The 72089-nt window shown below is 41.3% G+C and overlaps 2 protein-coding genes across 2 annotated transcripts in view; one reads left to right on the top strand and one right to left on the bottom strand.

The window, feature by feature from the left end:
• Positions 1-9762, top strand: part of LOC311041948 (E3 ubiquitin-protein ligase TRIM35-like) — a gene marked incomplete at both ends in the record, with an annotated part of 17904 nt that extends 8142 nt beyond the window's left edge. Inside the window, 2 exons of the mRNA XM_084052439.1 lie at positions 7950-8058; positions 8312-9762. Coding sequence (XP_083908565.1) covers positions 7950-8058; positions 8312-9762 — 1560 coding nt within the window. The remainder of the gene's footprint in view (positions 1-7949; positions 8059-8311) is intronic.
• Positions 9763-18037: 8275 nt separating this feature from the next.
• Positions 18038-62756, bottom strand: otoa (otoancorin). The gene is made up of 31 exons (XM_084053198.1): positions 62695-62756; positions 56574-56647; positions 55954-56015; positions 55764-55788; positions 55581-55620; positions 54998-55136; positions 54448-54531; positions 54125-54181; positions 52850-53058; positions 50515-50861; positions 50124-50224; positions 49225-49367; positions 48138-48246; positions 47112-47336; positions 45672-45830; positions 44131-44277; positions 42844-42899; positions 40554-40674; positions 39585-39703; positions 38603-38744; positions 36877-37070; positions 34344-34434; positions 32578-32767; positions 31871-31975; positions 31139-31329; positions 28793-28945; positions 26050-26192; positions 25355-25491; positions 24534-24631; positions 21113-21293; positions 18038-19544 (listed from the first exon to the last, which is right to left on the bottom strand). Exons 2-31 carry the CDS (start codon positions 56623-56625, stop codon positions 19462-19464), a joined length of 3903 nt encoding a protein of 1300 aa, XP_083909324.1. The 5' UTR covers positions 56626-56647; positions 62695-62756; the 3' UTR covers positions 18038-19461.
• Between the last annotated feature and the right edge of the window lie 9333 nt (positions 62757-72089).

Genomic DNA, 72089 nt, shown 5'->3' with positions numbered 1-72089 from the left:
TAATTCCTAAGACTTGGAGTCAGATATTGTCCTCTAGTTTCATATCCATTTGAAAGTTCTGCCAGAAAACGCATGTTTAGTCAAATATCTCCACTTTTACGCGAGCTGCACACGGACGACTTACTGTCCGGGCGAGGGGCCCAACTTGAGTGAAAGACTGAATATATCTAAACTTCCTTTGGGAAGCACAAATGTTTGGGGCACACAATTGGCAGGTGGTGTGATTCATTACCCCGCATCAATCACAACGCACCTGTCAATTGTGTGCCCCATTCGTTTGTGCTTCCCTGTCAATTTGTGATGACGTTTGTGGTGATCAGAGGAAGTTTTGATAAATTCGGTCCTTCACTCAAGACCTCGCCCGTACAGAAAGTCGTCCGTGTGCAGCTCATGGAAAAGTGGAGATATTTTACTAAACACGCGTTTTCTGGCAGAACTTTGAAATGGCTATGAAAATAGAGGACAATATCTGACTCCAAGTCATTATTGGGTGAGTACACAGGCAGTTTAGAGCACTTTGATAACGCGCAGATTACCCTGCTAACTGGCCGGGGATAGGACCGATCTATGGCTGTGTATTTGAAATACATGAAATGTACGTAAGATCACAGACATTCTGGGGCTATACAATATGGCTGCTGTGCATAGAACCCATTTAGCAACACTTTGACTGAATAACCAGGAACGGATATCATGTTGCATATCCTCACTGTCAGGAAGGAACCTTAAATCTTCCTATTTCATTATTTTAGTAATTAGTTTGTTCATGAATTAATCACCTATTGTCAGTGTTGGACAGTATCAAAGTACTTGAGTACTGTACTGTTCTTTTGAGTACTCTCAACCTGAATATTTGTATTTTTGGCAACATGTGACTTTCACTTCACTACATTTCAAAGACAAATATTATACTTTTGACTACGCCACATTCCTAGAAGGGGGAAATTAGGAATGAACCTCTTAAGACGTATTTCAAATATAGTGAAAATAGCAGATCTGCAAAATCACAACTTGTGTGCTTGTAGATCTGCTATTTTCACAATTATATTGTTTGAAGATTTCTGGAAAATCTTCGATTTTTTTATGTAAAAATTGTAATACGGCAGTGCACTGATATATACTTTGTATTTTGTACTTTTGAATACTTAAGTATTTTTAAAAAACAAATACTCCAGTACTTTAACTCAAGTAATGTGACAGAGCAATTTTCACTTGTAGTCTACTAATATTTGACCAGCAGTATCTATACTTTAAATCAAGTACTGGAGTTGAGTATTTTGTCCACCATTGTTAATTACCTATTTTAAGCACTTAAAACCCAGCATCCGTATTGTGGGAAATATTTCACTGAAAGTACCCGATCGACAAGCTCACAACGCAACGTGTTGAGAGCTTGTCGATCGGCTATTTTCAGCGAACGCTTTCCCCACAATAACAGATTTTTTAAAAAATGAAAGAAAATGAAAATTTGAAAAATGAAAAAATAATATATAAAAATATATAATGACATAGCGCTAATAGGCTCTATGCACAGCAGCCATATTATCACTTACTTCACAGGTGTTACCAATGATACTAATGAAGGCTCTGTTCCATTTAGTCTAGCACAGTGGTTTCCACGACCCCCATAACTCTGAGAGTGTACAAATGGAACCAAATGGACCCGTTGAGAGTGTAGGGACCCTCATGGGCTTCCAAATGGCCCCTTACGGGTGTGTAACTCTGAGAGTGTCTACAGTTGGGGTCCCTGGACCCCAACTGTAGACCCACTGGTGTAACAGAGTGTTTCCAGTGGGCCAACATGCACAATATCAGCACCCTGACTCTGTTTGACCAGAATGGAACAGAGCCTTCATTAGTATCATTGGTAACACCTGTGAATGTCTTCATAATATGGCTGCTGTGAATAGAGCCTATTATAGGTTGCCAGGTTGTAAGTGGTTTTGTGTCTGTGGCTTTTATAAATATTGAACCAAAACTAAATAATAACTACATTGGATCCATTGGAACAGGTTATTTATTAAATTTGTTGAAAACTAACAGTTTTGTACAAACCAGGTTTATGAACAAGGTTTCCTATATTGTGGATACATATTACTTGTACATGGCACATAGAGAAAGTCTTTATCCAATGTCCAAAAGTGTTGTTGCAAATGGACGCTTTTTTTGTATTGATTTCTATAAACATATCACTGAACATACTATTTTACTGTGTGAGATGTATATATTTTTGTCATAAAAATTACTATTTACCTAATGCAGGTTAAAGCATTATGCATAATGAACTAAAGCAAGGACCCCTTAGTTGAGAAAGAGATGAAGCAGAGACCACTACATAGTGTACAAAATTGTGTTGTAGATTAAACTTTTCCATAGATTTCATAAATAGCTTCATAGACTTTTTTGACAGCACTATCATCACTGGTTTGACCTTAAATGTGCAGCAAGTGATTTATGTGCTTGTGTGTGTGTGTGTGTGTGTGTGTGTGTGTGTGTGTGTGTGTGTGTGTGTGTGTGTGTGTGTGTGTGTGCGTGCGTGCGTGCGTGCGTGCGTGCGTGCGTGCGCGCGTGCGTGCGTGTGTGTTTGCCTCACACTTATTTTAGCAAATAAAATAATTTACTGCACCTTCAAGTTATATATATTTTTTATAAATTAAAGATTTGATCCCAAATAAAAGATTAATCTAAGCGTGTCTAAACCCTTTAAAACCATTGAACCTTGAACCTGTAAGAGTCTATGTTTTATTGTTTATTATCATCTGATTAACTATTAACCAACCTCACTGTACTCACTATCTATTTCACACTTTGCACTCTGACTGCCACTCCTTCGGCTGCTATTTATATTTATGTTATTATTTTTTATAGTTCAGGATTTGATTTTCTATTCTTATTTTGAAAGAAAAGTGTTGTTCCAGCAAAGTATATATTGTTGTTGTCGGGCAGAAACCCTTGTCTCCATATTTCACCGTTTTGTTTCTTTGTAAATGAATGCCCTATACTTCATCATACTACAGTGTCACACAAAAGTAGGGAAAAAATGCTGATCTACTAGCTCATTTTGAGCTTGTAGATCGGCTATTTTTGCTCAATTTGAAAAGAAAAACATGTAAGAGAACATTAAAGTGGTTAAGAGTGTCTGTGGGTTTTAGGGAACCAATGAAAAGTATTAACAAGTGCTAGAGACTAAATAACAGTGGTGTAAAAAGTACTCAAATGTTTTACTTAAGTAAAAGTATCAATACTGCAATATAGAAATACTCTGTTACAAGTAAAAGTGTGGAATTCAAAATGTACTTGAGTAAAAGTACAAAAGTATTGGCATCAAAATGTACTTAAAGTACCTAAAGTAAAAGTACTCATTAGGTAGAATGTCCTAAGTAAAAGTATTGGAAATTGGAAATACCACCACTGCTAAATAATAACTATATTGGGTCCATTGGAACACAGCTTCTTTTTTTCTCTCCCTTTCCTGAAAAGTTACAGTTTTGGAAAGGTTCCCACCCAACAGCGACAATGTGATTATTTACATAAAGTAATGCAAAGTAAAGCACTTTTTTTCGAACAATGTGAGGAATCATAATCTTTGTGATATGAGGTTGTACCAGCATTTCCTCCATTAATCATTTACTCATATGATAAGTGGAACTGTAATTCCATCTTGACTTGACAACGAGTGTGGTGTCACAATAACAGCGTGTCGGTTTTCTGCAGAACGGGACATATTTTGTAGGATTATCATCAGTAAGTTTACGTTGAATGTGAATCGGTAAGTGTCTAAACAAACTTTGGTTGTGCATATGTCATCAATATGTTTCCTGAACCGCGTGTGTGTTCAGAAACTTTAACACTGTGGTTTTCAAACTTTTTCATGTCAAGGACCCTTACATTAATTCATGTATTTGACCGCGGACCCCCATCTGAAAATAGTTTGTGCCGTTGTGTTGTTAAAATGTAAAAATAATAAATAGTCAAGATTTTTTTGAAAATATTTTCAAATGTTTATCGGATTAAAGTGGTTAAACTGCTTTCGGTGCTATATTAACACATTTTGCTGGGGACCCCCTTAAGGACCCCTTGAGAACCACTGCTTTAACAAAGCAAAGCAAAGTTTGTTGTTTACCCAGGGTGTCGGACTAAGTATGAAACTTGTTTCCAGCCGGACCCTGCATGGAAGCCTTGCTCAAGGGCTATTCAGCGGTGATTCATGATTGATGTGATGAATTGGGGAATCGAACTAGGGACCTTCCGGTATCAAGGCCGCCCCTCTAACCATTAGGCCACCGCTGCCACATTATGTGTCTCACAGCTACTGTTGTCACACCCCATCTTGACTGCCAGCAAGCATTACAAACTTTCCTTTTTCAGCATTGCGACATTACCTGAACTAATCAAATGAACTAACTAGAAAAATGTGTACCTCTGAGCGTAGGTTTCTGCCAGGCCGGGTTGCCTACCCAGCGGGCCCGCAAACTTTGGAAGTCAGTCATATTCAATTCCAATCAGAATGGCATATGAACAATCTGACTGATACATCTTGATCACATGACTCCAGAGATAAGAATGATTTGTAAGAGTTTTTGGACACAATCTGTAGGACTGTAGGAGCAAAAGGTGTGTTTTAAAGAAAACTCAAAATGTCTCTAGTCTCTAGTCTGGCATAAATGGTCCCTATATGGGGAGTTGCATCATGATCCAAGGAATCCAGGAAAAAATAAAAAAGTCTTTGATTGTATGACCTACAGTATGTTTTAAGATTTGTATGCCAAAAAGTGAAGTGGACTATTATAGCGCAACAATGAGGCAGATTTGGGGTGTCAGTTCTTCCTTGGCCTACTTTTTGTGTACGTGCAAAGTTTCACGACAACCGGATGCAGCATTCATAATTTGTGCCCCCCTGGAATCTGACAAATCGGACAGATAAATCTTGATGTACTTGACTACAGAGATAATGGCCCTCATTTATCAACGCGGTGTAGACCAAATAATGGGCATATGGCGAGATCACTACAACTTTCGGCATTTATCAACAGCCCGACCCTCCAAACCTTTGAACAGCGCAGGTTATTCTTCATGCTGTGGATTCGTTTTGGCCACCGCGAGAGATCGGACATGTGTTCGGACATTTAACCGTCCCAACACACACGACCAGCCTTCATCCATTAATGTTAATAATTCATTCATCAATGATCACTCCATAAACGTTCAGATTATTATGACTGCCTTGCCTGCTATCTCTCATTTAACGTGGCGTCACGGCAGCCCGTGACTCAAGGGGGAATACAGGATTGCTTTATTTTAGTGTAACTAGAATGCGCACTGTGCACTGCTCGTAATGGGTTAAATTAATATACAAAGTTTGTATAAATCATACCATACGTTGGTATTACAAACGTATGGTATGATTTATGACGGTGAGATTGGTGTCATGTCGCCTACTTGACAAAGATTGTACCATCACGGAATACATGAAAGACTGCTATTTCCACAGAGTGCCAATTCTACACTTGGGCTTGCAATTAGGTGCGTGTGTGTGTGTGTGTGTGTGTGTGTGTGTGTGTGTGTACGTCAGACGCGGACATGAAAGCAGGAGTCCATGCATTGTTTGGTCGTATTCTGGTTCTTCATGTCGTTAAATCGGGGCGTTTCGAGAATATTTAAGGGCGTGTTATTTAAATGACGCTTGGTTTCAGCCGTCAGAAAAGGAATAGAATCGCTTCATAAATGTGACTTTGACGTTGCCCTACGGGCGAATTTAAGGCAAAAAATACATTTTTTTTTTACACTCCATTGATAAATGAGGGCCAATGTGTACTGATTTGTGTGAAGCGTAACAAAACGTGAAGTGGCCTGCCACAATGAGGCCGATTTGAAAATAAATTGTAAAAAGGTTCTGCGTGAAGTGTGCGTGTAAAGTTTCACGCCGAGTGGTCCCGCGGTGCGGGAGACAGCTGTTTACAGACAGATGTATGGCCGAACGGACGGACAGTTGCGAAAATATAATCTCCGGCCTTCGGCTGTCCGACAGAGATAGTGACTAACTAATAATAGGAATGAATGAATAGAAAGGAATCGCAATGAGGGCACACACAAACATGCACACGCATGCCTGCAGGCACACACACTCACACACAGTCTCCTTCAGAAAGCTTTTTTTTTTTTTTTTATCTCTAAATGCATGCAGCACTGACACAGAAGGCCTATCCATAGACAATTCTCCCTTAAAGTCCTCATGACATGGCCAGAATTATTCATATTTGATTCTTATCTATTCTACATACTGTATCATGGTGATTCAGAATCAGAATCAGAATCAGAATCAGAAGACTTTATTGCGATGACATGTAGACATGTTAGGAATTTGGTTTGATGCAGTGGAGCGCAGTTTACAACAGGACTGGTGCAAGACAGGACAAGACAGTAGCCAATGGGACAGTTATCAGTGGAGTGGAGGAACTGATTTTACTGTACTGCGAGCGACAGGCAGCGGGCCCGTTTACAGCATTATCATCAGACACAGGGTGTAGTAGTAACGGTAGTAGCCCAGGCTTGTAGGACCTGCAGTTGCTTATTGGGTTATAATATTGCACCATAATGCATCACTATAGTGATGGGTTATAATATTGCACAATAAGCATCAGTATAGTGCTCGTCTTAAGCTCGGGACTGTGCGACATAGTGTCTGTCTGTCTGTCTGTCTGTCTGTCTGTCTGTCTGTCTGTCTGTGAGAATATGCAGAAGTGCCAGTTTTAGTGCTACCATAATGTACAAAACTGTGAAAATGACGTATTCTTATTGGGAATACATTTGTCTCCTGTGTTAACTGTGTGTATACAGTATAGTTGAATAGGATGGGGGTAGGACTAAGCTGCTGTATTTTTAAATCAGTCATAATAGTGATACCAAATATTTTCTGAGGTGGTACTCAACGAATAGCAAAAACAGCTCACCTACAAGCTCACAATGTGTCACTATGTGTCGTGTTGGGACTTTGTATATCGTCTGTCTTAGCTATTTTTGGAAATGTTGAAATCTGTTGCATTTTGTTAAAAGTGTAGCCTACTCTGTAACTCCATTTCTCTCTCTGGAGGTATGCTCGCTTGCATTTCCATTAACAAACATTCACACTGGAATTTGAAATAGAATTCCTTTGAACACACCCTCTCACTTAGCTCCAATTGGAACCTCTCCCTTCGCTATATAGCTCCGAGATGAGGTTCCACACAGCTCGGTGCCTGTTGGGCGGGACATTTTCGAATATTTTCCACTTTGCATGATTCTTACCCTTTTCCGCACATCGTATCCAAAAAGTAAAGGTATTCTGCCCTGCTCTCAGGTGTTTTAACTTCTAGCGGAAAAGAAAATCTAACTGACGGGTTGAAACAAGCGTTTCAATCGCTTATTTAGTCAGCCTGTGGCCATGTTTTCCCAATGCAATCTTACGGCAGCAGTACTGCGCATGCGGACGGGGGTTGACTGGCCACAGGCTGACTAAATAAGCGATTTAAACGCTTGTCAGTTAGATTTTATTTTCTGCTAAAAGTTAAAACATCTGAGAGCAGGGGGGTCGACCTTTACTTTTTGGATACGATGTGCGGAAAAGGGTAAGAATCATGCATAGTGGAAAATATTATAAAATGTCCCGCCCAACAGGCACCGAGCTGTGTGGAATCTCATCTCGGAGCTATATAGCGGAGGGAGAGTTTCCAAATGGGGCTACCTCTCACTATTAGTGGGTGGAAGCTCGCAAAGGTTAATGCCCAAATACATCCCCATTCTACCACAACATCAGTGAAAACACCAAAATAAAGCAAGAGCACACTGTGCTTCTTTAGGTAAACACCACCACCCTACTCCAGTGGCTGATCATTTCTGGCATACAGGGAAATGATGGGCAAAGTTACATACCATGCCTTTAATGTAGTGTTAATTGTATGTGTTTACAGTAGGCTACACTGGATTCCAATAAGAGGAGACTACAGCAGAGAGGTGGCGAGCAGACAGCTGAGAGGAACAACACTTTGCAGAGCTGTGTTCAGACTACCAGCACAGCAGCAGGTCAAACATTATGTCAACCATGCATTTATTACATCATTAGTTTAATGTGAAGAAGTATTTTTGATTAACAGTACAATCAAATGCTTTGTTTTGGGTGATAGAGAAACATGTTTGTTTCCACGTCAGAAGTGCACTAGTCAAATTATTATTATTATTATTGTTATTAATTAGATCATTTTGTTTTCATTTTAGCCTATACTGCATGCCCAAAATAGGGATGTTACGGTTAACAATGTTCCTTTATCACCTCCAGGGATCGACATGGAGGCTACAGAGGTTATCACACGGAACAAGACAAAACTTCAGCGCATTCTAATGTCAAACATTTTCTTCATCATCGATTGCGTATTTGAAGAAAAGCTACTGGTGCACTTTGAATACATCAACCTGAAGAGCATCCCTCTCCCATCCGACGCAGCCACTGCACTTGTTGACAAAATGATCTTCAAGGGGGAAACTATTTGCAGGGAGTTCCTGCGTCTGCTACAGGACACAAAGCTAACAGACGTGTTTCCTGATCGGAAGAAAATGCCATGGTACAACCCTCCATCCACACCTTCAGCTGACCCAACCACACAGTCGTCTGAGGAGCAAGTCAAGGTGTTGTGTTGTGAGCATCCAGCGAAACTGTTCTGTGAGGACGAACAGAGAGCTGTGTGTCACATCTGTGACTCCTGTAACCACCGTGGTCACAATTGGCTTCCTATTGAACAAGCAATCAATCAGCTGAAGGACCAACTGAAGTCTGACCTTGACATTTTAATGGACAAGAGGAACAAATACAACAACCTTAAAACGAAATACAATGTAGTTGTTCGACACAACAAAAAGCAGGTGGAGGCCACAGAGAAGCAGATCAGAGCAGAGTTTGAGAAGCTCCACCAGTTCCTGATAGAGGAAGAGGTTGTCAGACTGGCAGCTCTGAGGGAGGAGGAGAAGCAGAAGAAGAAGATTATTCAGAGCTTTCGGGAGCAGATGACTTCTCTCTCAGACAGCATATCTGCTGTAGAACAAGAGCTGCAGGAACACAGTGTGTCATTTCTCAGCAGTTATAGACACACTCAGACCAGCGCCAGAGTCCATTGTATACTGCCAGATCCACAGATGGTCTCAGGAGCACTGATAGATGTGACCAAACACCTGGGAAACCTGAGCTTCAGAGTCTGGGAGAAGGTGAAGGAGAGGGTCAAGTTCACTCCTGTTATTCTGGACCCAAACACAGCAGGCCGACATGTCCGTCTGTCTGAAGACCTGACCGGTGTGAGAGGGACAATCACAAGGCAGTATGAGTTTCCAGAAAACCCAGAGAGATTCACTTGTCGTGATTTTGTTTTGGGTTCAGAGGGTTTCAGTTCAGGAAAACACAGCTGGGAGGTAGAGGTTGGAGACCATCACTTATGGTTTATAGGTTTGGCTAAAGAATCTGTTGACAGGGATAAGTATGACGATACTCCAGAATATGGATTCTGGTGGTTAAGACAAAGCCATGGTTGTTATAGTAATGGGTGTGATGAAAAGATCCCATTTCAGAGGAATCCTGAGAGGATCAGAGTCGAGCTGGACTATGACAGGGGAGAGTTGTCCTTCTATGACCCTGAAGACATGACCCACATCTACACTTATAAAGACACTTTCACTGAGAAACTCTACCCATGTTTCCATGCTGGAGGCACAATTGATTACATTGATATTTGTCAAGCATAGAAAGTGATGGAAGTACTACAGTATTTTAACCCATTAAGACTTGAGGCCGATTCTACAAATGTCCTCTAAACAGTTTTCAAACAAGATTGAACATTTTTTAATCAGATTTTCTATTAATGCGAGAACAATGGCTTCCATTATAGCAAACTTTTCCAGGAATAGAACGCTTGCTGAGCTTGGATTCCCCATCGATGATGATACTGGTAGTTTCTATGTATGTAGAGCAAGTGAAACTGTCGCTCGGGTGGCGCAGTGGTAAAGTCACTGCCCACCACCACGGAGGTTGTGGGTTTGAATCCACTGTGGTGTGTCCGGCTTTATTGACAGCAGTGACAACACAGAAATGTGTGTGGGGAGGAATTAATTGGCATAATGACTAAATTGGGGAGAAAAAGGGGTAATAAATAATTGGCTACTCTGAATAGAGAGAGAGAGAGAGAGAGAGAGAGAGAGAGAGAGAGAGAGAGAGAGAGAGAGAGAGAGAGAGAGAGAGAGAGAGAGAGAGAGAGAGAGAGAGAGAGAGAGAGAGAGAGAGAGAGAGAGAGAGAGAGAGAGAGAGAGAGAGAGAGAGAGAGAGAGAGAGAGAGAGAGAGATCATCTGAATAAGCATTCTTATACATTCTCTCATAGTGGAATTAAACTGTTCCTCATTTTGCTGGGGACCCCCTGGAACATCTGCATGGACCCCTGGGGGTCACCAGACCCCACTTTTGGAAGCAGTGAAGTAGACCACTGCTGTGTTCAATGATAAGATGCATATTGTTGCTTTCTGGCAGAAACATTGTATCTCCATATTTCAACCCTCTCTCTCTCTCTCTCTCTCTCTCTCTCTCTCTCTCTCTCTCTCTCTCTCTCTCTCTCTCTCTCTCTCTCTCAATTAATGCCCCATTTCATCGTATGACAGTGTCACACAAAAATACAGAAAGCCGATCTACAAGCTTTGTGAGCTGGTAGATCGGCTGGTAGGCCTACATTAGATCCATTGAACACATTTTTTTTCATTGTCTCAATAGTAAGTTTTTGACATACAAGATGTGATTATTGCAACAATAATTTTCAGAGTGCCATCACTGCTATGATGAAGAGTGTGACTTTCAACAGTTTTCTTTTTAATGGATAGACTCAACTTATGAGAACTTAGTTTGGTACTGATATTGTTATATTACTGATTTGATAATAGTGTGACGATGTATGTATTTTACATCATGTTTATTATCAATAAAGTGGTCAAAGTCAAAACAACAACAGCTTCATTCTGCCCTATGTATTCCGTTGCTTTCACAGGGACTGGAATGAAGGCTCTCTCCTGTGTGATGGTGCCCTCTAGTGGACTGCATTCACTGCTACACAGACTGCTCACAGTGTCATTGTGCTAGTCCTTCATAGTCTGTCAAGTGAAGTCACACTATTCCACAATGGAAAAGTAAACTTAGTTGTTTTATGAGATCTGAACAGTGTTCACATATACTCTGCATGCATTAATTGACATCTTTTGGCGGATGGAGTTATGCATCCACCTTTAAAGTTAAAGGGATATTTCACTTTCAAAAAAACTTTTGGTCATTTTGTCGTCTACTCAGGCTTTTGTGAGCCCCCCAGACAGTTTTTAAGTTGCTCGATTCAGTATTTAGACATTTGATATTCATTTTATCAGACACGCCCCCTTCCTATACAAACCCATTATAACTTCAAACTCCATTTTAACCATGTTAGATTCATCAAAAACTACACAAAAAGGGAAGCACGCACATCTCTATGAAAATGTACAGGTTTTAGTAACCAATAAAGGAGGTTCCCTACAGACAGATTTATACCGGAAGCCCACCGACAGGAACACTTTACTTCATGGTGACAGCTTCCACCCTGGTCACCTCATCAGAAGCCTTCCCATTAGCCAGTTCCACAGGGCTAGAAGGATCTGTAGCACAGACGAAGGTTACCAGACACAAGCAACTGATTTAACGAACCGCTTTCTGTCACGAGGGTACAAACCTGAATGGGTTCACACTGCATCTAAGCGTTTTGAATCTATCACACAAGAAGAGTGTTTGAACCCAGTTAAACGTTCTAAACAAAAAAACATCTCTCCTCTTTGTATTACTAGATATTCTCCTATGGGTGCTGAGTTTAGAAAGATCCTCTACAAACATTGGCACATTGTTGACACTGACCCTAAACTAAAAGTGGTCTTTAAAGAGCCCCCAAAGTTGTTTTTTAAACGCTCCCCTAACTTAAGGGACCAACTCATACGCTCCTACACCCCCTCCACCACCCCCTCTACCTTTTTATCAAACATTTCTGCTGGTAATTATAAATGCTCAAATTGTGCTCAATGTACTTATACCTCTAAATGTCAATCCTTTACTCACCCTCATAGTGGGAAACAGCTGCCCATAAAAGGAGTGATTACGTGTTCCACAACTTTTGTTGTTTACCTGATAAGATGTCCTTGTGGACTTGCATATGTGGGCAAAACCAGTAGAGCCCTACGTACCCGTGTAAGTGAACACAGAAGTAACATTAGATGTGGAGATGAACGAAACCCAGTAGCAGCTCATTTCAAGAAAATGGGACACAGTATTGCATCTTTACGCTACTGGGGTATAGAGAAGGTGGATAGGCCCCCTCGAGGAGGTGATCAGAATCGACTTTTACTGCAACGAGAATCTTTCTATATATATAGTCTGAATACCATGGCCCCTCATGGGCTGAATGAGGAGTTTGCCGTTAAACCTTTTCTTTAATAGTTTTCTTTTTCATCTTTTTCACCTTTTTGTTTGTTTAAAAAATGTTTTAAAAATGTTTTTCTCTTTTTTTCCCTTGTATTATATTGTCGTTGTCTATGCCTTCCCTGTGCATCTAGGCCTTGAGCGATGTTCTTTTGGAGCTGCTAAACTTTTGCTTTATTTCCTAATGTGTCTTTTTTGGGATCTCATAGAACACCCATGTACTGCTTATAATTAGTCCTTTGGCTATGTTGCCTCTTAAAACTGTACTGTGCTGCATCATGTCACTATATCATGTCACAAATGAATGATTTTCTAATTTTTCTCAAAAAATGAATTAGAATTACTGAATTTCCATTTTTCTACTTTCTAAAAGGAATTGAATGATTTTTTTCAAAAGATGAACTTTTCCTAAAGATTAACTGAATTTCTATTTTTCTACAAAATAACTGTTTCCAAAATGAACTGGTTTTATCATGATACTGTTTATAATCTTTGTAAACTGTCCCCTTAAGATAGGGGGAGGGTGTGTCTATTGTCTATTATCCCCGACACAGCTGGGACTCTGATTATTTGCTCCCTACTTAAGCCTGCCTACCTCTGCACTCCTCATACCTGACGAAGACCCGAAGGGGTCGAAACGTTGTAACGCTGTGAGCTTAAAAATAAAACTGGTCGCTGGAGCTACAAAAGTGTGCGGACTTCTTCTTCTTTCTATAGATTCATCAAAAACACCCGTCCTTGGTTCACCCGACTCATACCACCCCCCCTAATACGTGAGGGGGCCGTGTTTTTTCAATTACTTTTTTCATATATTTTTTATATTTTTTTTGGAAAATGAAAAAAAAAGTATACAATAAAAAAATAAAATAAAATAAATGAAAAAAATAATCGTATGGGAAGGAGGCGTGTCTGATAAAATGAATATCAAATGTCTAAATACTGAATCGAGCAACTTAAAAATGGTCTGGGGGGCTCACAAAAGCCTGAGTAGACGATAAAATGACCAAAAGTTTTTTTGAAAGTGAAATATCCCTTTAAGGCAATTTCTGTTTAAAACCTTTTTTTCAAAATTGTTAAAGTTCTATATTGTGATAGTAATCTTTGCTATAGAGTGTTTTTTTTTTGTCTCTCCAGCCCTTTAGTAAACTGAAAATCTATTGTCAGGTGGGCTGCCAATTTCAGCGAATCAGGAGATACCCATTTATCCACTTCCAATTGTGTCTGCTCATTTCTTTGTTTCATCACTTCCAATTTCACTTGTTTATCCTGTATCATGTATAAGGTTCTCTCTCTTGATTAGATAACATTGGTATCCCAACCTTAAAATGTGTTTACTGTTTACTAATGAGACATGGACACACCCCTGTTACTGGACAAACAGCATAGCAATTATTACTGTTAACTATCATCATTTTGAAAGTCTGTCTGTGGATTTTATGAATACTGAAGCAATGAAAAGTATGAACAACAGCTTGTGACTAAATCATAACTAAATTGGATCCATTGGAACACAGGTTTATTTTCCCCCCATTGTCTCAATAGTTTTTTAATGGAAAGACTCAACTTATGAGAACTTAGTTTTGTACTGATATTGATATATTATTGATTTGATAATAGTGTGACAATGTATGTATTTTACATAATGTTTATTATCAATAAAGTGGTCAAAGTCAAAACAACACCAGCTTCATTCTGCCCTCTGTATTGTATTGTTGCTTTCACAGGGACTGAAATGAAGGCTATCTCCTGTGTGACGGTGCTACCTAGTGGACTGCATTCAATACTACGCAGACTGCTCACAGTGCCATTGTGCTAGTCCTTCATAGTCTGTCAAGTCACACAACTATTCCACAATAAGTGGTGTAAAGTAGCTAAGTACATCTACTCAAGTACTGTACTTAAGTACAATTTTGAGGTACTTTTACTTTACTGGAGTATTTCCTATTTTCAATACTTCTACTTCTACTCCACTACATCTCAGAGACAAATATTGCACTTTTACTCCACTGGAATTATTTGAAACTTTAGTTACTAGTTACTTTTCAGATATAAATGCTGATCTTATAAAACATACATTAACCACTTTAGCCCTATTTTATAAATAGGCTATTTTCAAATATTGCTGTACTTTTTTTGTACTTTAAGTACATTTTGTTAACAATACTTTTGTACCTTTACTCAAGTACATTTTGTTAAATTGGACTTGTAACAGAGTACTTCTACATTGCAGTATTGATACTTTTACTTAAGTAAAACATTAGTAGTACTTTTTCCACCACTGTCCACAATGGAAAAAGTAAACTCAGTTGTTTTATGAGATCTGAACAGTATTCACATATACTGTGCATGCATTAATTCCCATCTTTTGGCGGATGGGAGCGTTAGTTAGGCATCCACCGTTAAAGGTAGGTATTTTCTGGTTAAAAAATAAATACAAATGTTTTATTCAAATGTTAATATTGTGATAGTAATCATTGCTATAGAGTGTTTTTTTGTCTCCAGCCCTTTAGTAAAAGGTTGCCAATTTCAGCGAATACGGAGATAATACCGATTCATCAGTGTTCCAGTTCCAATTTTGTTAGCTCATTTCTTTGTTTCATCACTTCCAATTTCACTTGTTTATCCTGTATCATGTATGAGTTCACTCTCTTGATTGGATAAAACTGGTATCCCGACCTGAAAATGTATTTTGTGTTTACTAATGAGCTGAAGAGACATGGATCATCAGCTTCACTTATTGACAATATCTTAATCAACTTCTTGCACCTTGAAATTACTTCTGGTCTATTGCTAAACGATATTTCAGATCATCTCCCTGTTTTCCAATTAATTCACACTAAAGAAAATATGCCTAGAAAGAACTCTGTACAAGAGCAAATCAGTTATCGCAAATTTTCCAAAAGGAATGTTGAGTCCTTCATCTCTTCTATTAAGTTTGTCTCATGGGATGCCGTTTTAGGGCTGCAAGATGTGGAGAAAGCTTACCAGTCATTTTTAGTGCTCTTTAATTCAGTTTTTGAGAAATGTTTCCCAATGATTACCTCCAAAAAAGAAAAAACATATTTTAAAGCAAACCCTTGGTTTACTTCAGAATTAAGAAAATGTTCTCTTCTAAAAAAGAAACTGTATAAAAAATCGATTGTAAGTCCCACTCCATTCAATGTGGAAATGTATAAGAAATACAAAAATAAATTTACTCAATCATTAAGGAATGCAAAAAAAATATATTTCACAGACAAATTCAATCAAGCATCTAATGACATCAAGTCCACTTGGAGTGTCATTAATCTTTTGTTACAACGCAAACATAAACAATTAACTGTTCCAGTTGAGGTATTGGGAACTAAAGGTCTCCCCTCAATCAGAGAGAGATAGCAAATGGTTTAAACGATTTCTTTGTGAATATTGGCCTCTCGCTGGCAGCTAACATAGAAGATTCTGATAAACCTCCATGTAGCTTGATTAAGGGTCAGTTTTCTCCACTCTGCAGTTTTGATCCACCCAGTGTTGAGGAAGTTAGGGGTATTGTCTCTAAATTAAAAAATTCTGCTGAAGGTCACGATGGGTTTAGAAGCAGCTTTATTAAAGAAATCATCGATTATATTATCCAACCCTTAACTCATATTTTGGCTTTATCTTTACAATCTGGAGTCATCCCTCATGAATTTAAAATAGCAAAAGTTATGCCTCTTCATAAATCAGGAGATTCTAATCTTTTTGGCAATTATCGTCCCATATCTATTCTTCACAGTTTTTCAAAATGTTTGGAAAAACTGTTCCAGAATTTCAGCACACCTACTTGAGAACAACATTCTCTATTGCCATCAATATGGTTTTCGAAAGCAATTTTCAACTGAACTAGCTCTGTTACAGCTTGTCAACAATATCTCTTCTGCTCTGGATGATGAGAAATTTGTTCTTGGGGTAATTCTTAGATTTAACAAAAGCTTTTGATACTGTCAATCATAAAATTCTTGTTTCTAAACTCAATAGATATGGGGTACGGGATGTTGCTCTTAAATGGTTTTCTAACTATCTCAAGGACAGAGAACAATATGTGTCCATCAACGGTTGCATATCTGAGAAGTTGAAAATCTTAGTCGGGGTTCCCCAGGGCTCAATACTTGGTCCTTTGTTGTTTTTGATTTATATTAATGATTTAGCCATGAACTGTAAAATGTCTCTTCCTATCTTATTTGCTGATGATACCAATCGCATTGCCTCGCACAGTGATTTAAATACCCTAGTAAAATATGTGAATGATGAATTATCTGATGTCTTCAAATGGTTCCAATTGAACAAGCTTACTCTTAACATAAAAAAATGTAACTTCATGATTTTTAGTAATATTAACAAAAAAATCCCAATAGATAAATCTAAAGTTTTAATTAATGGTACGGAAATCTGCCAGGTTTCTCATACAACATTTTTGGGCGTCATTATAGATGATCATCTAAATTGGAAACAACAGATTGATACTGTAGCTATGAGGTCTATGAAGATGCTTGGCATATTGCGAAAAATCTGTCCACTGGTTCATCCCTCGTCTCATTTAACTCTTTATTATAGTTTAATTTTCCCACATATTAACTACTGTAATATTGTTTGGGCTGCTACTTATCCTACATATTTAACTAAATTACTCATCATTCAAAAGAGGTTTTTGAGAATGATCTCTCTCTCAAATAGACACGAGCCATCTGCACCTCTCTTTATTAAATATTCTTTATTGCCCATAGATAGATGTATTGCCCAAGGTTCATGTTTTTCAAACCTGCTTATTTATGTTCAAATTTAAAAAATGTAAACAAGACCTTCCTTATTCTTTTCATAATTTTTTTCATGTTACTTCTGATGTTCACTCTTACCCCACAAGGCAAAGTGATGATTTTAATTTACCTTTTTGTCGTACTTCAAAACATAAACATTTCATCACATTTAGAGGCCCTCAGTTGTGGAGCTCGCTAGATGCATCTCTCAAGTCTTCACTATCCTTCCCAATATTTAAGAAACATTTAAAACAATATCTAATTTCTTCCTTACGATAATCCATTGATTTAGTCATCTTTACAAAATTGTTTATTCTTTTTTTGTTTTGTTTGTCTTCTTTTTCTTTTGAGCAGTTTTGTGTTTTTATTTCTTTATTTGCACTACTGCTCCCCTTGGAAATTTGTATTTTTTTTTCTCTTATTGTATTGTTCTTATTGAACTTTTAAATTCAGTTGTTTCAATGAGCTCTCCCATGAAGGAAAGGATTCCAAATAAGCCATCCGGCTTCTTCCTTTCCTCGCACAGCAACTGTCTTTCAATATGTATTGTTTCTATATTTGTATAACAATGTGCTAATAAATTAAACTAAATATACACCCCTGTTACTGAACAAACACTGTAGCAATGACTACTGTCACAATAGCTAATAGCTTATCACTCATTTTAACAAATAAGTACTATACTGCGATACTATTCAAGTGTTCACGATATTATGTGAGCGATGTGTATTGTGGTATTGAAGTAAAAATGAATATCTGAGTACTACTTCTGTGCATAACTATAACCATCTTTATTCATACATCATCAGCAGCACTGATGACATCATAACATCTCTCACACCGTCCACACTGAGCAAATGACAACCATCCTTAAAAGCAGAGGTGGAAAGTACTACAGTAATTAAGTGCTGTACTTAAGTAAAAAATAAATTGGTACTTTTACTTTACTTAAGTATTTCCATTTTTCCAATAATTTATACTTCTTAATTGTTTGAAAATATTACATGCATTAGCCCATTAAACCCAATTTTATACTTTGTCTATTTGACATATTTCTTAAAGGGTTCTGACAGATTTTGAAAACGGCTGAAAAACGTGTGCAATGGGACATTCTTCATAATGACTACTTTTACTTTTGGAGTAATATTTTGATGCCAATACTTTTGTACCTTCGCTCAAGTAAAAGTTAGTATTTTGACATTGTAGCATTGATACTTTTACTTAAGTAAATAATCCGAGTACCCTGTCCACCCCTGCTTAAATTACACAACTGTTACCATTCATCTCCTGTCTTTGAACTAATAATTAACATACATATTTACCTGGAAAGTGCAGTAGATATATATATAATGTCTTTTTGCATATTGGATAAAGGTGCTTTCATTGCATACGTAAACTGCTTTTCTGCCACAATCTGCTGCTTTGTCTCCAATTAAAAAAATAATAAAAATCAGATAGTTCTTATTATCTCCTACTGTAAGGTCACACATAGTTGATCTACATTTAACAGCTCTTAAGCACTAGGTTATGCTTCTTATTTTAATCAGGGATGCACAATATATCATAAAGACATCGGCTGATAGTTCCTCAAAAGTGCATTATATGTAAGTATTTGCAGATGATTATTGGTTTTGGACAGATCAGTATGCAGTTGATGTATACAGCAAACCCTACTGGTGGAAACTAGTATTGCGATAGTCGGTTATCGGCCAAAATGTCAATATGGATATCAGTTGATATCACCATGGAAATAGTTTGTTATTTGCCGAAATGTCTATATCAGAACAGGTATGCGGCAAACCCTACTGGTGGAAACTGGTATTGCAATATCGGAATTGATATCTGTCGATATGACCATGGAAATAACCCTTTATCGGATAACGTCCAAAACTCAATATTGTGCATCCCTAATTGTGATACAAGGCCAAAACATTGCAGATTGTCTAGCTTGATGATCGGCTATGTTTTGGCATGCGATTACACATGGACTATGTGATTTGAAAGGTAAAAAGCAACAGCAATAATGAGAGGGGTTCGAAATGGACCCTTACAGGTGTGTAACTCTGAGAGTGTACGAATGGAACCAAATGGACCCTCACGGGTCCATTTGGTTCCATTTGTACACTCTCAGAGTTATGGGGGTCCTTGACATTAGAAAACCACATTTGAGAAGCACTGGTCTCAGTGAATGCAATGAGTCTTCAGAGCAGCAAGAGACCCAGGACAAGACACAGGACGGCTTTCCCCCAAGCCACGGTCCCCTCCATGATGACAGACGGGGCTCCTGCACACGGGGACACAGAGAGGGGACACACAGGGAGAGAGAGGGGGACAGGTGATGATTATATAAACTTTTTTATACTTTGTCTATTTGTTGGACCGTCTCATCCAATCAGCTGCCAAGTAATCTCTCAAGAACAGATTCTGCTCTGCTTTTGAATCTGTCGGGGGGGTTCGTCATATCGCGTACGCACTGGCCTACAAGTGGGCGTGCCTTCAGATCAGGAAGCAGGCCGCGCTTTACCCAATCAAATGTAGTGGGCGGGATTTACGTGTCTGCCGATCCTTCCCCACTAGAAACAAACCGAAACTCATTTAACAATAGCGTCCTCGGAGCAGACAAAACCACGGAAAGATATTCACATTTTAACTTGCTTTTTCATCATAGAAACAAGTGGGCTTATAACCAAAACGATCCATGTTCTCTGGGAGAAGTGGTGTTAGTGTTCCGTGTAGAAATATTGTTAGTGGGAATGAAAACATAGTCGCACCACCGGAAGTGATGCGCTGAAGGCAGACCAAAACCCCGGTTTCCTTGCGCACGTGTGCTACGTCGACTTCCTCCCAGAGCCAAGTGAGATAGTAAAAAACAGAAGAGGGCGCTGTTTTTCCTTTTCATTTGGCGATGGGTTCCCAGATTGCCTGCCAAGTAGCTTGAAAAAAGGGACCGCCGTCTTGCAGGGGCTCGGGCGCGCCTGTATGTTTTCAGCGTTCCCCTAGCGTAGCTTCCTGGTTGCTATGTGGGGGGGAACAACAAAAGCATTAAAGCCCCGCCTCGCGCCTCCTCCTCCTCCCGCCTTGCATCAAAGCCCCGCATCGCGCCTCCTCCTCCTCCTCCTCGCGAGGAGGAGCGCCTAGCGTGAAAAACCCTGTCTCGAAAAGCCCCGTCTCGCGCCTAAGCCCTGTGCCTAAAAACGAGCATACCTTTCCAATTTCCCAACGAATGCCAATTTCCCTGTGACATATATATTAAAAAACTCACCCACTGCCAGAGATTTAGCAATTTTCTTACATTTTCAAGTAGTCACAGAATATTTATCTCCCGTATGATCGATCCCCTGATGGTTATTAATCACGGAGGGCTTCACTGTGCTTCCACAAAAACGTTAGCTTAGCACGTTAGCTTAGCATTAGCTTGTTATGCGCAGTTAAATGTTTCGGATTTTTAAGTAATACGTTAACCAGGGAGTGAATGGAGCAGTAGGCTACTACATCTTTGGATCGCGTTATCTCAGTTTTCAAAACTCGTCCAAACTCGTCATTGTCAGGCTGAGCCATAGCAGATTCGACGAGTTAATTCGTCCATGGCAGGCAATGAATGCGTTTTGTGTTCACTAGAGCACTGGAGAGATACTTTAATGAAAAGTTATACTTTATACTTCTACTCTACTATACATCTCAGAGTGTGGCCACACACACACACACACGCACACACACACACACACACACACACACACACACACACACACACACACACACACACACACACACACACACACACACACACACACACACACACACACACACACACACCTATTCCTTCAAGTAAAAGAAAAGGGGGGGTCTTCCTACCTGACCAGACGCTTTGTTCGGCAGGTTTCGGGGGGTCAGGGGAGTCGGAGCGTGACACGTCTGGGTCCAGAGCGCTGTCCAGAGCACCCAGCTTGTCCTGGGACAGCCGCGCCCTTTGAGCGTCCGTGACCATGGCGGCGTTGTCAGGACCCAGAGCCAGGAGCTGGCTGACCGACAGAGCCTGCAACACCAACGAACACCGTGTTGTGTTAACATCTTAACCCATTAACCCAATAAAACCATATATATATATATATATATATATATATATATAACATCACCGGGGCGCCTGACGTTCCTTCCACGCGCTACGTCCTACCAGGGAAACTCCACCCTTAGTCCATGATCCAGACAAGATTTCATTATCGAAAGAGTGGGCAAAACCATACCTATATTAAATTGTTTATAAGGTCAATATAAGTAAATAAATGTATGATAACCTTTCCACAAGAGCAGCTTTTTCATATTTATCACACATTTGGTTATTTTCCCCATACGTACATGACATACAAGGTGCAAGGTGAAAAAAAAAGACAAAATTTAAAAAAAAAAATGATCATGATGAAACTTCCCCAGTTGATTACTTACATGAAGACAATGATTTATCATATTACAAGTTTTCTGAAATTGTATATTTAAATAGCCAAATTATGCATTAGGAAAATATGCCCGAATTTGCATAACTTTCCAGAATCAACATTGGAACATTGGACAAAGCCAGAGTCAACATTCTTATTTCATTTTGTTAAGATGTTGGAGTCAAAGGTTTTTAACAAGGGAATATTCAATATCTGGCTCAATTTTGGGGCTCTGGCTCATGGACTAAATGCCAATTTGCATATTTAAATATACAATTTCAGAAAACATAATACGATAAATCATTGTCTTCATGTAAGTAATCAACTGGGGAAGTTTCATTATGATAACTATTTTTTAAATGTTGTAATTTTTTCACCTGTCATGTACGTATGGGGAAAATAACAAAATGTGTGATAAATATGAAAAAGCGGCTCCTGTGGAAAGGTTATCATATTTGCATTTACTTATATTGACCCTATAAACAATTTAATATAGGTATGGTTTTGCCCACTCTTTCGATAATCATTGCTCAATTTTGGGGCTCTGGCTCATGGACTACCTGTCAGGTTATAAGAAGTGGCTTGCTAACTCCTCATGCATTGAAATAAGCTCGGTTCTGGGCTCTCCCTAGGCTGGCAGAGGGAGAGCAGCGCCCAGGATTACATAGGCAATTGGCCATGGGTGAAAAAAATGGGCTACAAAATCGTGAGATAAAAAAAAAAAGATATATATGGCTGCTGTGCATAGAGCCTATATCGGAAGAGCAGTACCTTGGTGCTTGTCCAAACCCTACACTCTGTGGTGGTGGGCACCTGCTCAGGTGGGTGCCACCTGAGCACCCAAAGGTCTCTTTCAATCACACATACACCAATGAGGGAAGAAAGACATTCACAGGGCAACACCACAGAGGAAAATACACATATGACCCCTAGGGTCATAACAATTGGATAAGGAAATATTTGAGGTCAGCATATTCAGAGAGTGCTTATAAACAACATGATTAATAGATGCAAAACACCCAAATAAAACACAAATAGTGGAGGAACTTCTATGGCCTCCTGGCGGCGTGCACAAGAACTTTGGCGCTGATCGGTCTAGTGATCTGTGAGATTAGCTCTGGACACGCGCGCACGCATGCGCAGGCACACACACGCACACACACACACACGCACACACACACACACTCACAGACCGACCCTCTTATAGATGGCTGGCTAGTCTCCTACAGATCCACAACATGAATAATGATGGTATATGACAGCTCCAACAAGTATCAATAAGTCATAAATCTTCTGCATAATAGATTACCTCTGTCCAAAATGGTTGAAATTGGCCTCATATAGTGACGCTATAACAGGTCGATTCAGGTTTTGGCCCATAACTCAACCGTAGGTTGTAGAGTAAGAAACACAAAACAACTGATTCCTTGGATCTTTATGGGGATTATGTTTTCACCCCCGTGATTCTGTGAGTCTGTCTGGGAGCAGCTAATTCTAGGCACCGCTGGACCGATCTGTGTGAAACTTCGCACGCTCACTCCTAGTACCTCGTCTAGAGACCCTCGTCCTCCCTCCAGACAGTTTTTGTTTACATCCGTGTCCACATCGTGGCTTCCGTGGGTCCCCGTGGATCGTCAAAATAAGGTAAAAACGCTGGCAGTGGTTGGTGGAGGAATTAATTAAAGGTAGGGCAAGTGATTTTCTTTGGTTAAAATAAGTGTTAAATAGCTCTATATTCTGATAGTACTCATTGCTATAGAGTGTTTGTTCAGTAAAAGGAGTCTCCTTGTCTCTCCAGCTCTTTATTAAACAGAAAATGCATTTTTGTTTCAGTTTCAGTTTCATTTCCAATTGTATCCAATCAGGATAAAGAACTCAATCAGGATATAGATTAAACAAGTGAAATTGGAAGTGATGACACTAAGAAATGAGCAGGCAAAATTGGAACTGGAACCATATAAAATGAAGCTTAAAAATGGGTACTTTCTCCTGATTGGCTGAGATTTTGACACCTACCGGAAAATGTATTTTCTGTTTATTAAAGAGCTGGAGAGACGGGGAGACTCCTGTTACTGAACAAACACTCTATAGCAATGATTACTATCAGAATTATCAGAATATAGTGCTTTAACCTTTTAATAAAACACTTTTGGTTTTAACCCAAAAATACCCTACCTTTGATTAATACCTGGCAGTGTCAGGTTTTTCAGATTCCATTACGATTGGCTACAATTTGCTTTCAACCTGTGTGGGAGGGGCCCGTTTTGCACACAATGACACAAATCACCAATGCAGTGTCTGACCAGTGTTGATTTTGACAGCAAATTTTTATTTTAGTTTTAGTCATAATCTTTTCAATACAATTTCATTTTGTTTTAGTGAATTTTTAGTCATCTGAAATGTTTTTAGTCTTAACATAGTTTTAGTCGACACAATATCATAAGATTTTAGTCGACTAATCAGTTGATTTAGTCGACTAAAATGTATTTTGGCGGTGCCTTGATGGCGTCATAATGGCTGATTTTACACTTGGTTGCAGGCTGAAAATAGCTGATCTACAAGCTCACAACGCGTCGCAGCGCGACGCGTTGTGAGCTTGTAGATCTGCTATTTTCAGAGTGCAACCAAACATAAAAGTTTTCTAGTTTTCATTTGTTGACGAAATTGTCAATATATTTAGTCTTAGTTTTAGTCATCGTAGCTTAGTTTTTATTTTGTTGCTGAACATTTTTCGTCATAGTTTTAGTCGGCGAAATCAACACAGTGTCTGACTGCTGTGAAACGTTGCACGCACACACGGAAAAGGTCAAGAACGACCGTCGGTCCCACAGTGTTTGACTCACGTTGAAAGTCTGCGCTGGGATGAGCGGGATGCTGGACTGACTGAGGTACGAGAAGACATCGGCATCTACGGAGGACATCTCCGCAGGGTTGAGAGACGCTGGGAGGACACACAGAGACAGAGAGAGAGATCATTAGAGAATACAGACCGGTCTGCAGAGGACAGCTCTTGCCATAGCCTGGGAGCTTTGAGAAAATGTCAAACAAAGACAAGTGGACAAAACATCTTCAAGTGTGCGAGAAGAGTGTCCATGCGCGGCCAGTGAGTGCAGTGGTGTAAAGTAACTAAGTATACAGTACTTACTCAAGTACTGTAAATGTGTAGGTATTTTTTACTTTACTGGAGTATTTCCAATTTTCTGCCTTTTACTTTTATTTATAAAAGGGTCGTTCTGCATGAACGGCAGCTCATAAGGGACATTAAGTCCATGTTTGAGTGTCAGTACACTGCATAATGAGGATTAGTGGAAAAAAAACGAACTTTGGAGGTGCTAAAATAGGCGATTTTCATTTATACACATTACTCCATTATGCCAGGGGACAACCACAATGGACAACATTCTCTGGAAAAATTCAACTGCCCTTTGTATGTTGGTGAATGATTAGCGACACATCAAAGCAAACATCTAAAATGACTGGAATTCTCCTTTAACAGAGCATTTCTACATTGTGGTATTGATACTTTTACTTGAGTAAAAAAAAAAAAAAAAAGAGTAGTTCTTTCATCACTGGCAACGTTTCCTCTGGCGATTGGTTTTGTGTGTGTGTGTGCGTGCGTGCGTGCGTGCGTGCGTGCGTGTGTGCGTGCGTGTGTGCGTCTCACCCATGATGTTTCCCAGGGTGGCGACCTCGGCTTCGGTCCAGTTAATGGGAGGTCCAAACGCAGTCACTGCCTGCTGCTTCAATGCCTGCATCACCTCCACACCACACCACACCTCTCCTATGGAATCTACTGCCTCCCTGACACACGCACGCACGCACGCACGCACGCACGCACGCACACACACACACACACACACACACACACACACACACACACACACATATTTGTAATACAAAACGTCTACATTTTTTTTTCATTCTCCTTCTTTCTTTCTTTTTTCCCTCTTTTTTTTAGGGTTAGGGTTAGCTAAGCTCACAACAACCTCAACATTGTGAGCTTGTAGATCACATATTTTTGATGCACAACAGCAGCACATAACTAAGTATGAATCAGAACTCCAACCCCTAAACCATAACCTCTAAATGTCTAATCCTGACCCTAACCATAAACCTAACCTCTAAATGTCTAATCCTGACCCTAACCCTAAACCTAACTCTAACCTCTAATTGTCTAATCCTAAGTAACCCTAAACCTAAACCTAACCTTCTGGGGTTAGGATATGATTTGTTTTTACACACGCACGCACGCACGCACGCACGCACGCACGCACGCACGCACGCACGCACGCACGCACGCACGCACGCACACACACACACACACACACACACACACACACACACACACAGTGTACTAACTTGAAAGCGTCAGTGTGTAGTTTCAGGATGTCTTCAGGGCTGAGGCCACAGAGGAACTGGTCTAACTGGGAGATTTCCACCGCTCCCAGCTCACTCACCTTCACCGCTGTACGCTTACAGAAACCCCTCCACACCGCCCTCAGCTGGTGGCAAAGAGGATTACTGTCATTATTATTATTTTGTATTTTGTATTTTTATTTTGGCATTATCATGGCTCTCTGCCTGTGTGCGTACTAGGCTCTATGTACAGCAGACATATTGGGAATGAATTACTTCCTTCACAGGTGTTACCAATGATACTAATTAAGGCTCTGTTCCATTTAGTGTGGCATAGTGGTTGTCTTATTTTCAAGGACCCCCATATCTCTGAGAGTGTACAAATGGAACCCATTTGGTTCCATTTGTACACTCAGAGTTACACACCCACCATAAGGGGCCATTTGGGAAACAAAATGGAGTGTTTCTAGTGAGCCAACATGCACAATATCAGCACCCTGACCAGAATGGAACAGAGCCCTTCATTAGTATCATCGCTAACACCTGTTAAGGAAGTAAGAAGAGGCCCAATTTCTTTCCAAAATGGCTGCTGTGCATAGAGCCTCTTGTCGGTCACATAAGCATTCGTATATGTCTCCGTTTTTGTGTATATTTGTGTCTGTCTATAGACAGGTTTCCTGTTAGTAAACATGAGAGGATATGACCGCGCAGAGGAGGGGGAAGCCTATAGAGGGCGCCATTACCCGCAGCAGCTCTGGTCAAATGTCCATTCATAAAAGAAATGATCTTCACCGGGTTTAATGAAAGTAGATTAAATTATGCAGTTTGTAATACCTTGTTTACTCAATAAAAATGATTTGTGGGAAGTTGGATCTGTTTGTATATAATAGCAGCATTATGCCTATTATGCCTATAATAGCAGAATTATGGCTATCTAACTCCCGAACACAACAACAGAGTGAACGGCGCAACAATTCGTTTCCCCCGAGCATGCGCAGATTGCGCATTCTGCTCTGTGATGACGTCGCGCGGAAACCCGTCTATATCTATATGCAGTGGTGGAAGATGTACTCAGATATTTTACTTAAGTAAAAGTAGCAATACAACAATATAAAAATACTTGTGTGTACCCGTGTTCAAAATGTTACGTGAGTGAAAGTGCAAAGTATTCAAAATATACTTAAAGTACTAAAAGTAAAAGTACTAAAATCTAGCTTGTAGATCGGCTATTTTCAAATAGCCTAGGTATAGAATAGGGCTACATTTTTTTTTTTTTTTTACCTTTATTTAACCAGTAAAACACATTGAGACAGAGTCTCTTTTACAAGTGGGAACTGGCCAAGGGGCAGATTAAAAATGTCACATCACTGCTAAAACAAACAATACAAATCAGTACAACAGTAATATTAATACATCCATGACTCACAGGAACCTTAAAAACAAATCTCCTAGTGAAACTAATTATTTTACTCAGCTCAACCAAACCAAGTAACCTACCAGGAAATTTATCCAATTATTACATGTAGCAATTCATAGAATTTTACCCACATGTACAATGACATAGTTTCTCATTTTTTTTTAGACATCCAAACAATTACAGGAATGAGCAAGTTTCTAAACAATGAGACTTTTAACCTTCGCACTGAGATAAGTGTGGCAAGTTTCAAACTCTTTTGGAGGTCGTTCCAAGCCCATGGACCCTGAAAAGCAAGGCATTTTTTGCCCACCTCAGATGAAAAATCCCGTATTACACAACGTATCCATGCATTAGATCTGAGATTGAGGCCATTTTTTACCACCTCGAATTTTGAGGAGATATAAGTGGGGAGAATTCCACCCAAGATTGCCTTGTAGATGAAAGTGTACCAATGCTGCTGCCTACGGGCACCTAGGGAGAACCAGCCGACAGCTGCATACAGAGTACAATGATGAGTCCTAAAGGGTAAATTAGTTACAAATCTCAGTGCCGAATGGTACAATGGATCCAAACTGGCAGTTTGGATCCATTGTGGTTAATGTATGTTTTATAAAGTAGTCATTTATATCTGCAAAGCAGGGGCGTAGCCACGGGTGGGCATAGGTAGGCCTGGGCCCACCCACCTGGCTGTTGTGCCCACCCAAAAAAAAAAAGAAGAAAACATTTTTTCTGCTTGTGAACTGTCCCTGTGCTCTGTGAGTGGAGGCGGACAGCCGCGGACTGCGGACGCGCGGAGGAGGCGGACAACGGGGCATTATTTGCGACCTGTCAATGTTTTCATGAAAATTAAGGCAAAAATAACAATTAAATAACATAATAAACCCGCAAAAGACCCGCAAATTGCGCAAAAAAGTAAGATTTTAACAGCACATGGCACTCATACACGCGCGCTGCGCGCGCGTGCATGAGTGCCCACCCACAAATCCCCATGCCCAGCTGCTGCCAGCTTTCTGGCTACGCCACTGCTGCAAAGTAACTAAAGTTTTGAAATAATTGTAGTGGAGTAAAAAGTACAATATTTGCCTCTGAGATGTAGTGGAGTAGAAGTAAAAGTACTGAAAATTGGAAATACTCCAGTAAAGTAAAAACAAAAAAACCCTCAAAATTGTACTTAAGTACAGTACTTTAGTAAATGTACTTAGTAACTTTACACTACTGCATTTGTGTCTGTCTATACGTGTGTGTGTGTGCGTGCTTGCGTGCATGCGTGCGTGCGCATGTGCATGTGTGTGTGTGTGTGTGTGTGTGTGTGTGTGTGTGTTACTCTACCTGCTCCTGTGTCCATGGGCAGACTGACAGAGCTTCCAGGGTATCAGTGGAGTTCACGGCCATGTCCTCCAGCTCAGAGACACTGAAGCCCCGGCTGATGCACCCCAAATCCATCACCTGACTCTCGGTCAGGCCGGACACATCACCCCACGCCTAACACACACACACACACACACACACACACACACACACACACACACACACACACACACACACACACACACACACACACACACACACACACACACACACACAAGAGTCAAGAGGGTTTTATTAAAGAGGTGGTACAGTACCATGGTTTTGCACTTTTTCTGTTTTTCATGCGTCTATGAGGTTGATAGAACTTCATGAAGCCCTCTGGTGGTGTTTTTATGGTGTTTTATGTCTTCTCTGACTATTTTGAGTTTCGTCCTGGAGGCTGAAACCTTGAGGGTCAAACGTGCCAAATGAAAAACAGTGCTTTAATGACACAGTAGAAATATACCCTCCCCCTCATTATCATAACACAACAGGTGTGGGCATGGGAGGACAGGTGGGTGGTGCTAAGGTGGTGGAGGAGGTGCTAAGGTGAGAACCAGGTATACTTAACGAACTGGAGGCATGTCCACATAAAAACATAATTTTAACACTTTCTGTACACTTTTTTTTTTTTTAAAGATCTTCCTCCTAGTATAACCATAATACCTGATGATCATGTTTTTTTTGGGGGGGGGGGGGGGGGGATCACTGAAAATTGGCACCCCGTCTTTAATCACCGGAAAACACATCAGGAGGAAATACTACTTTGTTATCGAGACCTTTCTCTGTGCATGCAGTGGTGGAAAAAGTACACATTTTGTTTACTGAAAGGACAACTTTTTTTTTACAACAAGGGTTATTTTATTAGTTTGTAATGATAATAATAGACTCTATTCACAGCAGCCATATTATGAAGACATTCACAGGTGTTACCAATGATACTAATGAAGGCTCTGTTCCATTTGGTGTAGCACAGTGGTTTCCACGACCCCCATAACTCTGAGAGTGTACAAATGGAAACAAATGGACCCGTTACACACCTCTAATGGGCAATTTGGAAGCCCATGAGGGTCCCTGGACCCCAACTGTAGACCCACTGGTGTAACAGAGTGTTTCCAGTGAGCCACCCTGACTCTGTTTGACCAGAATGGAACAGAGCCTTCATTAGTAACATTGGTAACACCTGTGAATGTCTTCATAATATGGCTGCTGTGAATAGAGCCTATTAAAAGATGAGTGTTTAAAAAAAAATGTATTGTTTTCTATCCTTATAGTGATTTTAGTGATTTTTAACTGGGGGACGGGGGCATTCTGTCCATTGGTAAATAGTCATGAACGCAGCCTCCGATTTCCGTGAAACTTTGTACGCACATCCCCACTAGGCCAAGGAAGAAATGCCACCCTACATTTTTCAAATCATCCTCATGGTGGCGCTGTAACAGGCAGATTCACATTTTGACCTACACGTATAACTCTTGAGGCAGTATCAATATTGCAATGGAGAAATACTCTGTTACAAGTAAAAGGAATTCAACATTTCTAAATGTACTTGAAGTACCAAAAGTAGAACGTACTCGTTATCCAGGATGTCCCGTTTCACAAAGTTTTCATATGTATTAGAATATTTTGAAAATAGCAGATCTACAAGCTCTTGTGACAGCCAAAGTATGCATAGGGCTGAAGTGGTTAATGCACGTTTTGTAATAATAATCCAAATCTAAGTAACTAGTAACTAAAGTTTTCAGACAATTGTAGTCCACTAAAAGTACAATATGTGTCTCTCTAAAGTAGTCATTTATATCTGCAAAGTAACTAAAGTTTTGAAATAATTGTAGTGGAGTAAAAAGTACAATATTTGCCTCTGAGATGTAGTGGAGTAGAAGCAAAAGTACTGAAAATTGGAAATGCTCCAGTAAAAGTAAAAGAAAAACTCAAAATTGTACTTGTACAGTACTTGAGTACATGTACTCGGTTTACTTGACCACTAGTGCAGGGGTCTTCAACGTTTTTAGGCCAAGGACCCCCTAGCTGAGAGAGAGATGAAGCAGGGACCCCCCCCCCTCTATATTGTATAAAAGTGTGTTTCAGATTAAACTTTTCTCTTTTTTCCCTATACACCTCTATACCTCTTTGCCAAAAATAGCCGATCTACAAGCTCACAACTATTTTTGGCTAAATTTCTCCACAGAAAAGGGATGCCAGGGTTCAAGTGGTTAAGGTAGAACAAAAATCATATCACACAAAGATTTGGCGGACCCCCTGTAGTAACTCTGAGGTACCCCTAGGGGTCCCGGACCCCCTGTTGAAGACCCCTGCCCTAGTGCTTACCTCCAGGGTTTTGTCTCTCAGTACAGTGAGCTGCTCCTGGCTGTACCCGGTGACAGAGCCCATCGTCTCTGCTGTCTCGTTAAAGGTCTGTGGCGTGATGCCGTCCAGCTGGGCCGCGCTCCACAACACGTTGGCCTCGCCCAGCTCCTCTATCAGCTGCACCGTGGGCACGCCGTTCTGCTGAGCGGAAGCTATAGGACCAGTGGTGGGAAAAAAAGTACTCCATTTGTTTTTTTACTTAAGGAAAAGTATCAATATTGCAATGTAGAAATACCCTGTTAGAAGTGAAAGTCCGGTATTCAAAATGTATTTGAGTAAAAGCACACACGTGTTGGTATCCAAATGCGCTTAATGCAGAATGTCCCATTTCACAAGTTCAAAATGTATACTTTTTTTTCTGAAAATAGCAGATCTACAAGCTCGTAGATCTGCTATTTTCCAAAAGAATAATTGAAATAGCCGATCTACAAGCTCACAACATCTTGAGCTTGCAAAATGGTCTATTTCTGGCATTAAAGACGTGGTGCCGTGATTTTCAGTGATTCCGTCTTCCGTCATGAAAACACCACCAGGGGGCTTAATGAAGTTCTATCAACCTCATAGACACATGAAAAACAGAAAAAGTGCAAAACCATGGCACCGCCTCTTTAAAAAAAGGAGTATCTATACTTTTGACTCAGGTACTGGAGTTGAGTACATTGTCCACCACTGGTGTCATGTGATCCTCCTCACCGTTTCTCCTCTTGCGAGGAGGTTTAGGCCACCAGTCACCCAGGTCATCCAGGTCACCCATGTCACCCTCACCCAACATAGAGTCGTCATCAGGGTAGTCTGCTGCTGAGGACATGACACCACCATGATTCAACTTTATTGTCACCAATGGTGGACATAGTATACTGTACAGTATACTGTCAGTGGTGTCGTCAGTGGTGGAAAAAAGTACTCAATTATTTTTACTTAGGTAAAAGTATCAATACTGCAATATAAAAATACTCTGTTAGTAAAGTAAAAGTCCGGAATTCAAAATGTACTTGAGTAAAAGTACAAAAGTATTGGTATCAAAAATGTACTTAAAGTACCAAAAGTAAAAGTACTCATTATGCAGAATGTCCCATTTCACAAGTTGTCAAACGTGTAAAATGTAAAAAAATAAATAATTGAAAATTGCAGATCTTCAAGCACAATGTGTCGCATCGCGACGCATTGTGAGCTTGTAGATTGGCTATTTTCAAATGGCTGAAATGTATATAGGGCTGAATTAGGTGATGTATGTTTTGTAGCCTAATGATAATATAAATCTACAAAGTAACTAGTAACTAAAGGTTTCAAATAATTGTAGTGGAGTAAAAGTACAAAGTATAAAATAATGTTTGAAGTGGTGACACAGGCGTGTTCCAGGGGTATGAATGGGTTTACGTCGCAAAGGACTGTCAACGCACCACTTCTCCTCTTGCGCGTAGGGGGCGCTGTGGAGTCCTCGTCCGGGTCAGAGTCCACAGAGTTGACAGTCAGGAAGAAGAGTTTCTCCATCAGAGCGGAGACGTTGCGACCCGTCTCGAACTCGCTGGGACCACCGGAGGACTGGGACCACGTGTCCTTCATGTCCAACAGAACCTTCTTCAGCCACGACTGGGAACACAAAAGCAAAGTGTGTGTAGGCTTACGTCAGTGGTGTAAAGTAACTAAGTACATTTACTCAAGTATTTGTACTTAAGTCATATTTTGAGGTGTTTTTACATTACTGGAGTATTTCCAATTTTGACTTCTACTCCACTACATCTCAGAGGCAAATATTGTACTTTTACTTCAATACAATTATTTGAAAACATTAGTTACTAGTTACTTTGTAGATTTTGATTATTATTACAAAACAAGCATTAACCACTTCAGCCCTATATACATTGCGGCCATTTGAAAATAGCAGATCTACAAGCTCACAATGCGTCGAGATGCGACACATTGTGAGCTTGCAGATCTGCTATTTTCAAAGATTTTTTATACAATTTATACATTTGAAAACTTGTGAAATGGGACATTCTGCATAATGAGTACGTTCTACTTTTGGTACTTTAAGTCATTTTCTTTACTGAAATAAAATTTGAATTCCAGACTTTTACTTGTAACAGAGTATTTCTACATTGCAGTATTGATACTCTTACTAAAGTAGTAACAAATGTGACAGTTTTCTCTACATTAAATATGCTTTGCTGAAAATAGCCGATCTACAAGCTTGCAATGCGTTGCATATTTTCTGTGCCAACAATAATATAGTTCTGCAACTGAATATTAACAACTGAATATTTTGTTCAAAGATTAGACTCAAATCGACATATCATAACAGTATACTGAGGTTGGCAAGGAATATCACTTCAAACATAAGCCAGATTTTTAATGGGGATTGGGAATATAAAATAGCTACCTTCAAAAGGGAGATATAACGTTGCTAAATTTAATAAGGTTTGTTCATCAGTCGATTTAAGGACATCACTGCTCTTGTCTTTGTGTTTTGATGTGTCATTTCAGCAATATTACACGAGGGTTTGCTTTACCGTGATTATTGGTAAAAGTATTAACAAGAGTTTGTGACTAAATAAAATCTACATCGAATAGAAATACTGAAAAGATGTTAATAAAACTTTGTGGATGGATGCAACAAGAGCTTGTGACTAAATAATAACTACATTGCAGCCACAGGTTATTTGTTTTACATTTCCTGAAAATAGGCTCTATGCACAGCAGCCATATTGTGAAGACATTCACAGGTGTTACCAATGATACTAATGAAGGCTCTGTTCCATTCTGGTCAAACAGAGTCAGGGTGCCGATATTACGCATGTTGGCTCACTGGAAACACTGCTACACCAGTGGGACAAAGATTTGGGCCCAGGTACCCTCATGGTTCCTTAAGGGGTTTCCAAATGGCCCCTTACGGGTGTGTAACTCTGAGAGTGTACAAATGGAACCAAATGGATCCGTAATTTGGGTCCATTTGGTTCCATTTGTACACTCTCAGAGTTACGGGGGTCGTGGAAATTGAAACATTTGAGAACCACTGTTCTACATTAAATGGAACAGAGCCTTCATTAGTATCATTGGTAACACCTGTGAATGTCTTCACTATATGGCTGCTGTGCATAGAGCCTATTAACAGTTTTGGACATAATGAAGACGTGTAGTTTTGCTGACAGCAGAGACAAACACTCACCCTGTAGCGCAAGCGACGGACGGCAGCATTGTCCAATAGGAGGAGAGGACCGAGGGATTCCATGGTCTCAGCCGACCAATCCGACGGATCCCTGCAAATGACAGAGAAAACAATGAGCCTTCCTGATGTCTGTCTCCCCTGTGTCACGCACGCACGCACGCACGCACACACGCACGCACGCACGCACACACACACACACACACACACACACACACACACACTTAAACATGTATTCATGTCCACACGTAGAGAAAGCGCACAAGGACACAAACATTACAGGTGCTAGTGTTAGGTATACATTCACAAAGTCATGGCACGTGTCTTCACGATACAGAGAGAATATCACTCAGTACTCCATGGACACAAGCAAGCAGCATCTCCGCTTCTTATTTAAATTCGGCCAATGAACATTTACTATTCACTCTTGAGTTCAGTGACACAAGCATCAGTTTCCTGGATGTGTTAGTCATAAAAAATGACAACTCCATACAGACAGATCTGTAATCGCAAACCCACCGATAGTCACACTCTATTACGAGGGGATAGTTTTCACCCCACACAGCTGATTCGAAGTCTGCCCATCAGTCAGTTTCACAGGGCACGTAGGGTTTGCAGCACTGACGCTAGCTATAACGCGCAGGGAAATGGTGCATTTATATAGCGCTTTTATCCAAAGCACTTTACATTGATTGTGCCATTCACCCATTCACACACCGATGGCGGAGTAGCAATTAGGGGTTCAGCGTCTTGCTCAAGGACACCTCGACACTAACTCTGGGGGAGCGCCCCAGCCCCGGATCGAACTGAGAACCTTGCGGTTTCCAGTTCACTCTACCCGGCCACTCTACCCCTGAGCCACTGCCGCCCCATCGACTGATCTGTCGAAACCCTCCAACAACCAGCAACTTCTTTGCTTTTTGTTTTCAGTGGCTAGGATCTGGACCGGGTCTAAAGATTTTTCAAAAAGAGAGTTTTGAGGTTGATTGGTCGTGGACACCACATTGCTGTCCCCCAGGGAACAGCTAGTGGCTTCCAGGGCTAATGGGTGTTATGCACTGTTGCCTGTTTGTAGGTCTAATGAGTTCTGTTTTTATGTTTTTATTATTTTCTAAGAAATGTTCTAAAAAAACGCAATTGTTGTTATGAAATCATCTCATGTATAAAATGTTTGTAAAGAAATCATGTAAGTCTTGGTGCCACCCCTGATCACCAGATGGGGCTGAAAGCCAATTTATTCACTTTTTTTGTATAAAGAGATGTCATTTCCTGCTTCTTGTTTATACTTGTAAAAGACCGAAAGGGTCGAAACCTCGTATCTGCTGTTTGTCACGAATAAATAAAAATCCTTTGGAGCACACCGTTGCCCGGTGTCAGAACGCCCTCCGCAGACGCTCCCATGGGCCTGGAAGTCACACCCACCACTGCTCCGACAGCGGACGAACACACCGCAGCTGTTCACGGGAGGGGCCGTCAGGCAGGGTCGGCCGCCGGTAGACTACTACTACGGGAGTAGTGCTTTCCTGTATATGCAAGGCCGATGATCGTGATCGAGCACACAGCCACAGAAGTTGCAAAATGCAGCTAAAATCTGACCTACTACACTAACGCTGGTAGTTACAACGGGTGTGGTTGTTAGAAGTTACAAAAAACAACACTGGCATCCACCGGCGTCTCGCCTCTGCGCCGCCATTCTCACGCGTGTACACCAGAGCATGTGAGCGGAGCGAGGAGTGGAGCGGAGCACGAGCGGAGCGAGGAGTGGAGCGACACGATTTTGACGTGAGCGTGGAGCTGGTTTATAAAAAGGTTAGAGCGCTACTCAGAGCGAGGACCGCCTGCCGCTCCAAGCCGCCCCGGCGGGGGCCGCGCACCGAATGTTTGAGCATGCCCGGTCACACGGATTCAGAGACACACAGACATCCAGCAGTGCACAGCGCACTGAGATTTCATTTGAATATCTACTTTCTTTTTCTTTTCTTTTTTCTTACTGTTGAGCGACCCAGTTTGAGCGGCGCATGGAGCGAGAGGTGCGCAAGGTGAGCGACGGAGCGACGGGGAGCGGAGCGCGGGGGGAGTCAACGTGAGCGAATAGTGAGCGTGAAACCAGCCCCCTGGAGCGCCGTGCGGCATTTCCACCTGCTCCGCTCCGCTCACGTGCTCTGGTGCACACACACACACACGCACGCACGCACGCACGCACGCACGCACGCACGCACGCACGCACGCACGCACGCACGCACGCACGCACGCACGCACACACACACACACACACACACACACACACACACACACACACACACACACATTCGTATACACATACTGTACTGCTGTAAATGACTTTTGATTTCCAGTGCCATCTTTCTCTCTTCAAAGTGCACCACAGGAAACAACAAGGCTACATGTTGCCACCTCTGAGCCAATCAAATGGCTCTACTCATTCCCACTTAGGACACATCTAGTGGCGGAAATTGGGATGGCGGACCTTCCTAGAAAATAATGGTTACATTTCTTTGGCAAAAATGATGCGACCTACCCATAGGTCTGGTTGAGGAGTTGCAGCAGCTCCACCCGTTGGCGTGGAGGTATCTGTGCGCAGGAGGCCATGGTCCTCAGGGAGACATTCAGGGCGCCCTGTCCCAGCTCGGACAGCTTGGAGGGGGACACCTCACACAGCAGGGGTCCTAACCTCAGCATGTCCTCACTGGACAAACCAGAGATGGCACTTCCCTGGAAAAACACACGCGCGCACACATACACACACACACACACACACACACACACACACACACACACACACACACACACACACACACACACACACACACACACACACACACACACACACACACACACACACTCTATTTAAAATTAATATATATATATTCACAGCTAGAAGGTCCTGGGTTCGATTCCTCCGCGTCATCAGAGCCTATACCCTAGGTGCGGTTGGCAAAAGGGCCTTGGCTTTCTGTGTGGAGTTTGCATGTTCTCCCTGTGTCTACTAGGGCAGTTACCCTCACAAAAACATGCAGAAATCCTGGTCTCTATACTGCCTCCCCCATGTCAGCCGGGGCGTCTGATGGAGGGGAGAGGAACTGGTTGGAATAACGTGTTCCTTCCACGCGCTACGTCCTACCGGGGAAACTCCCCCGTGTCAGTTGATAAGAAGCGGCCCGACTCCTCATGCATTGAAGGAGGCATGAGCTCAGGTCGGGGCTCTGCCCAGGCTGGCAGAGGGAGAGTAGCGCCCAGGATTACAGCTTAGGAAATTGGCACTGGGTGAAAAAATGGGTTACAAAAATTGTAGTCTCGCGTAGCCAGACCCCACAGAAAATGAAAAACAGCGACCTCTGTTTTCTGATATTGTCTCTGGGGTCTGGCGGGAGGAAAATGGAAGACCAGTGCGCAGGGAAACTCCGGTTTCATGTCTGCCTTCAGCGCATCACTTCCGGTTGGTGCGACTACGTTTTCATTCCCACTAACAATATTTCTACACGGAACACTAACACCACTTCTCCCAGAGAACATGACTGGTTTTGGTTATAAGCCCACTTGTTTCTATGATGAAAGAGTAAGTTAAAATGTGAATATCTTTCCGTGGTTTTGTCCGCTCCGAGGACGCTATTGTTAAATTAGTTTCGGCTAGTTTCGAGGGGGGAAGGGTGGACGGACACGTGAATCCCGCCCACTACATTTGATTGGGTAAAGCGCGGCCCGCTTCCTGATCTGAAGGCACGCCCACTTGTAGCCAATGCGCACACGTTGTGACGAACCCCTCCGACAGATTCCACCGCAGGGCAGAATCTGTTCTTGAGAGATTACAAAAATTGTGATAAATATGATATAATTAAAATCTAGTATTGCTGCTACTATTCTGTGCCGATGAGAGTAATGCTATTAGAAGTTTTAAACACTGCTGTAGGGGTGCAGTACGTTAGTCCGACAGCGCATTCCTCCGACAGCGCATTGCTCCGACGTTAAACAGTAAACCCGAACCAAACCCGCACCCTAACCCTAACCGCACGCGGATGCCACATAGTCGGAGAAAATGTGCTATCTATGTGTGGTGTGGATTTGAGCGACAGCTCGCACATCCGGTTGTTACGTTTGTGACGTTCACCCCATCGTCCATTAGATGGCATCATTTTTAACCCTATAACCCTAAAGCGTTGTGCACCAAAAATAGCACGCGTGCGTGCGTGTGCGCGCACGCGTGTGTGTGTGTGTGTGTGCGTGTGTGCGTGCGTGTGTGAGTGTACATTGGTCAGACAGCGTAGAGCTCTGTTGGTCAGAGCACGGCGAGAGGGAGCTCTCATTGGCAGTGACGTCAGGTTGGCTTCACTCATCTTCTCCAGGAAGGTCAGACACACCGAATCTGGCAGCTTCCTTATCTTCCGTGGCCTGAGAGAGAGAGAGAGAGAGAGAGAGAGAGAGAGAGAGAGAGAGAGAGAGAGAGAGAGGTTTTCTTTTTTCTTTTATCTCTGGGACCTCTAAACTGTAAAATATCTGATCTACAAGCTCACCAGTGGTGTAAAAAGTGCTCAATTTGTTTGCTTACTGTAAGTAAAAGTATCAATACTGCTATCTATGTAGAAATGCTCTGTTACAAGTGAAAGTCCAGAATTCTACATTGACTTGAGTGAAAGTACAAAAGTACTGGTATCAAGATGTACTTAAAGTACCAAAAGTAAAAGTACTCATTATGCAGAAGGTCCCTTTTCACATGTTTTGAAGTGTATAAAATGTACACAAATCCTTTGAAAATATCAGATCTACAAGCTCACAACGCGTCGCATGGCGACGCATTGTGAGCTTGTAGATCGGATATTTTCGAATAGCCAAAGTTTAAGGGCTGAAGTTGTGCGTATGTTTTGTAAGCTAAATCTACAAAACTAGTTAACATGGCATCACAATCATTTGAACCGCTTTGAACCATATTTTATACTTTGGCTATTCAAAAATAGCAGATCTACAAGCTCATAGCGCGGCACCGAGTGCCGCGCTATGAGCTTGTAGATCTGCTATTTTTGAAAGATCGTGGAAATTTGTGCAAATCTTTGAATATAGTATATATTTTTAAAGTGAACATTTGTGACTCAAATCTTTGCTTCTGGGGGTCCCTGGAACTAAACCAAATACATATCATCATTTTGGGTGGTCCATGACATGAAAAGGTTTGAGAACCACTGCTTTACAAGACTTGTGTTGCGGACAGACAGACAGACAGACAGACAGTCGTACGGTAAGCGGATCAGGAACATGGTAGGTATGTCTTCCATCTGGTCCTCAGTGATGTTCTGGAAGTAATCCTCTGTCTCCGTCTCCAGGCTGGAGAACAGCTTCCTGGCTGCGCACGACACCTACACACACACACACGCACGCACGCACGCACGCACGCACGCACGCACACACACACACACACACACACACACACACACACACACACACACACACACACACACACACACACACACACACACGTCATCGTCATCATAACCTTTATTTAGTACAATTGGAGACTTCCAATTACTTCCAGTGGTGGAGAAAGTAATCACATTTTGTACTTAAGTAAAAGCATCCATACGGCAATGTATAAATACTCCGTTACAAGTAAAAGCCCAGAAGTCAATATTGACTTGAGTAAAAGTACTAAAGTATTGGCATCAAAATGTACTTCAAAGTACCGAAAGTACAAAGTATACTCATTATGCAGAATGTCCCATTTCACAAGTTTTCAAATGTCTAAAATGTGCAATCATCATTTGAAAATAGCAGATCTGCAAGCTCACAATGCGTCGCATTGTGAGCTTGTAGATCTGATATTTTTAATTGGCCGAAATGTATGTAGGGCTAAAGTGGTTAATGTATGTTTTGTAATAATAATCCAAATCTACAAAGTAACTAGTAACTAAAGCTTTAAAATAATTGTAGTGGAGTAAAAGTACAATATTTCCCACTGAGATGTATAGTGGAGTAGATGTAAAAATACAGAAATTTTGAATTACTCTATGAAAAGAACTCAAAATTGTACTTAAGTACAGTACTGTGCTTAGTTACTTTAGACCACTGCTTACTTCCTTCAAAGGTGTTAACAATGATACTAATGAAGGCTCTGTGTTTGTGTGCGTGCGTGCACGCGTGCGTGCACGCGCGAGTGTATTTGTGTGGGTGTGTGTGTGTGTGTGTGTGTGTGTGCGTGCGTGCGTGTACCTGTGCTCTGGACAGCCATCGGGGAGTCTCTGTCATGATCTGAGCCATCTCCATGGCGTCATCCTCGGCAACCATGTCAATCATCTTACACACCATGCCCTGAATGGCTGAGCCCAGCTTCCTGTCCCCCGTGTGATGATGTCATCGCCAAGCGCCAACGTAGAAACCAATGACGCACATTGTTACCGAATGCATCACTTCAGTTTTTGTTTTTTCAAGGTTTTAACAAAAGATACCCTGTCATTTTTTACTTCATTATCATTATTATCATTAACTCTTTCATTGCCACGGACGGGAATCCCCGTCCAGTTCTTTTTCAATTGTTTTACAAAAAATTGCGCTGTTCTCCGTCACCCGAGTGATCACTTTCACTTTAACTCACACGGATACTGAATTAATGTCATCCGAAGATTTACGCCTCCATCCACCTCCTGTTTATTGGTTTCCTGGAAACAGTTGTATCTTGAGTTGTCTTGTTTTGCCCGGGATTCAGGGAGACACAGTAGTTTCAACGTGGTATAACCGTTGTGTTTACAAACGGTCTGACAAGCGATCATAATGAATAATGTTCTGTGGCCAGTTGGGGAGGTGGGAAAGACGTGCATTATTGACGGAAGATGCTGTTTTCTGCGTGCAGCTTCAAGGAAAGGCACCATCGCGGGTGACATTTTTTTCCTCTGGGGAACGGCCACTGATACTGTTTGTGTTTACACATGGTCCAATCAGTGATGAGCTGTGGATTTTTGAGCTAGGGGGGCTGTATTTTATGACGTCACGTGCATGCGCACATACATGCCGCTTCACATAGCCGCTCAGCTCAGTGCTAGTTGAAATAGGGTATTCAACATGGGATGGAAAACCAGTTTTTAATATAATTATATTTCTTATTATTTAGTTGCATTGTTAGCCCTTTACATAGAGTCACCCAAACATAAGTAGGCTACTTAAAATAATCAGACAACTCTTTATCACATAATCTGCAGGGTCCCAGGCATAGGTGGCCCATGTAACTTGATGAACATCAAGGCTGATACCCGTTTAACCAGTAACTTAAGTCTCTCATTGTGAGAGAAATGTAACACATTCAATTCAAGTCCATGGCTTTTCTCGAGTAGCCTAATGTTATGCAAAGCAGCCAGGTAGAGGCTATTTTTTAAAGTGTTGAGGACGGCTCGCCGCTGAGCGTGCGTGTGTGCAGCTCCAGAGCTAAGCTCATCCCTGGGTCCGATGATAGATCATAATGGATAAAAAAAAATCTGTGACCAGTTGAAAAGGTTAAAAAACACGAAAACGCTGGCAGTGTGGCAGTTTATTAATGTATACTTTGGCAGTGAAAGAGTTAAGAAGAACGGAATTCCGGACCACGTTTTTCTTACCTTAATATGATGTTATTATGTCCTAGGACGAGTGGTAGAGTTAGAACAATTGCATAACTCCATCCCGAGTCCACCGCAGCTAAAAAGCTGAGCTGACGGGCCATGCTCTAGTATTTTTTTATCGCAATTTCATATATTTCTTTTGTTCGTATCTGACTTTCACAATGACAGAAACCTCGCCACAGTGTTTTTTTGTCCCACATGGGCCGCCGTAGTGTTTACATTCTGATCGTGGGCGAAATCTCGGCTTGCGAGACATCCACAGGGGCGCATCTCACACAGACACTGTGGACAGTTTTCTGTCATTTGGAAAGTCAGAAAATGAACAAAAAGTATGTATAAAATCGCAATCAAAATATGCAATCTAGAGCATGGACCGTCCGCTCTGATTTTTAGCTGCGGTGGAGTTAAGACATTTTTCTACTGTACTACTCGTCCTAGGACCAGTGGTGGAAAAAAGTACTGAATGTTTTACCTAAGTAAAAGTATCAATACCACAATGTAGAAGTGCTCTGTTACAAGTAAAAGACCTGTGTTCAAAATGTTACTTGAGTAAAAAGTACAGAAGTATTGGCATCAAAGTACTAAAATGTTTGAAAATAGCCGATCTACAAGCTGACAACGTGTCGATATAATAATCTATATCTGCAAATTAACTAAAGTTTTTAAATAATTGTAGTGGAGTAAAAGTATAATATTTGCCTCTGAGATGTAGTGGAGTAGAAGTAAAAGTATTCAAAAATGTGAAATACTCCATAGTAAAAAAATCCTCAAAAGTGTACTTACATTAAGTACAGTACTTGAGTAAATGTATTTAGTTACTTTAAGGTAAGAAAACGATGGTCCAGAATTCTCCTTTAAATAACCTGCTATCTAAATAACAATCTGTCTTGTACAGTGACAGTGAGTCTGACCTGATCTGTTTTGGTTTGATGGTTCCCTTCAGAAGCCTTTTGAGCAGGAACGCTGACTGTGTGGGAACAGGACAGACAAGTTTCCATGAAATTGATAATCGAATAATTGGTTCACCTTATCGATCCAGCTTTGATTGATTGATTGAATACTTTATTAGCACTTAAAAAAAAAACAAAAAACGGTACTGTACGGTCCTTAAAGCAATTGATAAGCAGTGATGTTTCAAAGAACCTCAATTTCCCTCAGTAAAGGTCTATCTACATCAAAATTGAAAACATTCCTTATGGTATATGGAATACAAAATGCATGTTACTGTATCATATTTCTTAATCAAATATTTGATTTGAAGCTGAGAGGGAGACAGCATAGGAGAGACAGGCAGCGTAGGAGAGACAGACAGTAGGAAAACTGAGAGACAGACAGTGTAGGAGAGACAGACAGTAGGAAAACTGAGAGACAGACAGTGTAGGAGAAGACAGACAGTAGGAAAACTGAGAGACAAACAGCGACCTCTGCTGTTTGTGATATTGTCTGTTGGGTCTGGCCGGAGGCAAATGGAACACCAGTGCGCAGGGAAACCGGGGTTTCATGTCTGCCTTCAGCGCATCACTTCCGGTTGGTGCGACTATGTTTTCATTCCCACTAACAATATTTCTACACGGAACACTAACACCACTTCTCCCAGAGAACATGGATGGTTTTGGTTATAAGCCCACTTGTTTCTATGATGAAAGAGTAATTTAAAATGTGAATATCTTTCCGTGGTTTTGTCCGCTCCGAGGACGCTATTGTTAAATTAGTTTCGGCTAGTTTCGAGGGGGGGAAGGGTGGACGGACACGTGAATCCCGCCCACTACTTGATTGGGTAAAGCGCGGCCTGCTTCCTGATCTGAAGGCACGCCCACTTGTAGCCAATGCGCACACGTTATGACGAACCTCCCCGACAGATTCCAACACAGAGCAGAATCTGTTCTTGAGAGATTAGTGTAGGAGAGACAGACAGTAGGAAATCTGAGAGGAAGACAGTGTAGGAGAGACAATCCGACCCCAGTCAACAACGTATATATAGGGTTTAAGTGCTGGGTTAACCAATTCAATCCGGGAACGGATCTCTGTCATTTTAGATGTCTTTGGCTATTCAAAAATAGCAGATCTACAAGCTCATAGCTCATATGAGCTTGTAGATCTGCTATTTTTTGAATATAGCTAAATAAATCTAAAGTGAGACCGATGCGTTCCTGGATTGAATGGGTTAAATATTGATTGGAAGTATAAAACAGCGGTACCTGTGGTCGGCTCCAGGCTCTGGACCAGCCTTCCAGCTGGTCCAGAGATGTGAGCTGGGCTCTGTCCAGCGTGGTCAGAGAGACGCTGGACAGCAGGTCGCCGGGAGCTTCGCTCACCACCTCTGATGCGTTCACTCCTTTACCCATCTGCATGCATCAACACACAACGACAATCAATACACCATGCATATGTACTGTAATGCACCATACACCTCTGATCTCACACCTTTACTCTACCGCAACATCAATGCACAACAATACACCATTTATATACATCATACATGGTCAACTGGCGGACACCCTTTACGTGTGTGTAAAAAAAAATGTTTGAACCAATGAAAAGTATTAAAAAGCCCTCTGACAAAACCTAACAACTCCATTGGATCCTCAAACTGTCCGTCAACACCATGCAACTCCCCCCTCTCCTCTCCTACAGACAGAGCGCGCTGGCGCAGTGAGAGAGGCGGAGCACGCAGCACATACACAAACTAAAAGGCAGGGTTTTTCTCCCCGCAGTCTGTTAAAACTATGCAGTGTGCCTGTTTATCAAACTTAGCACTGACGCTAATGTTATGAAAACAAGTCATTATTTCTAAAATCTATGAAGTGTTTAATGAGGAGAGCAATGTGACAAGAAGAAAGGAGTTCATAGCATTTCTGTCGTGCTAGTCCTGCTCAAACTCCAACTCTGTGAACCCCTCTTTGCAGAAGTTATTGTAATATTTAAAGTCCTGTTTATTATTCTAGGCCTATATAATAAGTGTCATGAAGCATCAGGGCATTAATTCACACGTTGTGATGCATTGTGAGCTCGGAGATACATTGTTAGCTTTTGGGAACGTAAACACATCCCTCAGCAGCGGAGCTATTGTCAGCTGTTCGGACTCCTAACTCCACTTGAGATGGATTTCTGTTTGTAGGAAACTACTAACTCCACTTGCGCTGGATTTGGGTAAAGTGTTGATAATATAATGACAGATGTAGTATCTGACAATATATAGTCACTATACCAACTTTGATGAGGCAGTATTGCTTTGTTTTAAAAATATAAGGTTTTCTTCATTTCCTGAAAAACTTATATTATGTTTTTTTCATTTCCTGAACAATGAGCGTTTTGGGGTTAGCAGGTTCGCGCTGGACAGCAGAGATATGCCATGTGGAAGTGTGGAAATATAGTGGCCCTGCTTTGGTATTTCATACTCTACATCATCATCATCATCAAAGTTGCATCACCCCTGATATACATACATACACCTTTACCCTACTGCAACATAAATGCACAACAATACACCATTGCATACACATCACGATACAGCGATATACACAATGCAATTTAATACACTGCAAAATACAGCAATTCCTTTATAGTAATACATTACATTTCATGAAATTGCATTTCATATAGACTTCACTACAAACCGACAGACAGACATACACACAGAATGTGTGTGTGTGTGTGTGTGTGTGTGTGTGTGTGTGTGTGTGTGTGTGTGTGTGTGTGTGTGTGTGTGTGTGTGTGTGTGTGTGTGTGTGTCACTCACGGTTTCCAGCAGGGCCTTCCTCTGGCCTTTGCTCAGCTTGTCGCTGATGTTCCTGAACAGCTGTGAGCCCAGCTCCTCCTTAGAGATGAGCTTCCTCAGGGTGGAGATCTTTACCCCTCGTACCGCTGAGCCCAGGGCTAGCAGCTCCTTGACAGACACCTGGAGGGAATAACGGACAGCTAACAATTCCACTCCACTCCACTCCACTCAATTCAACAATTCAATTCAATCAGTGGTGTAAAGTAACTAAGCACATTTACTCAAGTACTGTACTTAAGTACAATTCTGAGGTACTTTTACTTTGCTGCAGTATTTCCAATTGGCTATACTTTTACTTTTACTCCACCACATCTCAGAGGCAAATATTGTATTTTTACTCCACTACAAGTATTTGAAAAAATGAGTTACTAATTACTTTGCAGATATACATTATTACATTATAAAACATACATTAAAGAGGTGGTGCCATGGTTTTGCACTTTTTCTGTTTTTCATGTGTCTATGAGTTTGATAGAACTTCATTAAGCCCCCTGGTGGTGTTTTTATGGTGTTTTATGTCTTCTCTGACTATTTTGGGTTTCTACCAGGAGGCTGAAACCTTGAGGGTCAAACGTGCCAATAGAGAAACAGCGCTTTAGTGACACAGTAAAAACATACCATCCCCCTCATTATTATAACACAACAGGTGTGGGCATGAGGAGGAGGAGGGACTAGGACAGGTGGGTGGTGCTAAGGTGGTGGAGGAGGTGCTAAGGTGAGAACCAGGTATACTTAATGAACTGGAGGCGTGTCCACATCAAAACATAATTTTCTGTACTTCTGTACACTTTTTTGATAAAAATCTTCCTCCTAGTATAACCATAATACCTGATGATTATGTTTTAGGGGGGGGGGGGATCACTGAAAATCACGGCACCCCGTCTTTAACCACTTTAGCCTTATTTTATACCTAGGCTATTTTAAAATAGCCGATCTACCAGCTCACAACGCGTCACATCGCGGCTCGTTGTGAGCTTGTAAATCTTCTATTTTCAAACATTTGTACTTTTACTTTTGGTACTTTAAGTAGATTTTGATGGCAATACTTTTATACTTTTACTCAAGTAACATTTTGAAAATATCTGAGTACTTCTTCCACCACTGCAAGGAACCCATCAGAACATATTTAGTGCCAGGGACCCCCGTACAAGATTTGATGTAGTTAAAAACGTTTCAGAAACCTACAGTAGACCTACAAGCTTGCAACGTGTAGTGAAGCATTGTGAGATCTGCTATTTTACAGTGTAGATTGAGGTCTGAGAGATAAAAAAAAAGAAATCAAACAATCCTGCCCCTCTCTCTCTCTCTCTCTCTCTCACACACACACACACACACACACACACACACACACACACACACACACACACACACACACACACACACACACACACACACACACACCTGTGACCCCTGCAGCAGTTTCTTGGCCAGTGTCCTGGCCTGGTTGGCTCTCCACTTGAACCTGGGCCCCAGTTTCTCCAGGGCCTCCCAGAGGGCCGCTGCGGGGAACTGGGACAGCTGCTTCGGGGACAGGGCCGTCACCCCGGAGCCCAGGGACCTCAGCAGATCGGCACTGGCCTCGCCGCCCTTTGATGACATCACGGCTTTCACCAGACGTTTCTTCAACTATATGGGACGGACAGACAGACAGACAGACAGACAGACAGACAGACAGACAGACAGACATTAATAGATATCCACCGCAGTGGTGGAGAAAGTACTCTCATTTTTTACTTCGGTAAAAGTATCAATACTGCAATGTATAGACATACTCTGTTACAAGTAAAAGTACGGAATAAAAAATGTACTTGAGTAAAAGTACAAAAGTATTGGTATCAAAATGTAGATCTACAAGCTCACAACTTGTAGATCGGCTATTTTCAAATAGCCTAGGTATAAAATAGGGCTGAAGTGGTTAATGTGTGTTTTATAATATAATAATTTACTTGTGCAATGTAACTAGTAATTCAAGTTTTCAAATGATTGTATTGGAGTAAACGTATGACATTTGCCTCTGAGATGTAGTGGAGTAGAAGTAAAAGTACTGACAATTGGGAAATACTCAAGTAAAGTAATAATGCCTCAAAATTGTACTTAAGTACAGTACTTGAGTAAATGTACTTAGTTACTTTACATTGCAACGCATTGTGAGCTTGTAGATCTACTATTTTCAAATATGTTTATTTTTCATTTTTATGTTTTATTTCTACATTAAATGTATTTCTAGATTTACACATTAAAACCGGGAAAGCATCGGTTGCATTGTAGATGTTCAAAAATAGCAGATATAATATCTGCTATGTTTGAACATTTTTGGACAATCTTTAAAGTGTGAGAAGTACTGATTTAGAAGGCATTTGTAGAATCGGCATCAGGTCTTAATGGGTTATGTAAAAGTGTGTGAGCGTGTGGATGGACATACTGTACCTTTCTAGCTCCAGAGTTGGGACAGTCGTCGAGCTGAGAGAGCAGCTGAGAGCTGAGATTTGCGTTCATGCGCGGAGCGTCTTCAAAGTAGCACGCCAGAGAACCAAGCCTGCACAACACACACACACACACACACACACACACACACACACACACACACACACACACACACACACACACACACACGCACACGCACACGCACACGCACGCACACGCACGCACACGCACACGCACACGCACACGCACGCGCACGCACACGCTTGAGTACAACTAAACCAGCGACACATCTGCATCAAGCTGTTTCACCCTACAATCTGGGATTTGTATTTTCAACACTTAAGAAAGTGTTAAATATTTTCATTCAAAATAGCGACAATAGACTCTATTCACAGCAGCCATATTATGAAGACATTCACAGGTGTTACCAATGATACTAATGAAGGCTCTGTTCCGTTTAGTCTAGCACAGTGGTTTCCACGACCCCCATAACTCTGAGAGTGTACAAATGGAACGTTACGGGTCCATCTGGTTTTTAGATTTTTTGAAAAATCTTGAGAATTTACAAGCTCGAGCTTGTATATCTGCTAATTTTGAATAGCCAAAACAATCTAAATATGACACACAGATGCGTTCCCGGTCTTAATGGGTTAAAGCAAACATGCTTTAGAAACTAATTAAAACAAACTTACCGGATAACCAAGTTCAATTAGGACCGGTATCCTATTCTATTTTATCTCTCTGTAAGAGAGTAGAGGTGTTGTGTAAACGTGTAGTATTGTCTGTGTATTGTGTGATCTGTATGTGTATTGTGCGTTCATGTATTGCTATTTCTGTGTCCTGATGGCTGCTTATTGGTGCAAGGAAAATACATTATCTATCAAGCGAGTCCCTGGTTTGATTCCCAGGCCCAACGGACCCGACTCACACTACACCGTGTACCATCAATATAGGCAAGAAAAGCCAGAAAACACACGTACACACACGCACACACGCACGCACGCACGCACACATGCACACGCGCACGCACACACACACGCGCACACGCACACGCACACACACACGCACACACACACACACACACACACACCTGTCTAGACGCTGTAGGAATTCTTTCTTGTCGGCGGAGCACTCCTGCACCCGACGTAGGAACCTCCTGGCCAGGCGGGGGCGCATGCCCTCCACCTGAGTGAAGGAGGCTCTGAACTGAGGCGAGATGAAGAACTCACACAGCTAGAGGGAGACACATGGGAGCAGGGTCGTTAAGCTCAGGCAATGTAGGCAAATGCCTATGTCCTGTCCGGGGGGGGGGGGGGGGGGGGGGGCAAAAATGCACCCATGAAGTATTCTTATACTTCATGGAGTAGGCTACAGAATTAACCGAAGTAACCGAATTGATGTAACAAAAACACCCCCCCCCATAAAAAAAAACCACATTTGCGATGCGACGCGTTGTGAGCTTGTAGATCTGCTATTTTCAAACATCTTTGTACTTTTGCTTTTGGTACTATAGCAAAACTTTTGGTATAGCTGCACCGATCTGCGTGAAACTTTGCACGCACACTCCCTAGAGGCCAAGGAAAAACATCCGCCTTGCATTTTTCACATTTGCCTTTTTTAGCGATACCAGGAGGCCAACTTATGTAAAACACATTTTGTTGATATTAAGCCTTCAGATTTTATCCAAATTGCACGCAAATCAGTACACATGATCTCTATAGGCGGAGACCTGTGCTCCGAGGAGCACTTTTTCTAGTTTATTCATGTACTTATTCTGGAAACTTATGCCTTTTACTCGACTACATTTCTAGGACGGGAAAAAGTACATAATGGATTAACCACTTAAGCCACTATTTCAAATATAGTGAAAAAAGCAGATCTACGTACACGCTCACAATGTGTCGCATAGTGACACACACGTGCGCGCACACATACGCGAATACACACACACACACACACACACACACACACACACACACACACACACACCTGCTCTTTGGGGATGGATTTGACGTCGTCCACATCCAGGCGGGACAGGAAGCGCCCCAGCATCTTCATCCACATCAGATTGGGAGGACAGACGTCACTTCCTGTACACACACACACACACACACACACACACACACACACACACACACACACACACCTGATGGTTGCTAATCACGGAGGGTTTCACTGCGCTTCCACGAAAGAAAAAAAAAAATGTCATCGCGATTGTTATATGCCGCTGAAAATAGCATGTTCTATTATTTAAAGGACGTTTTAAAACGTCTTTGGCAGGCAATGTGTTGTTGAGTGAAAACACAAAAGTCACTAGGAGAGAGTTCGAGAGACTCCGGTCAACCATATAAGGGGGGTAAGTGTTTAAGGTGGTCCTAACCTGGAGGAGGTAGTGGCAGGCCTGTTGGCCTGGGTCTGAAGGGGTTTTTGGGGGGTTTCTCTGGAGGTGACCCCGGTCCAGTGGGAGGTTTCTTGGGGGGTTTCTCTGGACGTGGGCCCGGTCCAGTGGGAGGTTTCTCTGGACGTGGGCCCGGTCCATTGGGAGGTTTCTCTGGACGTGGGCCCGGTCCAGTGGGGGGTTTCTCTGGACGTGGGCCCGGTCCATTGGGAGGTGTGAGTCTGGTTGCGTTCCTGCAGTCCCAGTCGAACCGTCCCTTCGCCCAGTCTCTGACCTGCGCCCTCTGCCCCTCCGAAAACGACCCAAAGGCCTCATCCAGCATCTTCATCCTGTCCATAAACAACATGTGTATGACTATCGGGTTATTTGGCTGTAGAGGTTTATTATGTTGGCAACCGGAACAGTGGGCCCCTGCGAGCACTGGGCACCATTAAAGGAGTAGTTCACCCAAACAATGACTTATCTTCTATGAATTACACACCCCGCAAAGCCTTGAATTCGGCTGAGTCTGAGCAGCCACCCAGTCATTGAATTATTAGGAATTGTGACAAAAACAAAACAATCTCAAGGCTTTGTGGGGTGTGCAATTGGTTGAACTGCTCATTTAAATATTTTGATATATTTGAATGAGTGGAAAGTAACCAGGAAAATGGTCCTCACAATGTCCTCACATTTTACTATACTTGTGGGAACATTTGATCATCAAAAGTAAATTGAGCAATATTTTGCTCAAACACTTGGACAACTCCATAATCCTCAAGCCCCTGACCACAAACCTGTGGACATGGCCCAAGCTGCCAAATATAAAAACAATGAGCTGAAACTTATAGCCTAGGTGTATAATGGCTTGTACTAATGGTTGGTATATTACTTGTTTAGAGGAAGGAAAGCTTCCTCTAAACTTGAAATAGGAAAACCTTAATTAGCCTGGTTCCAGACGAATCTGCCTTTGCAAAATTGCGCACTTTAGCCCTCGGCAGATTAGGTCTGGCCCCCCTCAATAGAGATTTAATTTCTCTCCCTCCGAAGTCGTGAGGGACCAATCAGGGCCCAGTATCCAAATGTGGGCGGGCTTATCACCTTATTTGGAGCAATGACGTACAATGCAGGAGACTCATTTTCAGTTTTTCACAACAAAGATGGACGCCGCCATAGCATCGGTAGTAAACGCGTTAGAAAATATTTATTTTCTAACAGACGAACAAACAATTGCCCTTAAAGCTTCTGTTGGAAAGAAAGATGTGTTAAGAATAGTTTCATCTGGTTACCAGACTAAATACGAGTGGAGCTTTCGTTGTTTACTATTTCAGCACCGGCGCTTGTGTGTGACGTAGCAGGAAGCACTGCTCTGATTGGTTTTAGATCTAACCAATAGAGTCCGTTTGGATCTTTTTGTAACCACCCCTTGGAAAGAAATCTATCGCTGAGAGGGACCAGACTAATATCCACGCAGTGTGTCGAGTGATATTGTCTGGCCACGCGAGGCTAGGAAAACCTCTCTGCTGTTCTGTCATGCCTGCCTATGTACAGTCCTTTATAAACATTACAGCAGTTTAATATGGGACATAGACTCTATGATCTGATACTGTCCATGTAGGCAGTAAAAGTCATGTTTATTGGGATACCAGAGGACAGATTCAGTTTGGTTGGCAGCACTTGGAGGCGTGCCTTTACCGTGAAGATAAGAATATCCTCATCAATCGCTGCATTTTTGAGAATTGATTGGGACACAGAGTGATCAGCTGCATAGAGAAACCCCCCCGACAGCCGCAGTCCTGTCGGGGAGAACATGCAAACTCCACACAGAGTAGGCCCTTTCGCCAACCCCACCTAGGATATGCTGGGCTTCTTTTTAAACCCAAGGAAGCTGGGACGGTCGCTCGTTTATGGGACATTGCATCGCTCCAGGCCGAGAATGAGCGAGGCTCCGGCAAGCTCTCTGACTGTCCGATCGTCACTGTTAAGCATTTTTAATAGATGTGAAAGGCGTGTGGATATGTGTGTCCATTCGATATCTGCTACCCCCAGCCTTCCCTCTCGCTTACTGTGGAATATGAAGTCACGGGTTGTGTGCTCAGGCCAAACCATTCCCTCACTCGCTATACAGTTTTGTTATTACAGTACTCTTTTTTGGTATGAACGTTAGAGAAGAGATGGTGTATTTTGGACAGAGCCCAATCGCCTCTAGCTTCATAACCAGTGGAAGAGGAGAGGAGTTTATTAGGTCTTCTGCGTCCGTCCGTCCGTCCCACACACACACACACACACACACACACACACACACACACACACACACACACACAAACAACACACTCACATCTTCATCATGTGGGGGTGCTGTAAGAAGCGGGGGAGCCGCATTCTGGGAGGAGGTTTGTTTTGTAGGAGGGGCTTGGCGGCCCACAGCATGTTGTCATAGTCGTCTGGCTTCATGTCGTCACCCTCGTCATCCTCGTCACCCTCGCCTGTCACTGCTGCCCAGGACAGAGGAGCCATGAACGCCTCCCGAAAACACTTGGACGGACCCTGGAGGGAGTTGCAATTCACAATTTTAGCAATGGTGGAAGAAGTACTCAGATATTTTACTTAAGCAACTTAATAAAAATACTCTGTTACAAGTAAAAGGCCAGTGTTCAAAATGTTAGTTGAGTAAAAGTACCATGGATGGAGATCTCGGTCAATTCAAATCCAACTGTTCAAAACATTATTTTTTTTGTTCAACTGTTCAAAACATTCATTTCTTTGGAAATTCCACAAGAGGGCGCTCTAACATAACTTAGGAATGATCCCGCGACGCTGATAGAAGGAATGGACGGATGTGACGTCATCCCAACGAAGAAAGCTATACTATCAAAAATAATTATATGTACATTGAAACTATAGGATAGCAGGTAAACAGTGAATCTTGCATCTGTTTAAATAACATGCTATCTAAATTCCATTCTTAACTCTTTGCCTGAGCCTTTGCCGAGCCTGCCACTGACAAGGCTGACGAGTTATGTGTTTTCAGTGGTTTTCCACCGGATGGCGCTGTTCGCTACCCTATGAATGATGCTTCCACTACCAGATGACGACAGACACGGAATTGATGTAATTCTATTTTAAACGTCTGGTTTACTTCCTGTTTATTTCCTGTGGGGAAATGGCTATATCTCTATTCCTCTTGCTTTAGGGCAAAAACAAAGCACATTCAACTGGCCACAGCTATGCGGATAACGGATTACTGCGAGCGGATAATTATTTTTTTTCGAGACTCCCAAGACCCCCGTGCGTGTAATGAGGCGATCTCCGTGAGGACGGTGATCACGGATAATATTCCATGTTGTTTCAAAGGTCACTAAAATCGCTCGTTTTTGTTGGCTGTAGCGTCAAATCATTAGGCCTACACTATTACTCTGGCAGTAATAGAGTTAACATTGAAGAAAGTAGAAAGAACTAATAGAAATGTTCCAATACAGTAAAAAAAAAGCTCACAACATGTAGTATTGTGATGTGTGGTGTACTTGTGCTGTTATTTTAATTGTTTTTGAAAATGTATTGGGGGTAAATTTCAAAACCACAATGCATTGATATGAACGTGGGGATCACTGACCGTATAGTTCTTCATCATCCTGATGATAGATGGAAGATCTGTACAGTTCCACATCTCCTGAGAGAGAGAGACAGAGAGAGAGAGAGAGAGAGAGAGAGAGAGAGAGAGAGAGAGAGAGAGAGAGAGAGAGATAGAGAGGCTGTTTCAGTCGCCTCGGGATTAGCTTCACTTTATTTATTTTCAGCACATTACTATTATTATTATTATTAGTAGTAGTAGTAGTAGTAGAAGTAGTAGTCGTATTTATTTAGCTTTCGTATTATGATTATGTTGTTAGATGAATGTTAGCATTTATGTTAGCACCCATCAACATTTCCTGAAACCTTCTTGAATCCAGATTCTTCTTTCTTCTTGTACTTCATCTTGATCTTCTTCATCTTGATCTTGAGCTTGTCGAACATCTTCATCTTGAGCGAGTCAGACAGACAGACAGACAGACAGACAGACAGACAGACAGACAGACAGACAGGCAGACAGACAGACAGACAGACAGACAGACAGACAGACAGACAGACAGACAGACAGACAGAGAATCAGACAGAGAGAGGGGGAGTGGAGTAAGGGATAGTGTTTATGAAAAAAGGTAATTTGAAATTCAGTATTAATTAGGGTATGCATGTGTGTTAGTCTGGGTCAGTTTTGCAAAAATCTTAGCCCCCAATAGCAGATCATGTTAATTCACAACATACAGTACATGTTTTCGAGGGGTAGCCTATTTCAACGGAACATTCTGAACAGCAGCCATTCTTTGAGTGGTACATACAGCAGATATGGATTCAGCACCCCTCAATACTCCTAAAAAACATTTATGTCATAAATTAACATGATTTGCCCTCAGTACTTTAAATAAGCACGTCGTTCTGCCCTTCATACCCATTCCTCCTTGTCGGCTCCAGCCATGGCTCTGGACGTGTCAGGGCGAGTGTCCACACCGGGTATAGTGGACAAGATGGACTGGAAGTCATACAGCATGTCTCCATCATCATCTGATCTGCCCTCGGCCTCTGTAGCACTTGCAATTCACAACATCATTACAGAAGAACAGTCATTCTCAAACATTTTCATGTCAAGGTCCCCTCCATCTGGCCATGTATTTGACCAGAGTTCACAAAACATTTTCAGATGGGGGTCCCCATCTGTGACACAGATGTGTTCCTGGTCTTAATGGGTTTAGTATTCATCAGTTCTCTATCCAACAAAGTAAAATCCTCAGTGTAACAAAATGGACCCTTTGTACGCTACCTTGTTATGTAATATTGTTGCTTTGTTCTAATGTGTTTACGCACACACACACACACACACACACACACACACACACACACACACACACACACACACACACACACACACACACACACACACACACACACACACACACACACACACACACACACACACACACACACACAGGTGCTATACGCACGCGCACACACACAGTCCTGAAGAGCTGAATTACCTGTCAGGTGTCTGTGGCATCACCATGGGAACGCGGTGTCCTGTAACATAGCAACACGTTACTCTATTGGCACACGCACATACACAGAGACACACACACACAGAGTCACACGCACATACACAGAGACACACACACATACACAGAGACACACACACGCGCGCAAGCCAAAACAATCCTCCTCACCCATGTCGTTCAGGCATTTCATCATCTGTCAGAAGGCAGGACACAAGCATCAGTACCACATCAACGACAACTATGATTGTATTATTATCATCATCCTATAGGCACTAAACCTAACTGGGGAACGTGTCATAAACAACAAGAGAAAGTAAACAGAGACATACTGTACAAATAACAATAAAAAAGACAATACCAATGATTTAGCCACATTCCTGGAGGAAGGTGGCGGGGGTCGGCAAGGCTTCATCATGTAACCTAGATAGACACGCACACACGCACGCACGCGCGCGCACGCACACACACACACACACGCACACACACGCACACACACGCACACACACACACACACACACACACACACACATTAGAACTAAACTTAAGAACATATTTTAAACTGAGCATTTCTAGCATGGAGTGTTTTTAGGGTCCCATCACATGAACATGTGATGGGATTTAGATTTTGACCTTTTCTTTTCTCTTCAGCTAATTATGTCTTAATTTCACCAACATTGTGATAATCTCTTTGTTTGTGCTCATTAAGCTGTTCACTGCACCAAATTATTTATATTTACATGCTGCAGTCTCCATGTTTGTTTCCTTTATAGCTGACCTGACCCACCTTAAGCCCCTCCCCCTCCACGGAATGATTCTGCCAAGACCCCTCCCATACTGCCAATGACTCCGCCCTGTTCTATCCACTTTTTCACATCTGCCAGGCTTTCTTTCTTTGAGAAAGGTTGTTGTGTACATGATTACAAGCAATAACAAGACAACATTTTTGATAATACATGAAACTGAATTTAAAGTTCTTACCTGAAGTGACCATCATGAGGAGAACAATCACTGTCCCCCGTCTGGGAGCCATGATCGTAGAGCTCGGATCAACCCTGTAGAATAAAATAGAATAGAAGTCAAGGATAGGCTCTATTCACAGCAGCCATATTACAGTATCACTTCCTTCCCAGGTGTTACCAATGATACTAATGAAGGCTCTGTTCCATTTAGTGTAGCACAGTGGTTTCCACGACCCCCATAACTCTGAGAGTGTACAAATGGAACGAAATGGACCCTTACGGGTCCATTTGGTTCCATTTGTACACTCTCAGAGTTACACACCTGTAAGGGGCCATTTGGAAGGTTTCCAGTGAGCCAACATGCACAATATCAGCACCCTGACTCTGTTTGACCAGAATGGAACAGAGCATGCATTAGTATCATTGGTAACACCTGTGAATGTCTTTATAATATGGCTGCTGTGAATAGAGCCTATTGATTGATTGATTGATTGATTGATTGATTGCTTTATTAGTCACATTTGTAAACAGCACAGGAGTACAGTAATACGTGGGCTAACAGGATAGCACATAAAACGTCCTGGGGACTTGTTTCCATTGTGATTTATTCAATTAATCAGAAAGCATAAAATATGAACACATTTAAGGGATATTTCACTTTCCCCACATTTTTTTTTATCATTTTATTGTCTGCTCTAGCTTTTGTGTTTAACCCCAGACAGTTTCTAAGTTGCTAGATTCAGTGTTTAGATATTTGATATTCATCTTATCAGACACGCCCCTTCCTATATAAACCCATTGTAACTTCAAAGTCCATTTTAACCATGTTAGATTCACCCGTCCTTGGTCCTAGTTCTATATTGTCCTTCTGATAAGTGAGGAGACCGTGTTTTTTCAATTACTTTTTTCATTTATCTTTTTATATTTTTGGGGAAAATTTAAATAAATGAAATGCAATACAAAAATGTAATATGATAAATGAAAAAAGTAATTAAAAAAACACGGCCCCTTGTAAATCTTTGATTCTGGGGGGTCCCTGGAACAACATATTTTGAAATGGGGGTCCGCAGCCAAATACATATAATTTTGGGGGTCCTTGACATGAAAAAGTTTGAGAACCACTTATTATTATAGCAACATAAATACAAAATAAAAAAAAACTGTTAGGATCTAGAAGACATTTGTAGAATCCCCAGAAGCCAAGATTTGAGTTACAAATGTTCGACATTTCCACATATTTTCACGATTTTTCTAAACTCAAAGCTCAAAACGCGGCACTCAAAGCTCATAGCGCGGCACTCGGTTACTATCTGCTATTTTTGAATAGCCAAAGATATCTAAAGTGACCCAGATGTGTTCCCGGCTTGAATGGGTTGAATACTAATCTCGTTTCTATTTGCTTAACCCTGTCTTCTACCCTGAGCCATCCCAGACTCGTAAAGTGTAAGTGTGTATGGTATTAGGTGGGTCAAGGGCTTGAGGCCGAGAAGTAGTCTTATCAGTTTTTTTTGGGAGGTCTGTTAGTTTTTAGTGACAATGACGTGTTGGAGAACTGGAGGTTTAAGCCTAATCTAAATTACATTGAATTAGGGCTCCGGCTAGCGTCTTTAGCGCACTCTTGTTGACAAAAGAGGATATCCTGCCCCAACTTCTTGTTCTTTGATTGACTTTCGTAATCACTGTTGATGACATTTTTACCTCCGTCAGTTTGTTATCAAGAAAATATATATATAGGGTTGAAGTCGTTAATGTTTGTTTTGTGATAATAATCTAAATCTTTAAAGTAATTAGTAAAGCTGTCAAATAATTGTAGTGGAGTAAAAGTGCAATATTTGCCTCTGAGGTGTAGGATATCCTGCCCAAAATTCTTGTTCTTTGATTGACTTTCGTAATCATTTTTGACACCTTTCTTTTTTCACCTGTCAGTTTGTTATCAAGAAAACAGCCCAAATAGGTAACCTCTCCTTTACTTTAAATGACATTATCGGCAACTATGACCGAGAAGGCATTGACACTATTATATTTGCTATTATTGTTATTGTTACTACTTGCACTGTATCTCTTTCTGTCTCTCCTCTGTCTCTCCCTCTCTCTCTCTCTTCTTTCCCCCAACACGGTCGAGGCAGAAGGCCCCCACCCTAGAGCCTATAGGGTCTGCCTGACGTTTCTTCCTGTTGAATTAAGAGGGAGTTTTTCGTTGCCACTGTCGCAAAATTGCTTGCTCAGGGTGGGATGTTGGGTCTCTTCTCTACATGTAAAGTGTCTTGAGACAACTTGTTGTGATTTGACACTTTAATAAAATTGAATTGAAATTGAATTGAATTGACCTTGATGGTTATGATTGGACCCAAAAAGAATGGATTCTGTTTTACCAAGGTGTAATGACAGTTTGTTATCTGAAAGTATTTTTTTTTAATAGATTTTTAAAGTGGGAAGGAGATCAAACAAGACCCCCGGTCCCCGGACTCCACTTTAAGAACCACTGAAATATAATAAATAATAGAATTATATCATTTTTTCATCTGTCCGTGCTTCTGGAAGTCTGGGAGCAACTAATCTCTGCTGGACCCATCGGCATCAAACTTGGCAAACAACCCACATTTGTCTATTCACAATTCACGTTTTGGCCTATAACTCTTAAACCGTATAGGTCCTAAAATCAATTCCTTGGATGATGACATGATGACACAAATAGACTCCACCCATTTCCGCCTGACTAGATGTTCCACTATGTTGCGTTTCCTCCAACAGATTGAATTCTGTCCAAACCCCACACAAACCAGTACACATTATCTCTGGAGGCATGTGGTCAAATTGTTCATATTCCATTACGATCGGCTGCAATTGGCTTCCAAAAATGTGCGGGAGGGGCCCGTTTTGCAACCAAATGCCACAAATCTTGAATGCAGTCTGTCATAAAATAATTGAATTACACGTTGTAGAGCCAAAAGCAATTTCACTGCTACCCATAACGGGGGCACCTCAAATACTACAAATTTCATTATTTGTTGCCGAAACATACACAAATCTTCTAGTGAGTCATGCGACAATGACTGTGACTGTGTGGTTTTGATACTCCATGACATTTGCCTGTAACTGCCCATTTCTTACATAATAAAAAAAACATATATCATGAACGTAACATCCAGTCAACTCAAAATTGGAATCTCATGTTGGACTGATGCGGCCCTGGGTAGGGAAACTACGCCTGGTGGAGATCTGCGCTCAGAGGAGCACACCTTAGTTGGTATAACTGCATGTTATTTCACAATCCTATTCCGTCCTCACATCCTCCATGGAAACTGCTACCTAGCAACCTAGTCTGCTGACTCCACCACTGGGAGGATGAAACCACTGGGAGCGGTGGAGAAAAACAACACTACACTGCTTTTTTTTGTTTCACTCTATGGCAACTCTACAGTACACAATGCACAGTGGTGGAAGAAGTACTCAGATATTTTACTTGAGTAAAAGTAGCAATACCACAATGCAGAAATACTCTGTTACAAGTAAAAGGCCTGTGTTCGAAATGTTACTTGAGGTGAAAAGTACCAAAGTATTGGCATCAAAATATACGTAAAGTACCAAATGTAAAACTACTAGCAAAGTAGAACTACTACTAGTAAAGTAAAACTACTAAAATAGCAGATCTACAAGCTCGCAACGCGTCACGATGCGACACGTTGCGAGCATGTAGATCGGCTATTTTCAAATAGCTTATGTATAAAATAGGGTTAAAGTGGTCAATGTGTGTTTTGTAATATAATAATGTATATCTGCAAAGTAGCTAGTAACTAAAGTGTTCAAATAATTGTAGTGGAGTAAAAGTACAATATTTGAATCTGAGATGTAGTGGAGTAGAAGTAAAAGTATTGAAAATTGGAAATACTCCAGTAACGTAAAAGTACCTAAAATGTTTACAGTACTTGCGAGTAAATGTACTTTGTTACTTTACACCACTGCCTGTAAAGTGTACACATGTACACACTCTCAGACTTAAATGAACACTGAGGATATTACTGTGTGTACAATCTCACATTTACATGACTTTGTGTTCTGTGTTGTTTCCTTCTGCCTGGTTTTGACTGTCGCCTGATTTGCCTTCTCATTTGAATTCGCCCTGGAACACATCGCTTAGCCCATTTAGACCGGGAACGTATCTGTGTGTAACCACTTAAACCATTATTTTATACTTTGGCTATTATAAAAAGGAGCAGATATTCAAGCTCATTTGCTATTTTTGAAAAAACGGTGAACATTTGTGCAAATCTTTGAATATATATATTTTTTAAAAGCGAACATTTTTTAACTCAAAACTTTGTTTTCAGGGGGTCCCTGGAACAACATATTTTGAGATGGGAGGTCCGCGGCCAAATACATGTCATTTTGGGGTGTCTTTGACATGAAAAAGTTTGAGAGCCACTGATGATAGCAACATACTTTTTTTTTCAAAAAAACTGTTAGGATTTATAAGACATTTGTAGAATCCCCAGAAGCAAAGATTCGAGTTACACATGTTCGCTTAAAAAATCTATATATATATTCAAAAATGTGCACAAATTGTCATGATTTAAAACAAAAAATAGCAGATCTACAAGCTCATAGAGCGCGGCACTCGGTGCCGCGCGCTATGAGCTTGTAGATCTGCTATTTTTTGAATGGACAAAGTATAAGCTAATTGGTTAACGTGGTTCAAATCTAAGATGCTTTCCCGGTCTTGATGGGTTAAGGGCTGTCCACAACAAGCATTGTCATTAAAGGTACATTGTGTAGTTTTAAAAGGTTGATGTCCACGCCATATAATTAGTGGTGAACAATTGAGTTATAGTTATTGTTATACAGTTAGTTATGCTTTGTGTGAAGTGCCCTTTATCATTTAAAAATGTTATTACCATGTGTTCATATCAATGACTCAAATACAGACATAACAAAACTAGATAGAAATCAAAGCAGAATAGAATGAAATATGAGTTTGTATTAATATTTCAGAGCCATGGTTTTCCATCTTTTTGATCTCAATGACTCACTCTCAGAGTTACAGATCTGTAAGGGTCCATTTGGAACCCCGTCAAGGAACCCTGACGGTCCCTGGACCACACTTTGAGAACCACTGACTTAGAGACAATATCATGCTAGGTAGAAATCAAAGGACAGCGGTGGCAAGTAACAAGGTACATTTACTCAAGCACTGCACAATTTTGTACTTTTAATTTACTTGAGTATTTCCATTTTTCATCACTTTATACTTCTAGATATCAGAGGCAAAGAACTACTTTTCACTCCACTACGGTTATTTGAAAACATTAGTTACAAGTTTGCACATTTAGATTATTACAAAACATGCATTGAGCCAAATATACTTTGGCTATTAACCCTTTAAGGCCAGGAAGGGAACGCATGTGTGTCATTTTAAAGATTTCTTTGGCTATTTTTTTGAAAAAACGTGAACATTTGTGCACATTTTTTATATACATTTGCAACTCAGATCTTTGCTTCTGGGGGTCCCTGGAACTAAATGTTTTTAGATGGGAGGGGGTCCGCGGACAAATACATATTATTTTGGGGGTCCTTCACATGACAAAAGTTTGAAAACCATTGATAATATAGCAACATAAGTAAAAAAAAAAAAAAAACCTTTAGGAAAAAAAAACAGATTTAGAAGACATTTGTAAAATCCCCAGAAGCAAAGATTTGAGTTAAAAACTTTCGCTTTAAAAAAGTGTATATATATATATATTCAAACTAAAGATTTGCACACATTTTCACGATAAAAAATAAATAAATAGCAGATCCAAAAGCTCATAGCGTGTCACTCGGTGCCACGCTATGAGCTTGTATATCTGCTATTTTTGAATAGCCAAAGAAATCCAAAGAAAGACACAGATGCGTTCCCGGTCTGAAAGGTTAAAAAATATGTATAGGCTCCAAGTTCACAACGTGTCGCGATTTTGTAGATCGGCTACTTTTGAACTTAGACATACTTTTGCTTTGGTACAGTAAGTATAATTTAGCTGCCAGTACTTTTGTACTTTAACTCAAGTACCCTTTTTTTTCTTGTAACAGAGTATTTGTCTATTGGTAGTATTGGTATGTTTTACTTAAGTAAAATAAAATCGGAGTATAAATAAGTACGTACTCACCTGATGTGTGTTAGTGTGTGTCTCTCTCTCTGTCTCTGTAATGACTGATGCTGCTCCGCTGATCCACAGGTGCATGAGAGGCAGAGAGAGAGAGAGAGAGAGCGAGAGAGAGAGAGAGAGAGAGAGAGAGAGAGAGAGAGAGAGAGAGAGAGAGAGAGAGAGAGAGAGAGAGAGAGAGAGAGAGAGAGAGAGAGAGAGAGAGAGAGAGAGAGAGAGAGACAGAGAGAGAGGGGGGGTGGGGGAGAGGGGAGAGAGGGGGGAAATGAGAGGAAGGAAATGAGAGGAAGAGATACAGACAGACAGACAGACAGACAGACAGGCAGGCAGGCAGGCAGGCAGACTGCCGCAGACAGACAGACAGACAGACAGACAGACAGACAGACAGACAGACAGACAGACAGACAGACAGACAGACAGACAGAGGGTTTGTCACAGTGAGGGAAGTAAATAAAGTGATTAAAGGACAACTTTGTTTTTTTACAACCAATGTTTATGTTTTAGATTGTAATTAAAGTAAATAAAAGATGAGTGTTAATTTTTTTTTTTTTACTGCTTTCTATAGTTTTAGCAATTTTCACAATCTTTTTTACAGTGTTTTCACAGTGGGCGGGGGCATTCTGTCCGGTGGCTAAATATGTATTTTTTTAACACATTAACCCGGCGTTTTCTTTATTATTATTTACAGTAGCTCTTCTAGCCCCCAATAACTCACATCTGGCCATCTCAGACAGCCGGACCTTTTTTATTGTGTAAAAAAAGGCATATTTAGCCACCGGACAGAATGCCCCCGCCCACTGTAAAAAATATCGCAAAAAATGCTAAAACTATAGAAAGCAGTAAATGAAAAAAAAATTACACTCATCATTTATCTACTTTAATTACAAGCTAAAATATAAACCTTGGTTGTAAAAAACCAAAGTTGTCCTTTAAGTTAATAATACTATTGGCATGCATTATGTATGTTTTGATTTGGTCGTTATCATTTGTAATGCACTTCTACGTCTTACTTTTAGTCAATATAGTGATAGTCTTTTATTTTTGTCAGCTGCTTTGGGAGTTATTGCATTTTCCATGCCATGCTAGAGAGAGAGAGTTTTGAGAAACAAATACAAAGAGTGTATGGGTTTGAACATGAGCCCAGTTCAAAGTTCCAGTGTTGATTTCGTCGACTAAAACTATGACGAAAAAAGTTTGTCGACCACCTTGTTTCACAGACGAAAACTAAAATAAAAACTAGGTTATGATGACTAAAACTAAGACTAAATGTATTGACAATTTCGTCAACAAATAAAAACTAGACTAAAATGTAAGTCTAGTTCTCAGTACTCAGCTCTGTAGAATAGGCTTTATGCACAGCAGCCATATTATCACTTCCTTCACAGGTGTTAACAATGATACTAATGAAGGCTCTGTTCCATTTAGTGTAGCACAGTGGTTTCCACGACCCCCATAACTCTGAGAGTGTACAAATGGAACCAAATGGACCCTTACGGGTCGATTTGGTTCCATTTGTACACACATGTAAGGGGCCATTTGAAAGCCCATGAGGGTCCTTGGACCCCAACTGTAGACCCACTGGTGTAACAGAGTGTTTCCAGTGAACCAACATGCACAATATCAGCACCCTGACTCTGTTTGACCAGAATGGAACAGAGCCTTCATTAGTATCATTGGTAACACCTGTGAATGTCTTCATAATATGGCTGCTGTGAATAGAGCCTATTGAATCATGTGTCAAGTAGACATTGTCCAGGTAGCCATGGCTTTGTTCACCCGGCATGCAGTTGTGATTTGTTTGTCAAACACCATCGTTAGGACCGACTGACTGTTATTTGCAAGTCATCACATCACATTTGTGTATTCAGACATTGTTGACCAGTGTTGCCATGTCCGCTTATTATAAGCGACTTTGGGCTCATTTTTCTGTTTAGTAGCTTGCAAATATTAGTAGTCATGTGGGTTGTGGTATTTTTGGGCTTTTGGGTTCTCAAACTTTGTCAAGTCAATTAATATGAATGTGGCTGAGGACCCCATCTGAAAATATTTTGTGCCAGGGACCCCCACACAAGATGTGTGTAGTGTGTAGCTAAGATGTTTCACATTTAGTATTATCTATTTTTAATAGCAGATCTACAAGCTCAATACACGTCCCATCGCAATGCGTTGTGAGCTCGTAGATCAGCTATGTTCAAATAGCTGATGTATATAGGTTTAAAGTGGTCAAACTGAATTTGATGCTATATTAGGTAATTTTGCTGGGGACCCCCTGTATGTCATCATGCAACCTATAGTCGCCTCTTTTGGGCTTGTTTTTGTAGACCTGGACGCTTGTTTCTGTAGCAAACCCTGGCAACGCTGTCGTTGCAGTAAAGCTTAATTTATCCGTTTTTGGTGAGTGACACCATCGTATGAGGAAGTATAAATCAGGCAAAACATAACAGCAACTAATGGAAGAATGGAGTTATGGACCCTTACAGGTCTGTAACTCTATACAAATGGAACCAAATGGACCCGTACGGGTCTGTAACTGTACATTATGGAGGATTTTAAACTCTAGATTGGGGGTTCCAGAAATAAAAAAATACATTAAAAAAATCACACCCTGTGTGAAGGTAGCGGCGCCCTTGATACATTTTGTCATCGATATGTGTTTATAATGTGTTTATAGCCATGTGTCACGTGAAGCTTGACCAATCACTTTGTTGACGGGTCTGACCAATCAGAACGTTGACGGGTCTGACCAATCAGAGCGTTGACGGGTCTGACCAATCAGAGCGTTGACGGGTCTGACCAATCAGAACGTTGACGGGTCTGACCAATCAGAGCGTTGACGGGTCTGACCAATCAGAGCGCTGACGGGTCTGACCAATCAGAGCGTTGACGGGTCTGACCAATCAGAGCGTTGACGGTGAACACGGACAAAGTCAGGTATAGAGCAGGATCCGCTCTATACCTAAAGGTATAGAGCGGCTAGCGCCGCTAAAAATTATATCAAATGGGGGTCTGTGTGGCCTAATAGGCCCTATACACAGCAGCCATATTGTAAGACATTCACAGGTGTTATCAATGATACTAATGAAGGCTCTGTTCCATTCTGGTCAGACGGAGTCAGGGTGCTGATATTGTGCATGTTGGCAAAATCTGAGAGGGTCCATTTGGTTCCATTTGTACACTCTCAGAGTTATGGGGGTCATGGAAACCACTGTGCTACACTAAATGGAACAGAGCCTTCATTAGTATAACTGGTAACACCTGTGAAGGAAGTGATATGGCTGCTGTGCATAGACGGATTTCCGCGCGACGTCATCACAGAGCAGAATGCGCAATCTGCGCATGCTCGGGGGAAACGAATTGTTGCGCCGTTCACTCTGTTGTTGTGTTCGGGAGTTAGATAGCCATAATTCTGCTAATATAGGCATAATAGGCATAATGCTGCTATTATATACAAACAGATCCAACTTCCGACAAATCATTTTTATTGAGTAAACAAGGTATTACAAACTGCATAATTTAATCTACTTTCATTAAAACCGGTGAAGATCATTTCTTTTTTGAATGGACATTTGACCAGAGCTGCTGCGGGTAATGGCGCCCTCTATAGGCTTCCCCCTCCTCTGCGCGGTCATATCCTCTCATGTTTACAAACATGAAACCCGTCTATAGAGCCTGTATGCATATCAAACTGGAACCCAACTCTACACTGTAAAACCCCTCCGTGTTAAACTCCAAATGGACCGGCTAAAGGTTCATTTGGACCCCCCCCCACAGTCCCCCAGACCAGACTTTGAGAACCAGTGATGTAAGGTGATGTAACAGAACATTATAACACACAGGTCTTCCTGTTCCAACGCACCTCATTACTGTCAGGCGGAAAACTTGTATGTCCAAAGCTGTTACTTTTCAGGACACGAGAAGAAAAGAACCTGCTCTGAAAAACTTGAGACTTGGGATCAAAGTAAACAAAACAAAACAAAACAACAATGGTGTAAATTTGTTACAGCTATTTTTTCTTTCTCTCAACTTCAAGAGAGCTTTCTACAAAGCAAATATCTACATTACCTTAAATTAACCCTTTAAGACCGCATCTATGTGTAATTTTAAGATTTCTTTGGCTATTCAAAAAGAGCAGATCTACAAGCTTGCCCTGTGAGCTTGTCGATCGGCTATTTTTGCTTCTTTTGTCTGTGACACTGTACGATGAAGTGCGGCATTCATTCACGGGGGGAAAAAAACATAAAAAAGTTGAATTATGGAGATACGAGGTATTCTGCCCGACAACAAAGGACATGCAACACACCCTGTAGGGAATAACCGTGTGTGACAAACAACCAGCGTGTTTGTCTCCGCTGGGTACAAAGCCATTTCCCTGCTCTAATGACACTAATTAGACACGAGGACATTGTTGCTTTTGTCTCACCATTTTAAACGAACCATTTAATACATGATGACAGTGGTGATACTTTTTTACTGAAGTAAAAGTATCAATAGTGCAACCATGTAGAAGCACTCTGTTACAAGTAAAAGTCCGGAATTCCAAATTTACTTGAGTAAAATTACAAAAGTATTGGTATCAAAATGTACTTAAATACCAAAAGTGGAAAGTACTCATTATGCAGAATGTCCCATTTCTCAAGTTTTCAAATGTATAAAATGTCAAAAAAAAACGTCTGAAAATAGCAGATCTACAAGCTCACAATGCGTCGCATCGCAACACATTGTGAGCTTGTAGATCGGCTATTTTCATAATGGACGAAATTTATATAGGGCTGAAGTGGGTATGTTTTGTAATAATAATCAAAATCTACAAAGTAACTAGTAACTATATATTATAGTTAGAAATATTATAGATAGAAATATTATTTCTATTGTCTTTTTTATGTCCAATGTATTTGTATTTAAGTTCATAAAGTTAACATAAGTATAACTAAATGCATTTGAAATGAAACAAAAATGTAACTTTTCAGGATTCTAATAAAAAAAAAGCAAAAAGGAGATCAGGATTCCAATTCAAAAATAGCAAAAATAGCAGATCTACAAGCTCAAAATGCCTCGCAGTGCGACGTGTTCTGAGCTTGTAGATCGGCTGTTTTTGCTACTTTTGTGTGACATAGAATGACGAAGTACGGCATTAATTTACGAAAAGAAAAAATAAATACAGCGATAAGAGTGAGTGAGTATGGCCCGCTCCATCATCAAATTTGCATCATCCCTGCTCTACGGGGTCCTACCACAGGTCACAGACAAAGTGAGAGAGAGACGGATGAGACTGGCAGGGCGTCAGGCAAGCGGAACTGGTGGCGCGCAAACTGACACTGTGGAAGACAACCCAGGGCAAAGCCATGAAAGGCAAGAACCAACTATGTAGATCAGGGGTGGGCAACTTTGTAGATGGTGAGGGCCACAAAATTTCCTCAATCACTCTGGGGGGCCGCATTGTTTATCGGCAGGGGGGCCGCATTGTTTATCGGCAGGGACCCCCCCCCCCCCCCCTTGACAAAACCCCTCCCGTTGGCAAAACGGTCCGGGGGCGGTGCGCCGGTTCGGACCAAAATGCCAGGGCTGGATTTTGGTCCCAGCCCGCCTGTTTATCGGCACTCTCGCCAGTAGTACCCCATTACTCAAAAAGCCCATAATAGTCACATATGTGATAAATAAGGCATATTAACTACTATTATTTGTTATAACTTTGTTTTTATTTAGCATTTAGTAGGCCTCTCCCCAACTAAGGATTTGTTTAGTCGAATCTAATTGCCGACTAATTGCCATTAGTCGACTGGCAGTCGACTAATGCAAAAAAAAAGAAAACTTTTTTTTTTTTGGGCCAAAATACATTTTATTTCAAAGGGCCAAGTCTACACAGTTTGTTTTGTGTCTCCAGCAGAGTTTCTAGTGTCTCTATCTCTCTCTGGAAGAGGTTGCACATGAACTCTGCAGCCGCACTGAGGCGCTCCAACACAAACAATACCAATACAAAGACGAGGAATAAGAAAAATAAAGTAGAAGTTACGTGCGGTTGCAGGTGTAGACTTGGCCAAAAAACAATTTAAAACATTTTTGGCCCAAAAAAAAAAAAAAAAAAAAAAAAGTTTTTTTTTTTTTTTTGGGCGGGGGGATTTTGGCCTGGGGCCGCATTGAGTGACGGTGCGGGCCGCATGCGGCCCGCGGGCCGCCAGTTGCCCATCCCTGAGATGCACTGCTGCGCGACAGATTAGCTAACATACTGTATACCAGGGGTGGGCAACTTTGATGATGGAGAGGGCCACTATATTTCCACACTCCAGAGGGCCACATTGGAGATAAGAGGTGTCGGGCAGACACCTCTTATCTCCGTATTTTAACTTTTAAAAATGGCATTCTATGTCACACAAAAGCAGCAAAAATAGCCGATATACAAGCTCAAAACTCGTGGCAATGCGACCAGTTTTGAGCTTGTAGATCACCTATTCTTGCTATTTATTTTTTATTTATTTTTTTATCCCTCGATTTTGCAACCCTTTTTTTCACCCGGTGCCAATTTGCTAAGTGATCCTGGGCACTACATACCCCCCACCAGCCTAGGGAGGCCAGGGCCGAGCTCATGCCTCCTTCAATGCATGAGAGCCAACTGACCTTCTTGTCACCTGACAGGGGAGAGTTTCCCTGGTTGGACGTAGCGCATGGAAGGAACACGGTATGCCAACCAGTTCCCTTCCCCTCCATCAGGCGCCCCAGCTGACCAGGGGGAGGCAGTATAGTGACCAGGATTACTACATGTTTTTGTGAGGGTATTAACTACCCTAGGAGACATGGGGAGAACATGCAAACTCCACACAGAGTAGGCCCTTTCGCCAAATCTTGCTATTTTTGGGGCGGTGTCCCTATAAGTGAGTTTTGGACACTGACATATCCTGCACCGTGATTGGCCAATAGTCTACAACGCATTGTATACCCCTAACCCTTCCATTGTTAATGCAAATCGATACTTTTGCAAAGTCAGCCAATCACATTACAGCTAGTGTCATCACCACTAACTGTAATGTGATTGGCTGACTTTGCAAATTCAGGACTGTGATTGGCTAGCGAAACACATGACACATGTGCAGCCCTATGAATAGCAGTATGGACTTTAAAAAAAAGTCATTTTCCTTTTTTTAAAGTGAGTCATGTTGTGATGACCACACACCACCCACTTCACACTGGGTGTGATTTTTTAATTGGAATCCAGTTTGTATTTTTGCTATTTTTTAATTGGAATCCTGAAAAGCAAGATTTTTTATTTAATTTCAAATGCATTTAGTTGTACTTATGTTAACTTTATTGCCCATCTACGCTGTATACGGTAGAGCTCAAGACCCTGATGTTAGATAGTAGGGATGTCCGATATTATCGGCCTCCCGATATTATCGGCCGATATTAGCATAAAAATTGATATCGGGAAAATATCGGTATCGGTTTTTGAAAAAAAAAAAAATTTTTTTTTTTTTTTTTTTTTTTTTTTTGCTTTATAAATAAGTTACAGGAGTTCTTACTGTATATGGTGTGTGTGATATGAAATTTGAGCTTACCCTAATCACAATAATCCCCGCATATATCGGTATCGGTTGATATCGGTATCGGTAATTAAGAGTTGGACAATATCGGTATATCGGTTATCGGTAAAAAAGCCAATATCGGACAACCCTATTAGATAGGAGAGAGTGGAGGCAGCGAATCCCAAGTTGGTGTTGTTGGCTAGACCGCACTCTCGCATCGCATCATCAAAGGTTTGAAATGAAATGAAATTTGTAATAAAAAGAAAAGAAAACTATTATTACGGGCTATCTATCTCATGTGGTCTACCTTCCTTGTCTGGTCTGCACATGACTCTATTCTTCTTGCACAAAGGCCTGTGCTCTATTGTTACTGTACTATTGATGCACCTTGAGTACACATTTGCACCTGCCGCTTTGATCGTTTTTTTTTTCTTTTCTTTTCTCATCCCTGCCAGAGTCCGGAATGGCCGAAGGCAAGGTATTATGTTTTCAATCCCTTTGGTCTGTCTGTCTGTCTGTCCGGAAACAATCCCTTTATTCTGTCTGACGGTCCGTCCGTCCGCAAATCGTTACTATACATCCAGTGGCGTAATAACTAAGTACATTTACTCAAGTACTGTACTTAAGTACAATTTTGAGGTACTTTAACTTTCCTGGACTATTTCCAATTGTCTAAAGTGGTTAATGTATGTATTATAATATAATAATTTATATCGGCAGAGTAACTACTGTAGTAACTAAAGTTTTTAAATAATTGTAGTGGAGTAAAAGTACAATATGTGCCTCTGAGATGTAGTGGAGTAGAGCTAAAAGTATTGGAAATTGGAAATACTCAAGTCAAGTACAAAGACCTCAAAATTGTACTTAAGTAGTACTTAAGTAAATGTACTTAGTTACTTTCCACCACTGCCGACAGGTGACAACACCGGCGGAAATTGGCCACTATGCATGAGTCTCACATTTTACAGCATATCGTATCCAAAAAGTAAAGGTCAGCCCCCCTTCTCTGTTTGAAATTTTACCGTCCAAAAAAGGTTTACCGACGGGTTGAAACAAGCGTTTAAATCGCACAAAAGAACATTTTGTTTCATCTTGTGTTGCCAAGGCTGTTGTTGCCAACAATTGCAACAGTTCCGGTTTTGTCCAGCTGGTGGCAGTTCAAAACCATGATGTGACATTATTGAAGTCTCTCTCTGTCTCTCTCTGTCTCTCTCTGTGTGTGTGTGTGTGTGTGTGTGTGTGTGTGTGTGTGTGTGTGTGTGTGTGTGTGTGTGTGTGTGTGTGTGTGTGTGTGTGTGTGTGTGTGTGTGCGTGCGCGTGTGCGTGCGTGCGTGCGTGCGTGTGTGTGTATGAGACAGGAAGAGCCGGTTTGCAATGCAGGCAGACTGTAAACTGCCCAACCAATCACAAGTTACAAATGCTTCTGTATTCTCTCTGCTATGTAAAACTAATATTTAATAGGTGCAACGTGCATGTTTGTGTGGGCTGACCCCTCCTCCCGCCTGGACCGCATGCAGTGACTAAGACCTGATCCTGACTTATTATTAAGCTGAGAAATGAATTCAGCTGGTTGAGTATTAGATTAGATTAGATAATAATTATGTACACAAATACAATTAAGCACAATTGAAAAGGAGTGTTTGATAGTGTTTGTTTGTCAGCGTTTTCACTATTAATACGCGTGTTCAGGCTCCCAATGAAAATATTGACCAATTTGTCACAGACTTGAGAACAAAAGCAAAATCATGCGAATATGAGGATCTGTGTGCTCTCTCTCTCTCTCTCTCTCTCTCTCTCTCTCTCTCTCTCTCTCTCTCTCTCTTTCTCTCTCTCCCTGGGTCTTTACATATAGCCTGTTGAGCTCGGAAAAAGTCATTATAATCA

This window comes from Gymnoscopelus microlampas (assembly GCF_963454915.1).
Source record: "Gymnoscopelus microlampas genome assembly, chromosome: 3".
NCBI lineage: Eukaryota > Metazoa > Chordata > Actinopteri > Myctophiformes > Myctophidae > Gymnoscopelus > Gymnoscopelus microlampas.
This window is presented reverse-complemented; position numbering and strand designations above follow the sequence as displayed.

Excerpts from the sequence above, each read along its gene's own strand:
- otoa (XM_084053198.1), bottom strand. The coding sequence starts at position 56,625 with ATGGCTCCCAGACGGGGGACAGTGATTGTTCTCCTCATGATGGTCACT. Across the intron at positions 34,435-36,876 it reads CTCCTCAACCAGACCTATGG|GGATCCGTCGGATTGGTCGG; the intron begins GTAGGTCGCATC and ends TGTCATTTGCAG. Across the intron at positions 28,946-31,138 it reads TGAGAGACAAAACCCTGGAG|GCGTGGGGTGATGTGTCCGG; the intron begins GTAAGCACTAGG and ends TGTGTGTGTTAG.